Below are 57,154 nucleotides of genomic sequence, written 5' to 3' on the forward strand. Positions count from 1 at the left end.
TAATTCGATAAGATGACATGAGCTTAGAAATAAAATAAAATGACACGAGTGCCCTCCACCCAAGAGAACATGCATGTTAGTTTTTTATGTGGGCGAAAGCCCAGTGGTCACAGACCCTTAAACTGCAGTGGCGCTGTGGAGTCCGAAGAGAACAGACTACTCTGAGATAAAGGGAAAGATGAAAGATGGCTCAATGACAAAACCTGAAGGAGGAAAGGCAAAAGGAATGAGGGAGACGTTGATGGAAGGGACGTGTAAATTAAACATATCTCAACTCTCTCTCCCTCTCCGTTTTTAATGAAGCGTCCCCTTGCTTTTCACCTCTGGCTAGTGGCTGGTTCGAGATCTCTCGGTTCGAGATCGAGAGAGACCCTGTGTGGCATCGCGCGTGTCTGTCAGGTGCATGGATCATCGTTAGCACGTGGGAGTCAGTGCCCAGTCACACAGTAAACAAACAAACAAACAAATACACGTCACTTTTCCAGGCACATAAACCACTTGGACTTCTCGTCTGTAACTAGCGATAACTGTGGAACATCCGAGCCGAGAGAAAGTGAATACTGAGTACAGGGCCGGTAGTTGTAGAGATTATGAGTTGACGACACGTGTACAGTTGACGCAATCACTCCCCCAGGGGACCGTTTATCTAATCGACGGTACGGGTTCTCAGCCGTTTTTAATACATAACGGCTCCTTGTTATGTGACTCTGTTTATGTGTCCAGCCTGCTGCCATAGCTGGACTTGAAAGGTCATGTCAAAAGTCTACATCACAACCCTCACATGCAGTCCATCGTCTTGTCAAATCATTTGGAATCACTCAATTTCCATATTACCACACAAAATTACAAAACGGGGCGTATGTCTCTAATATTATTTGCACTGTTTTTGAATAACTTTTCCCATTCATGAAACATGCTTATGATTTGTTTTGTTGGGTCGCAAGTGGTTCGGAAAACTAGGGAGAGTCATGTTGGTGGAATATATGCAGTGGTCTCTGATCTGCGTTCTCTTTTTATGTAATTAACGAAAGGATCTTCTTGCTTTGGAAGATCAATTAATTATGAGAGTGAGTACTGTTCTTATTTTTGCTTGGAAAGTCACACTGTTCATATATAACGAAAGTCTTGATACAAAAATATATCTAACAAACCAAAGTCATTGGTCCAAAAGACATAAACTGAAAGCATATAATATGGCTTTTAAGATGTTGGAGGGAGGCAGCCTTTGCAAACAAGATATGAAAGATCTTATTCACGTGTTGAGGGAAATCTAATATAAAGTCTACAGTTCAATCGCACTGTATCTGGACATCCTTGGAAGGAAAAAAAACAAAAATAAAAAAACAAAAAACTCTTGTAATGGCCAAAGTGGGAAACTTTACAAGGGTTATTTGGGAAAAGTAGGAATAGGGCACCGATACATGAGGTCCTAGTTTAGTGGGACCTTTTCGGAACCTTGCTTGCAAATGAAATCAGTCATCGCAGGTTATGGTCTTCATGCATGGAATACAACTAATTCTGGTTCAAAAAGATGTCTGATTTATTGGAAACTGACCAATAACCACTTGAATTCAGGTTCGGTTTCTATCTAAAACCACCAAGATTGTTGAAAGTAGAAAGGAACCAACTAGGAAGACAACCCATCCATCTATATACGTCGTTGAAGAAAAGAAGGGGGGGGGGGGGGGGGGGGGGGGGGGGGGGGCGAAGAAGGTGGTACTTGTGGGAGAGAGCATGAGAGGGAAGAAAAACCACAACCTAATTCCCACTGAAAAGTGATGGCTCTGCCAATCTCATGATGGTATACTATATTTGCCCTAATTGGTGGAAGTCAAGGGGGGCGTAAGAAAGTGGGTTTCGCTAGGGATCCCTCTCCCTCCTATATATACATATATACATGTATGTATGCATATATATATATATATATGCACACACACACACGTGTGTGTGTATGCTTTTATAATTAGTGGTGGTGGTCTCGGCCTTAAGGCCTGCAGGGTCACTCAATGCCTTCGAGACCTTATAACTTTAAGCCTGCTTATATATGAAAATGGAAGTACCCCACAGAGAATGTGATTTTACTTAATTGATTAATGCGACATAAATTGTTATAATCAATAATAATGTGCGTAGCTAGGGCATTAAATACAAGAATTAACGAATTAAAAAAAATTAACATAAATATATATAAATTTTAGTATTTGGTGTAAAGAATTTCAAATAAAATTATTTATAAGGTTTTGTAGTCAATTAATGGCACGAATTCATTGAATTGTGGAGAGAATGGAAGGGCCGGCCGGCCACTTTTCTGATATCCATCTGGTGGGATTCTCATTTCATGCGTCAATAATTAAAACCTAATTCGTCCCCTTGTTCTCATGAAATCCGATCCCTAATTAGTCAAATGGAGTAAAGAATATATACAAATTAATTCTACTTCTTAGTTAGTCTTTTTTGAAGCATTTCGTAGTAACCGAATACGCTTTCACATAAATGATTTACTATATATATGTGGTGAAAGCGTATTCGATATTTCTAGCGTATATTTTTATATGCAAGCTTATATATATATATATATTATATCATGTTGTGGGTAAAATAAGAGAAAATTAACTTAATATTGGTCAAAGAGTAGTAGGGTTCAAAAGGAGTTTAGTTTGGAATTTGATCACAAGGCCGAGTCCTAATTCGATTCATACCTTTGACTCGAAAAAGGGTGCATCATATACCTGTTGAAGAATCTATATATATATATAGATGCATGTGGACAGATGGCATTATTATATATCACAAATGTGGCAAACCACATGTAGTCAAAACCTATCTAGTGTCATTTCACTAAGTCAAAATTGGTCGATCTTTAATTGGGCGAAAAAAAGGGATCAAAATGCTTCTCCAAAACGCAAATGGTTGAGGAGGAGACATAAGAGTTACGAGAGAGAGAGAGACCTAAAAGCTTTAATTGGTGGAATGTGCATTAGAAGAGGAATTTGTAATGGGATGGGAAGGCATTGAGCTGACTCGAATCATGTTCGATCCACTACCCATACTCAAAATTGTGGGATTTTTTGACCCTATAACCACCACAAAAACTTAATGTGATTCTTTCACCCACTTCCCATTTATGGAATATATGGTCATCGATCCTCTCCCAATAATATAATATCAAGTTACCAACTCACCATTCATCACTTTGAGAGAGAGAGAGAGATGCAATCCAAATGGGCACCACCTAATTAAGAGTGCCTCCTAGTCAAAAGTCAACCGAATCCTATCATTGTAACCATTCAATAGACATAACTTAGTTGGACAACTTCTTCCATTAGCATCGATCCTCAACAGGCCTCTAAAAAGTGACTATTGTACTAGAATTAGCTAGAGGCGATGCATGCATGCTATGACAGTTTTGCCAAGTTGTCCTTAATATATATTGGCAGACGCTTTCGAAGAAAATTCTGGATCATAACTTTCAACTTTTAAAACCTTGATCGGGCATATAAGTATAATAGAGCCGCAAACGTACGCCTATCTAGCTAGCCAGCTGGACGTCTAGACGCCGGCCCCTTCACTTGAATGATCAATAAAATCTGGCAAGTCAAGTCAATTAGAGTGCTTATAATGCATCCATCGTACTATTGAGTTTTCCTGTTAGCAGGCAGAGATAGTACTAATGAGAATGACGTACGGTATTAATTATTCTTCACAGTAATAAATAAATTTATATAAGTCGTCACCAGTAAATTATGGACGGTGCTAGCACCATTGGGAGCCACTGCTAGGCAAAAACAAAATTTTTTTTAATATTTTTTTAAATTATTTTTTAATACTTTTAAACATTTTAAAAAAATATAAAAAAATTATAATAATATTAAAAAAAAATTTTTAATCATTCAGAAAAATAAAAAAATAAAAAAAAATAAAATAGGGCTAGCGGTGGCCCCCAGCAGGAGCCACCAGCAGTGGCCCTATCATTTTCTATAAATTATACATGTGATATCCAGAGTAAGGTATATATAATATATATATTTATATATGTGAGCAATGCTTAACAATCTCTACATCACATTTTTTTAAATTTTTTTTAAATTTATTCTTCTTAAACTAATTCAATCCTTCTATTCATTATTTATATATTCAATATTTGATAAAAGAAAAAAATAAGAAAAATTATAAAATGTGTGGTGTTTGGAGGCTATGTAAATTTTTTCATATAAATATATATATATATATACACACAAGCTGGAGTATTTGGACTTGGGCAATGGCGGAATGAGGAATCTTTTTGAGGGGGGTCAAATTTTTTAGTGTGACATATCAAAATTTAAAAATCATAAAAACATATAATTAATATATATAAAATTAAATCTTGATAATTTGCAATATACCCATAGAAATAAAACTCTAAAAATAAAACATCTAAATATATATTTCAAATTTTTTATGATAATATTTTATGAAATAATATTTATCTATTATTATTTTTAGAATGAAATAGCTAGAATTTATTTATTCCGTATAAACTATCAAATGATCTTTTAGAATATCATTTTTCATTCTAGTATATATGTAAGTTATTTTATTAGTTTTATGTAAATTCTAGATACTTTCATATCACATTAAGCATATAATTATACTATAGTGGGATAAAACCTCTCAACAATTTTCCATATAGATAACGAATCTTAAATGATTTTTCTTATATTTTTATTTTGGATTCCAAATTAAGAAGTCTAATATTATATAATAAAAAATTTGGAGATTCATATTAATAAGTTTATTATTTCTCCTAAACTTAGTTTTGATTTAGTTTTAGCGAGACCATACTTTTGAAAATAAATAATATATAGGAATTATACAAAATTTTGAGACTATAGAAAAAAAAAATTGAAGAGACATTTTTAAGTATATTAAAATTTTATAGAATGTAGAGATATTATAAATTTTTTTGAGGGGACTATTTTCTATATTTATAAAATCATGATTAAAAACTAAAGCATATTTTGATTTTTCTATATATATATATATATATATATATAATATTGAATGTCGGTAGTCAGAGCACTATATAAACGCGTTTGATATTGGATGAATGTACGTTGAGCCTGAAATTAAATAAGATCTACCATAAATTATTACAGTAAATGTTGGTGTGATTATTGGTTGTACTGAAAATCTAATTAACTATACTGCCTTCCAATTATTGGAAATGGTCCTAATTATTCAATCCGAAAACTAGATTATATATAATAAATGTATTATTTGAGTCATATATAACACGAGCTCGAACGGTGGTGGGAGAAAGTTAGGCAATTAACTTGTTTGGAGTAAAGGACATTTATATATATATCCGATGAGCTTGCTAATCATGTTACCATTACTTCAATGCTCTAATATATATTTGGAAGGTATGGACATGCCAAGTTAGGCAGCCAAGATCGAGGATCCATTTTTAAGGTTTTGAAATCGATCTTTTAGAAAAGACAGCTTTGATCAGCCTTTGACGGTCGACACATACATTGTACGGTCAATCATATATGATCCGATGAGCTTGCTAATCATGTTACCATTACTTCAATGATCTAATATATATTTGGAAGCTATGGACATGCCAAGTTAGGCAGCCAAGATCGAGGATCCATTTTTAAGGTTTTGAAATAGATCTTTTAGAAAAGACAGCTTTGATCAGCCTTTGACGGTCGACACATACATTGTACGTGCCAGAGACAATCTTTGCACATGCATTCATTGACTAATTGCCTTTCATCACTTTCTTGATTAGTTTGATCTGCTATATTTCTAGTTATATCATAATCCATTTTTTTTTCAATCTTTTATAGCTTGACCCCTTATTATTTTATTTTCTCTACATTTTCTGGCATTGGAAAACTTGATGAGTGATCTTTTTTTCTAGTGATAAAAAAAATTTCCTTGATTTCCGCTTCTCTTTAATTATTAACTCATTCCGGATATATAACTAGTCGCCGGCCAGTCTCGATTCACTTATATATATCGACACTCAATGTGCTTTCAATCATGTAAGTTTTATTTCAATCGGATATTGCATCTTACAGCAATCACAAATATTAATAATTCAAATCTAAACGTACGTACATGCAGTAAGAAGAATTCTGCATTTTTGTCAAAAAATACATAAATTAAGACCAATCTTGGTTGATCAAATCCTAGTTGCAAGGTCAAGATACTTCCAAAATCAAAATGGGTTGCTACACTGTCTCTTCAACCTAACAAATTAATCGGTAACGTAGTGTATTGATTTCAAGAAATTAGGTTGTTAGTGTTGACATCAAAAGCATAGCTAGGGTCTGTGAAAAGCTAAGGCAAGTCAAGAAATAGGTTGCTTAATTATGCTTGTTTGATATTTCTTCGTAACCTTTTTTTTTTTTTTTTTAAGAATATGACTGTACCCCAAATTTTATTAAAAAATCCTCATTTTTGGCAGAGGAAAATCGTGGTTACAACTAGAAGCCTGGGGGTTTACATATATGCTAGAAAGGCCAAACCCAGGCCTCAAAAACAAAACCAAACCATTTAATCAAGATCAAAATTACAATTTTCCAAAACAACAAAAGGACAAGAAAAACAATACAATATTCAAAGACAACAAAAGGACAAGAAAAATGAGAACAACCACATGCAATAAAAAGAAGCAACCCAAATAGATATTAAATGTAAAATAAGATAAAACCAGAGAGTACATACCTCACTAAGATATCCTCAGATAGGGAATACCAGCTCTATCCATTCTGAGCAGACCTCTTAACTGATTGGGAAGAGGCCTATCTTCAAACCACTCCATATTAGACCCTCTAGAACCCTCTTTCGCAAGATAGTCGGCTACTGCATTTCCTTCCCGAAAAACATGGCTCATACTATACTCCAAGCGATCAAGACATACTTGAAGCTCATCCCAATAATCTTCCAGGTACCAAATATTACATCCACCTTTTTTAATCCATTTAATAAGAATCTGGGAATCTGTCTCGATGTTAACCCGTCTAAAACCCAATTGACAGCATCTCCTAACACCTTCCAGCAAGCTTCTCAATTCAGCATAATTATTAGAGCCCTGACCTAAGGAAACAGCGAAAGCTGCACACATATGACCACTTGCATCACGAATGACACCCCCAGCCCCAGCTGGACTAGGATTTCCCAAACTGCTCCCGTTAATATTAAGTTTAACCCAATTTGAACATGGCGGAATCCACTTCACCAAAGAAACTCTCTTTGCTTTAGGGGTCGAAATCAAAATATCCAACCTTTTAAGTATGGCTAAATCCTGGTTCAGAATCTTTGTAGCTTTCATATTGAAATACATGATATTACGAACCTAAAATTTAATAACATTCCAGACAGACTCAACCGATTCAACCTGACCTTCATATTTGGCTTTACAACGCCTTTCCCATAATTTCCAAGACACAATAGAAGGAATAAAATCAAAGATAGTCCTAACCTGAGACAATTTGCTAGCACGGCGAAACCAAAAATTAATTTGCTCCTTCCAAGCCTTTTGAACTTGACTAGTTTTATAATAACAAGATAAATGCTCGATCTCAATCTACTGAAATAATAATTGTCTTTGGCTGTGTCAATGTCAATCTCGAGCATGCATATGCAACTGGCTTTGACTAATTAACTTGGCTAATCTTTACAAAGTCACGTCGCTTATACTTGTTTTATTTTTTATTTTTCAAAAAAATTATAGGGCACTATTATGTATGCATTTATCTCATCTTATTATAATATACCATATAATTAAATTACCGATATAACTATTAAATTAAATTTATATGTCGTCTTAATTATGACTAGGGGTTTGGCTTACATCTACATCCTATTCTAAAACTAATGCATGGTAAGTTTGGCAAGTGGAATGAGATATGAAATTCTCATCTCATTTCGGTTCGGTTTGGTAACAAAAAATTTTCATCTCATCATTACAACTTTATCAAATTTTCATATAAATATAATAAATAATTCAACTTTTTCAAATCTCAAAACGATAATAATATTAAAATATAATATTTTAATATTTTATCTTAAACTCAAAATTTTCATCCCTCTTACTAAACGAAATTGTTCATGTCATCATTACAACTTTTTTAAATTTTTACACAAAATATAATAAATAATTTAACTTTTTCAAATCTCAATTTAATTTTTTTAAAATTCTAAAATAATAATAATACTAAAAAATAATATTTTAAATTTTTATATAAAATTAAAAATTCTCACTTTGCTATCCAAACCTACTCGAGGATGTGGTTGTTACTCACGTTACTTTGTAGTCGCGTTAAATGTGGTTGTTACTCGTGATTAATTTATGCCAAAGTTAGTGTTGAGATACTGTATAAGAGCACTCCCAATAGTTTATGTATCATATCCTTTAAAATTCATTATCAAAACTTACTTTTTCTATTTTATATATTGATTTTTACAATATATCATCTATTTGCTTATCTATTTTTTCTCTATAGCATTTAAATGTTATATTATTTAATAGTTTGTTGGAGAAAATATACTAGGAGAGGGAAACTATTGTGAGAGACAAGAGAGAGAGAGAGAAATAATAAAATATTATTTAGAAGAATAAACAGTAATCTCTGCATGTAGAGAATTTATTGTAAATAAATGTAAAATCTAAATAAAATAGATGACCCATTAGGGGGCTAATATTTTTTAGAATACTCGATCGAGAGATCAGCATCCTATTTTATAATACTCGAACTCAAAATCTCACCCTTAATTAAAAAAATGATACAATTACAATTTTTATATGACTTTGTATTAAATGAGAGACATTTTTATAAATTAAATAACTTATAAAAATAACATTATCTAATAAATTAAGGTATATATATATATATGCAACGATAAAAATGTATGTACGTATTACCCTGATGTTAATTATATGCATTTCTTCTTAGCAAATTAGGAGCCGGAATTAATGAATAATTAATTTTGAGTTTTAATTAGTTAATTATTTTTCGTTAAATTCTGCAATGATTTTATTAATTTGGTGAAAGATGATCGTGCACAGCACAGTGTAGCTGCTCATGTATATATAATTAATTGTAGACCGACAGATCACTTTTGACAAGAAAATATTGATCAAACATGAGCTGGCTGATCTTTAATTCAGGGCTTAGATCATGAACATGTTAAATGTGGATAAAATAAGGAAGTGAAAAGAGATTGAAGTGACTCTCAATAGACAGAAAGGACCAAATCACATCTGATCTGCTTTTGGTGATGCCTATATATGTTATATGTAATTAATTATTTTTACACCCTAATCTTACAGCATCTTCAAGATGCCTGTACCCATAAAGATTTTTTTTTTTTTTTTTTTTTTTTGAAACAAGGTAACAGATATTTCATTACTCAATAAAGAAGGTTTCTAATACAATGAGGATAGTCCTCTACAAGAATGCTCTCCTCAGAGAGATCAAATGCATTCCTTGCTAGGCAATGTGCCACTGAATTGACCTTCCTAGGAACATGCTCAATAGACCAGGATTGAAACTGTTTTAGCAGTTTTCTAGTATCTCGGATGATTAAACCAACTGAACACCAACTGTCCTCACCTCCCCTAATGGCCTTAACTACCTGCAGAGAGTCTCCCTCCAACATAATGTTTGAAAACATTCCTAACTCAAGGCACAGCGTGATGGCTCTCAAGACAGCTACAGCTTCACCCAGGAGTGGATCAGGGAACAGGTCACGGGTGGCTCTCAAAGTGACAAGGACCCTCCCTTTCCAGTCTCTGACTATTACCCCTATGCCCACCTTGCAGTGAAGTTTGTCAATAGCTGCGTCCCAATTTAATTTATAATAACCTTGGGGAGGTTTGCACCATGTAGGAGGTAAGGCATCCTCTGAAAGGGGCTTCTTCTGTCTCTGCAAATCTAGTAGAGATAAATTGAAGTCTGCTATACTCGATGCTGCAGAATGGAGGACTTGCTGAGGTGAACTGAAAAGGGACTCAAAGACCCACTTGTTTCTTCTATTCCAAATGAGTTTTAGAACAAAGGCTGTTTCAATCACTTCTTCCTCTGAGAAGGTGGAGAGTAAATAAACTAAAACCTCACAGAAAGGGCCTTCCATGAGGGAACTTTTTTGTAACCTTTTTGAGCAGCCACTCCAAACTGCTTGAGCTGCTTTGCACGACCAAAGAGCATGGGTCACAGATTCAGGGTGCAAGCAGCAGATGGGACAATCTGGGGCTTCCAGCACTTTCTTCCTATGTAAGTTGACATTTGTTGGAAGGATTTCCTTGGTAGCTCTCCACAAGAATAATTTGACTGCATGGGGGAGCTTGAGACGCCAAATGTTGTTCCATAGCTCAGGGGAGACCTTAGGCCTTGATGATTGTCCCAGTCTGGATCCAGAGATAGTGCATTGAAGATGATAAGCAGATTTAACCGAGAACTTTCCATTACCTGTGCATCTCCAAGACAGCTGGTCAGGACTCCCACAGGGGCTAATTGGGAGTTTCATGATAGTAGTAGCCTCACACTCATTAAAAACAGCCTTAACCAGGTTGACATTCCACTTGTAGGTGGTTTGATCAATTAAAGAGGACACTATTGCATCTGAAGGTAGAATGGAGGGGGGGGTTTGAATCTTGAAAGAAGAAGGGGTGGGGATCCATTTGTCTTGCCATATTCTGATGGAATCCCCATTCCCAACTTGCCATAAAAGTCCCTCATGCAAAAGGGGTCTAGCAGCCATGATGCTTTGCCAAACAAAAGAGTCACCTCTTTTTAAGTTTGCATTAGAGAAATCAGTACATGGGTGGTACTTTGCTTGTAAGACTCGAGCAGCCAAGGATGAGGGGTTTTGGATCAGCCTCCATCCTTGCTTGGCAAGTAGAGCCATGTTAAAATCCTCAAAGTCTCTAAAGCCGAGTCCTCCATCTTGTTTTGATTTGCCTAAGCCCTTCCACTTCACCCAATGCACCTTATCTTTATGATCTGACTGTCCCCACCAGTAAGACTGCATCAGTTTGTTGATATTCTTGAGGATGCCCTTTGGTACTTTGAAGATGCCCATGCAGTAGGTTGGGAGGGCTTGAATGACAGCCTTGAGGAGGATCTCTTTGCCGGCCTGTGAGAGTAAGTTAGACTTCCAACTTCCCATTTTAGCTTTGATTCTATCCAGGATAGAATTGAAAGCCCTTGATCTATACTTGCCAATAAATGATGGTAAGCCAAGATATTTATCAAAAGGGCTTGAGGCTCGAATGCCTGCTGTGGCAAGTATGGATTGCTGAGAGGCTAGCTTGGTGTTCTTGCTGAAAAAAATGGAAGTCTTCTCCAAGTTAAGTCTCTGGCCAGAAGCTAGCTCATATGATCCTAAAATAGCATGTAGTTTGCTCCATTCCGAGGGTAAGGCCTTGCAGAAAACCAGGCTATCATCTGCAAAGAATAGATGATTGATAGCCAAAGATCCTCTAGCTATAGGAAAACCTGAAAAATCACCCCTAAGATTAAACAATGCGTTTATAACAGCAAGGAATTATCCATTTCGGGGTAAAGGGAATCGCGCGCCACTCCACCATGCCCATAGACTTGAAAGCACTCCTCCAAATCACAAGAAACATGGCTTTACCCAAGTAATTAATTAATTAAAGCTAAATGCTAGATCATCGAAAGAGCATTTTTACTTTAGGAGAGCTAGCTAGCTAGGCTACTACTGTAATATCAACGGGAAGAGAACCTTGAGAAGGGGATCTTCCAACATATTATAATCCATGGGGTTAAATAATAATAATAAAAGATCATGATATGCTAATTAATCATATAAAAAAAATTCTTTATTTATTGTCAATTATTTTCGTCATAAATAATTATTTTTATAATAAATATTTATTTGTTCCCGTAACAACGTAAGAAAGTTTTGGGCGTGCATCCTTCATTTATGGCCCGATCATGTCAAGGCAATACGTACACCCTTCACCTTGTAAAGAAAAAACAAAAATGCGTGGGGAGGCGAGGTCATGATCATGTCCTTTCAAATTAATGACAAGAACTTCTCACCAACCCAACCCAATAATTATTAAGTAAATAAACAAAATGCATATAGAATGTTTATAATTTCTTTTTTTATATGAGCTGGCTACTCTCTCAATCGAAAAGATCAATGTTTTAATTAATTTCATGCATGGTCTTGGTCCATCTGAATAATAATAATAACGTTGAGGCCACTGTTATTTTCCCCCTCAATTACTCATGCAGTAAGTAGGTTGAAATTAAAGTATTTGATTTTATTAATTATTAGGAGACATGCATTAATCTCCATTCATTTCTGAGGTCACTTTCTTTCTTTTGATCTTTTCGTTTCTTTTTCAACATGACTGGACATACTTTAACTCTTCTCAAACTCTATCCACGTATCAGTCCTACGTATGTTGTGGCCGGAGAGAGAGAGAGAGAGAGTCATGAGTTGTACAAAAGCTGAGTCCCTATCTCACAATTGGTACATATATCTAACAGAATTTCATTAACAAACAGAAATAATCTGCCTCTGCTTTCTTCCTTTGACCACAAAGCCGTCGGCCATGATATATATGATACCGCTAGCTAGGTAGCTAGTATATTTTTTCGTCAATTAGCACGTAACTCTGATATTCTTAATGAAAGAGATGGGTCCAGCTCACTGTCAATTAAAACCAATATCACTAATTAATATTTATACAATTTTACGTACATGCACTCCATTTTTACGTGTTTTCTCCACCTAACAATAGCCGAAAGAGACATATATAATAATTTAACGTACCAATAGTGATATATAATTTCGTAGAATAGTCATCGGCATCGACCAAAATTGCGTTTACTCCATGGTCTTCTATCAATCGATATATATGTTACGGGGGAAGATCAATGAATCCCTATTGAGATCTCCCTTTCCACTATAAATATATATTTATTTATTTAAAATTGCGGTGCCAACGAACAATAATTGGGTTGAAAATTCAAAATTGGTATTCGTTATACCAACATATCTGAAATTTTGCAAAATTATGATCACATCTGTATTTATCACTATTCATAGAGAATAGAGATTTGCACCGTTTAAGAAAATATTATATTATAAGATGAGAATTTTGAGTTTTAAAATAAAATATTATATTTTAATATTATTATTGTTATGTGATTATTTAAAAAAGTTAAGAAAAAGTTGAATTATTTATTATATTTTATATGAAAATTTAAGAAAGTTATAATGATGAAATAATAATTTTAAATTTGAGATGAAAATTTTGAATAGCTAAATCATAGAGTTGACATGGAAACCTAATCGCAAACTATAATGTAAGCTCAATTCATGAATATAGTTTTGAATACATTTCCAGTCCCAAATTTGAGACTGGAAATGTATTCAAAACTAGATTAATATTAGTGGGACTGGAAATGTATTCAAAACTAGATTAACATTAGTCAAAATTTTAAGTACAGAGGGATCGGAGTTGTTTTTCATATGTAAAATCGAGAACTGTTCATTATTTTAATTTGTATTTATGAAGTTGTTAACTTTGTAACTAAACACTATGATCGAAAACATATTATTGGTTACAAATTAATAGGGGTAGATCGAAATATAACTTTTTGCTAGGGATCAATTAATTGCATAAATACATGAGTACATGATATTAAAGAAGTTAGGATGTCGATGCATGCATTGGTTTGCCGATAGGCAATGTTATTTGATAAAAAAAGAGTTTGAACAAACATCTTAATCAATTAACCGATTAAATCGACCCTGCTTGACAGCTCTACAGATATGACCATTACATTATTTTTTAAAAGATCTTAGAAACAAAATTATTGCTTGGTCCTCGAGAACTCTAGACTAGACATGATTTGTTGTTTTAAAAGTTATACCAACCATATTTGTTGTTGGGTCCTCTTACGCAACTTAGGCTCATGTTTTTGACCGACCGAGTAGTACCATGCAATCGTGTCAGGCACACTTGCGCTTAATTAACCTTTTCAATCTCCAAAACCTAACATCTTTTAAGCTCCGAAGTAAAAGGAAAAAACAAGTACTAAGGAAATGGATTATCCCATCAAGAAGCCAGCTAGCACGTTTTATTTATTTAATCTCCTTTTTTTTTTTGGGTGTATTTTAGGGCGTATTGATACCCGTAAAAAGATTTCATTTTTACACGCATATATATATATATAATATATATAGACATAGAAGTGGCTGATTAAATTGTGTGTGTATATGCAATTGACATGGTACACAGTACAGACAGAGAGGTGGGTGGCTTCTTTTGAGGGCGGTGTGCAGGGAGTAAGAGCGTGAAAAGACAAGTCAAACGTCAAATTGGGGTTCTTTGAAATCATAAGACAGTCAGGCCGGATGTGCTGTCAATCAACGGGATTTTCTTTCTTTTTCTTTTTTTCCTCTTATTTTCCTTCGATACGGAGTAACGGAATATTTTTTATTTTTTTGAGGGGCAAAACAACAGCTTCAATCTCGTCTCTGTCTTGCCTCACAGTCTTAGTGACCACTAAACTAACAAGACTGCATATACGTACAGTTAACATTTTGCAATACCTAATACTATCAAAAACACTTGGGAAGACCTCTTTCTACACGTGCCAGGTCTTGTCTCACGTGTACAAATCCGGTCCCACTTAAAAATAGGAAAAACAAAACTCTCGATCAGTTAAGGTACAACATTAACTACTATCAAGTTTTGTTTGGCTCCAGTCCCAATATATAATATGAATCTTGAACCAGCCCCCACGCTCCCCAGCTCCAGTACTCGGCCTCCGCTACTGTGTTCACTTACAGTATTTTACCCTCTTCCAAACTTCAATCTCTGTTTCCCTTTTTTCTTTGTTCTTCTGTTTCTGGTCTTACGTCAATGTGATTCAACGTGACAAGAAAATTAAAATAAGTGTGTATTTTCAAGGGAAATCATCATATCTTCAAATAATGGTTTCGTTCAAGGAATAATGGACCCTCATGATCACAAGTTAACAACTAAGTAATTAACTATTAAGACAACTTTCATCATTTGATCTATATATAGTCTTAACAAATATATAAATATATAATGTAAAATATAAAACAATGATGCTTTATTTGTTTAAATAGGAACCTCATTATTTTTTTTCCCATATTGGTGAATCTTTTAATAGAGAAGTACGACAAGTCTTGAAATATATATATATTAACAGTAAAGATAATAAAATTAGAGCGGTGCTACTCTTAAAGTGCACTCATTATGACCACATGCATACTTTTTTTTTCATTTTTTATTTTAGATTTTTATAATATATTTAAAAAAATTTTAAAAATAAAAAATATCAATATACTTAAAATCACTTCTTTAATTATTAAGTAAAAAAATATTAAAAAAATTTTTTATGATCAGCGGTCACTTTGAGGGAATATGGAGAAAGGGCATACAAGTATTTTTCATAAAATTATGGCTGCATGTGCATTTTGTATCTCAATGATGTATACGACAGACCTTATAAATATTTTTATATATAAAGTATTTTGTATCAAATCAAGTACTGTAATTTTATTAAATACAGTTTGAATTAATATTAGATCTTCCCCAAAAATGGAGGGTACGATAATACTGCTAGATCTCTCGTGATATAGAGTAATGTTATATATAATCACTTTTATATATTTTCTATGCATTTCACTTATATGATTGGTTGCGTCAATTTTTTTTATTATACGCAACTAATCATATTTGTAAAGTGCATAAAAAATACGTAAAATTGATTACATATATAATTTTTAATATATATTTATAATACTTTTTACATAAATATTAAATAAATATATACAAGTCATTAAATTGTTGGTCACAATTGATTACGTACGTTATATATAGGAAGCATGACCAAAAGCATATATTGAAAACTTGCATCATCGGTAAAGGTAATATATACCTACGTAATTTTGTATGGAAGTCAAGCTAAGCCAGATATGTTATATTTCTAAAGGCTAAAAGGTAGGTAGCTAACTTTTACCAAGGGAAAAATGAAAGGCTAGCAATCCTTATTTTTTCAAATTAATATATATATATAAGTGGGGTAGTAGAAGATGTTAAATTAATGGACTTTACATATCCAATTAATATTATTATTGTTCGGTATTCACGGGGAGTTACAGTTGTACGTACGTTGGTGCGACATGGTACTGGCCAAGAAAGTGATGGCACCAGTCGGCAGGCAGATGATCAACAAGATCAGCCTCATCAGTCTCTCCCATAAGCCAAAAAAGTCTACATAACGCTTTTTTCTTTGCCTACATATATATTTTATATATATATATATATATATAATGTATATAGGAGGTGAGAATATTGTTTGTAGTGGGTTAATTAAGGACATTCCCCAAACAAATTAAAAATTCCATATAAACTAAATATAATGAAGGCCTTGATCAGTTGAGATCGAACGGTGAAGACCACAACAGTAGTAGTAGTAGTAGTAGCGTTGGCATGAGTCAACAGGGCAGGCGCATCCATGTCATCTAAAGTAGTTTACACTTTTTACCAATAAATAATTCTTTTGTTTAAGCCTGAGGTTCTTCGATATGTTAATGTGGTTTTTTAGTATTATATATATATATATATTACAAATAGTGAAACACGGACTAACCAAAAAAATAATTCAATCCTTTTGGTTTATATAAAAAAACAAAAGGACAGAAATGCTTTCATTTCACTCTAATCATTTTCTTCTATCACCTCCATTAATTTTTATTAATTAATTGTCAATAATTATTCCATTTATTTATTTATTTTAAATACCATAGCCGCCCAGAACAGCCACCCATATTGCGCTCTCTCACCCTCTCTCTCTCTCAAAATATCTACTTGTACAGTTCTACTAACACAAAAACACCGCCATCCCCACACGCACTACATGACCACTCCATTTGACACAGAGAATCTCATAAAAACACACAATAGTGCCATCATCAACAAGAAGAGGAGGAAATGATCCCAATCCTCTTCCTGTTTTCTTGCACCACTTCCTAATAACTCCTCTTTCCACCTTCCTCTATCCCTCTCTGATCAGACACGCACTCCAGTAAGCACAAAGAGAGACGACGCAACCCTAAAACTAGAGACAATTAACCATGACCCTGGATGACTCCCTAAGATCTCTTTCCATGGACTATCTCAACCTCCTCATCAATGGCCAAGCCTTCAGCGACGTAACCTTCAGCGTAGAGGGTCGTCTAGTCCACGCCCACCGATGCATCCTGGCGGCGCGGAGCCTCTTCTTTAGGAAATTCTTTTGTGGGCCAGACCCGTCTTCCGGGCTGGATCCAGCTGGGTCCAGAACCAACCCGGCAGCGTCACCGGGCTCGAGGTCGGGCGTCATACCGGTGAACGAGGTGGGATACGAGGTGTTCTTGTTGCTGCTGCAGTTCTTGTACAGTGGCCAAGTCTCTATTGTGCCTCAAAAGCATGAGCCAAGGCCTAATTGTGGGGAGAGAGGGTGCTGGCACACGCATTGCACCTCAGCCGTTGATCTTGCTCTCGACACTCTTGCTGCCGCTAGATCCTTTGGTGTCGAACAGCTCGCATTGCTTACTCAGGTTTCTTTCTACTTATGACGATGCGTCGTTCTCTGTCTTTCCTGGTCATTGCGGTACAGTGAGCGGGTCATATGTTTTTGCGGGTTTTTGGAATTTGGGCAACTACTGGGTTTGGTTTTGGAAGTGGGTGAGATCTTAATTTGGCGGTTTTTTTTTTCTCTTTAATTCTTTATATATTATCGTTTAGGAATTTACTTACCCTTCTGATGAAGTGGGTAAGACTGGGTTTCTGTTCTATAATCTTCAACCTTTTTTAAAAGAAAAGTTAAGTCCAGTCTTCTCCTTTATAAGCACTTGAGCTTTATTTCACGGTGTTTCAGTTCTCCTACCGTACGCATTTGAATTAGAACTCTCTCCTCATGTATCTGGTTGGATACAATGTGTTATATATTCAGTTCGTCTTCGAAGTATCTCATCCAATTAGCTTTCCAATTGTCCTAAAGAGTTTGTTGTTCTTTACTACCACCTCCTCTTGAATATTGTCTTCGTTTTCTTCTTTCAGTTATACACTGAAAAAAAAGGAACATTTTTTTCTTCTGGATAAAATTTTCATGTTCGTGTGACAAAAGAAGCATATCTTGGTTTCATGTATAATTTCGTGTTTCTTGAATTGGGTTCCTTCTATATATCTTTATTCTGCATACCCCAGTTTCTAAATTTAGATCGTGATATCCAGTCTTGTCTTCCACAGTCAGCTAGCATACCAAATCTTTCCCAAACGTTCACTTTCCTCATTTGGGTTTAAATTGAAAAACTATAAGAGAGCAAAACCACAACAGAATGGCTACTAAACGCAATTTTACCACAAAACATCCCATCATATTCTTTTCATCTATGAGAAAACTTCCCAGACATCTAACACCTGTGATGTAAATTCTACTTACCATCATAATTATCTTTTGTCTTTTGGACCACAGAAGCAATTGGCGAGCATGGTGGAGAAAGCCTCAATCGAAGATGTAATGAAAGTCCTACTAGCTTCGAGAAAGCAAGAGATGCACCAGCTTTGGACCACATGCTCCCATCTTGTTGCAAAATCTGGCCTCCCTCCTGAAGTCTTAGCCAAGCACCTCCCCATCGAAGTCGTGGCCAAGATTGAAGAACTGCGCGTCAAATCTTCTCTCGCCCGCCGCTCCCTCATGCCCCACCATCACCACCACCACCACCACCACCAAGATCTTGGTGCAGCCGCTGATCTCGAAGACCAAAAGATTCGCCGTATGAGACGGGCACTCGACTCATCTGATGTGGAACTTGTCAAGCTTATGGTTATGGGCGAAGGGCTAAATCTCGATGAGGCATTAGCTTTGCATTACGCAGTCGAAAATTGTAGCCGAGAAGTTGTGAAAGCCTTGCTTGAGCTCGGTGCAGGAGATGTTAATTACCCTGCTGGACCGGCCGGGAAAACCCCACTTCACATTGCGGCTGAAATGGTGTCGCCCGACATGGTAGCGGTCCTTCTCGACCACCACGCCGACCCGAATGTTCGGACCGTCGATGGGGTTACTCCCCTCGACGTACTGAGAACCCTAACGTCCGATTTCCTTTTCAAAGGAGCCGTCCCGGGCCTAGCACATATCGAACCCAACAAGCTCAGGCTTTGCCTTGAGCTGATTCAATCAGCAGCCCTTGTTCTTTCTCGTGAAGAAGGCAATGCAAATGCTCCTTCTTCCACCACCATATATCCGCCAATGAGTGATGATCATAGCAGCGGTAGCAGTGGGAACAACATGGCAAACCTTAACCTTGATTCCAGGTTGGTTTATCTCAATCTGGGTGCGACGGCTTCAGGTCAAATGGGATCTAGATCAATGGATGGAGAGGATGATAGCAGCCACAACAGCCAGAGGGAGGGCATGAACAGGCATGGGTCGCAAGGTGGCTCATGTGACCCAACATTGTATCACCACTCTCATGACTTCTAAGCTGAATCAGATATATTTATCTTAATCTAATATAATATATCCATGGATGGTGAAAGAGAAGTTGAAATTTCATGAAAACTACTGATATTGGAGTTTATTGGATTATATATTTTCCTTTAATTTTCGGTCACTCGCTTGTCTTTTCCTTCTCTCAATGTTCTGTAGGGCGTACTTTTGGGTTTTTGTGGGCTTTTCAGTGATCAGAAGATGAAGTTCAGTTTCATTGGAGATGGAAGATGAGACGAGGTGGATCTGAGATTTTGCACTGAGGATACATGACGGAGGATAGACGCAGGTCAATCTTTTCACACCCGGCCTGCCAACTCCTTTGTATTCATTGATCAATATCTAATATCATGGCCTATTTATTGCGATAATTTTGTTTTTTTGTTCCCCCACCCACCTTTCTGTTGCCCCCGTTTTATATTTCTATACACGGGAAAATCTTTGGTTTCTTTTGCAAGGGGGCCTTCCTGTTTTTTCATTCTTTTTTCAAGCTTTTGTTTGGATATGGGTGCTTTATATTCTAATATTGAAGGGAATGAGCTGTCTCTTCCCCTTTTACCTATTTCTTTTCTAGCACCATAGGCTTTTGGAGAAACTTGATTGGCTATAGTTTTGGCTGATTATTTTAACATAAATGTATGGCTGTGGACAAATTGATTGGTTGTCTTGCATGAATGCAACATGAGTGTGACTACACACGACAGCTTATAACTTATATATTGGTATTATCTAATTCTGGATTCCCTCCATCCAATCCTCTTTTTTGTCCCCCTGCCCTTTTTGGACCTGTTATAATTTTAAAATCTTCCTGCTAAAACCCTAAGGATTTTTAATGCATTTTTTCTTGACCAGTGGGTATAATGGTGATCTGTTTCGTTGATCTTTGAGCTTGTCTAGTGTTTTCCTGTACAGTGTATCTTATTCTCGCCCCGTTGTTTCTTCGACTTAATTTGGGTTCATCAACTTTGAAGGAAAAATTAAAAAAACGTCAACTAGCGAGAGTACTTAGCATCCCTCTGAGAATATTGTCTTCGTCATGCATAACCTCTCACTGATAGACAATTTAATTTGAGACTCCAATTGAATAACAGAAACACAGTTGAATCATTTTAACTTGTATGCCAGTTAGCTAGGGATCGAGTTCTTTACTCCAGCAATTATTCATTCATTGTTATTGCTTTGAGTTCAACACTTGTAAATCTGATCTCTTTCAGAGAGAAAATAGCATTAATATACGGTCAGAATGCCATAAATATTGATTCTTAGTCATTTTGAGTGTAGTTTGGCATAAATCAATTGTTTATTGTTCTGACAATTAAGTTCTACTTATTATGATCATCCATATATGATGCAAACTCCTCCTGCGTCTCTTCAAGTTGTTTCTTTTGTAGCATGTTACAAATGAATAAGCAGACAACAGGCTTTTAAGTATTGGTTCGGTTATGCTTGAGTGCTTTTTGAAAACCCTAATTAAGGACCAAGGAAGCAGCTTTATAAAAGCTTATATATGATAGCTAGTTATTCGAGAATTTGATCTTATCGTGTTCTATTAATCTTACCGTGTTCTCAATGAGTTACTTTTGTAAACTATAATACATGATCTCACAACGCTAAATCTATATGATGGCCCTCTAGTACTAGATAGTCGTGTCTACAAATTGAGCTTATTATTATCCGGAAAAAAGCCATTTGCAGCAGAATATTGGTACATGCTAATTAAATAGCATTCATGCAACTAAGCCAGCTTTCAGCTCAAAATTAAATATGTTATTCTTGGTCATTTTCTTATATATATAAAGCCTGGAAAACAGAAATGGTTCTTTCCTCGCGAAGATTATTATAATATGTATATATATATATGTCCTATCAAGAAATGGTTTTAGTTGTGGAGGCCGGGTACCGAACGCGTAACACACATATCTTTGGTTGCTTGTCTAGATTTATCTTCCAAATTCCAAGGATAAGCTTTCTGCTCATTCTCTTTCTCTTTCGTTGTGTGTTGATATTATGTCAACTTAGTGCGTTTTGTGAATGTCCATAATCATCTATACTTCAAAGTGAATGTTGTGCGTTCTTTGACTTTGTTCAATGTTTAGTGATGACGATATTATCCTTAGTTACATCGCTTTGAAAATTACTAGTATTGTCGTAACAATGGCATGCATTTTGCTTTCAGATGCATCAGGCATGTCGATTGTGCGAATCATGAGCAGCCTGAGAGGGAAATTTAGGCTGAATTAATCAAAATAAGTTGAAGTACTGGACCTTCGTGCGTTATACTCCACAAAAAATTTACTCAATCACTGCTAGATCTGTAGCCTGTGTTGAATACTTAACTACTGCTAAGTACTTGTATTGCTCCAAAATATTCAACTCAAAAGAATAAAAAGGTTTCCTTGGATTCTCAAGCAAATGCTGGTCTCTTCCTAAAATAAATAGAAATAAAACATATTAAAAGGATATTTGATTGAAAATTTGGTTCTCATCTATATATATCAACTTGGGGATTCCCTTGGCGTACTTAGCTTAATTACTACCTTGGGAAACACAGGTACGTACGTAAAAATTTGGAAAACTGATCTGCATGCAATTTTCTTTCTATAGAATAGTCATTCGTTTGAGATTGGACGTATCACAGCACGTGAACTAAGATGATGACTGATCTCTCCATGTACACTTGACGGAACCTTCTGAAGTAGTATCGATCCATTTTGCCAGGAATATATTAAAAGAACTCAACCAGCAAGCTGCCAGGCATCTTTAAAAACTCCATGTTGCAAGAATTTAATTCAATAGCTATTGCATGATCCAGCCTCGCTTACTATAGATGATTAAGAAAATAAAGTTAGGGTACGTACGTAGGGATGGGGCAATGGTAATTTATAATGGCTTTGCTGCCATATAATTGAGAAATTTGGAATCTTTCGATCACCTACTTAAGGTGGAAAAATGGTGGTTGGAGTGATTTTCCATTTAACTTTTTGGCTTCTCATTTTGTCTAATCGGTAACTGAAATAGATCGATTTGACAGTGTTTTCATGACCATGAACCTTTGTAACGTAGGAAGTCTTGATTTTTTGTGGTGGAGGTGATATAGTTGACCAGAGAGAGAGAGAGAGTGTGTGTTCTGAGGAAGAAGATTGTACTATTGATTTGATATGCGTCCTAACTTAGAAGAGTGAAAATAGAGATGCTGGCTTAGCTCAGCTCATGAGTTGTGTCAGACTAAGTTATTGATAGAGGACACTTTGTTTGTTTGTATGCTTGATCGCATCTGAGTGTTAGTAGGTAGTAGCTAAGCTAGGTAACTCCATTTGGAGAATTTTGAGCGAGTTTTTCCTATTAATTGAGAGATGTCTTTTTTCATAATAATAATAATAATAAAAGTATGCTGGACCTTTCTTGAGCTCATTGGGCTGACCATGAACTCCTGGATTTTTTTTTTTTAAAGGAGAATTATGAAGTAATATTAGGAAATACAAAAAAATTAAGAACTGAATTATATTAAAGAGGAGCAATTAGGCAAAGAAACGACGGCATAGTTTCTTAAATATTAAAGCTAGCTAGCATAATTAAAGTGGCCGTGGGCACGATTTCTTGATTTGAATGGAGATGGAAGATGAAATCATGAAATCTCTGATCAAGGCTATAGTTAGTGCCGATAATTGATGTGTTACCCAAATATATGTTTTACACTTTTAACCAATTGGTGGATTTTATTCATAATCTGAGCGACATTAATTAATATTGTTACATGATGTACATTAATCCATTTTCTCAATTTCTAGCTGGGTGCAAATTGTTGGAAATGATGCAAGAAAGAGTGTGTGTATATATGTATATATAGATCCAAATAGAAAAAAACAAAAGAATTCAAAAAAAAGTTGAGATAAGAAAATTCAAGGACACATGATCATGATCAGGGGATGGATGATGATCAGAGATATGATCTGGCCAAGGCCCTCTATCTATAGCCTCGATATATGGCATCGATGACGATCTGCGCGCAGGCAGGCCAGTCTCCATGAAATTAGGCTGGCATATAAAGGGCGCGCAGCTAGCTAGCTCTGGTCTCGTATGGACACGGGGGGAGGCCCCTCCAAAAACTATGAAGTTTAGATGGCATGCTGCAGTACCAGTACTACTACTAGTAATACTCGTGCCAGACAACCCAACATTCAACAAGTAATTGTCAGCAAACAAATATACATTATGATCAGCTTTTCTACGTACTGATTCCGCTAGCTGCTACGGCCTGCATCTCTCTTGAACTCCGCCCCTACCATGCGCCATTTTTTATCACCTTTTTTAATACATACGCAACAAATGAAACCGAACATTTCAACGCTACTTACGTACTAATATATATCAGCTCGGAAGAGTCGGTATTGCAGACGCCAAAAGAGCCTGGGCGCTGGCTAGCAGCTGATACCGCTGCCTACAAAAGGTAACATATGTCGCGAAAAAGGGAGGTGGGGTAGGGGCCCTCCCTCTCTCTCTCTCTCTGTGTTAGGTGTAATGAAATATTCTTTCCAATCTTTCATTTTTTGAGGGTGCTTTATTTAATCATATAAAAATTCCTTAAACACTCGAGTTAACTAGACGTGCTCACTTATGCATATTTGTTGTCTCTCTTTTCTAGATATATTATATGTATTTTTTCATCATAAATCATCTCTGATTATAGATATATGTGTCGTATAATAAGTGTAACCAAATTTTTTTTAATATATAAGAGTTGAGAGTTTGAATATATATAATTATCTTATTTAGAGACCTGACTTTATGTCCTCTGGTTCAAAAAATCTTGACAAGTATGAATGAAGTTGATAACATTTAAGATAGAGAAAAATCAATATTCTTCACGAAACAAAGAAATTTTATTCTTCATTTTATCATTTTCAACCATGTCAATTGTCTAGCATATTTTAAGTGGATTTTCAATATTGAAATAGTTGATCTACCAAATCAATTAATTAAGCGTGTCACATCACCCAAGATTATTGAGGATGATAAAATAGCCCTACTAAAACAAGTACTATTCCTCTTAACTTTGTATTTATTTTCATCACCATATTAATTAGTAAATAAGTATTCTCTGCGCGCATGATTATCAACACCATTCAAATGGTTCAGGCTTCAACCCCCTACCTCTGGTGCTCCATTTTCTTGTTTTATTGTCTTTGAAGCTCTGACATGCATGCGGATCATATAAATATATCTATATATATATATATATATATATAGTTTTGAATATCACCAGTTGAGCTTCTGCAATCTGTTTTTTCATTACCCAATACCAGAAGGAAGACACGAGAGAGAGATTTAAAAAACCGAGGAGCTAGCAGGAGTACTATCAGAGACAGGCATGCATGCTGCCAACCCCCCTTTTATTTTTTTCCTCCTTTGCTACCTCTCTGTCCTGGTAAAGGGGAGTACATGATTTTCTAAAGATCGAACATGATATAAATCAAGTGAAGAACTAAATTTCATAGTTAATTCAATTATTATATTTAATTGGCCGGCTGTGTTAAAAATATATGAATTAATTAATAAAATCTACATATTTTCATCAGTTTAAATTTTTTGAACAAATTATGATTTCATATAATATCATAACAGAGATCTTGATTTTGAATTCTTACTGATCTACACTCATCTATTTCATTTAAACAAGAGAATAATATTTATGTAAATTAGTGGTGAAAAAATCATAGAAGAAAATGCATAATACATATTCTTTGCAAAGATCACATTCTCAATCACAATGTTTTTAACTTAATTGACTATTGAAATTACGGCTAAAGATCACATTAATTATCAGCTTCTCAATCATTATGCATCATCTTTCAACGTCTTCGATCACTTTTTAGTGATCAACGAGACTTGATCACTTAGAAATGAAACAATATAATATATTTATGTCAACTAATTATATGAAACCCTTTGAGGAATTAAAAATAGTCAACTTAGAAACAACGTGATCATTATGATTGAAAATAATGATTTTGTGGAAAGTATGCGAAGATTCCCTTGAGCGTTGCCTTTGAATATAAACCAGCTAGCTTGTCCCAAAATTAGTTTCAGAGCAGTAATAGAGTACCATGAAAGGTCAAACACTTCACATAATAATGGACATGTTCATCATCATCTAGTGGCCGGCCCTCAAAAACATTACTCCTTGAATTTTTCTGTGTCATACAATTGGTCTTTATGTTAATGATTTCGTACACGAAAAATATCTCTTTTTGTTAGTCCTTCGGCTTCTCTGCCAATTCAATTATATATGTCTACCCATATATACATTTTTCTTTTCTTTTTTTAAAGTAATGCTCCTAGTATTTATTTTTTCGTTGTTATTACTATAAGAGAAGTGGATTTTTATGATCAAAATTTAGAGACCAAAAGGATTATTTCCGATGGTTTGTGTTGTAAATGCAATATCTCATATTATAAATAAAACAACCGTAATGATCAGATATAGATTCGAATTAATGTTTGTAACTTCAGATATCAGCAGTAAGTCCTACCAATATTTTTAAGAAAAAATGGTACACACTTGAAATTCAAATGAATATATATATATATATATCTATATCTATATTTTCGTGCATCTTATTTTTATTTTATTTTTTGAGGATTGTATTTTATATTTTAAGGATATTAATTGCTCAAGGTTCATATGACTTCTTTTTACACTTGGACGGAACAAACAAATTTTTGGTATCGTCGTGCCAGTAAATCTTCTCAAGTGTGAATTATTTTTAGTTTTCTTCATTCTATTATATCCTGGAAGCTTTAGGAGAGGCATTGTAAAACTTGGTTTGAAGATAAAGCCAATACGGTTGAGTCAGTTTGGCACGCTATTAAGTTATGGCTCTGTCGTGTTGTTGATCGGGTTATGAAAGTTTCTTCTGTTTCTATCTGGGATATTGATATTTTGAATAGATGGATATCCCGGTCTTGAATCCTAAGCCTAAGAGAGTTTGTGTGGTTAGATGGACTTGGCCTTGCTAGGGCTGGGTCAAACTTAACATATATGACACTCTGGTACTGGGGGTGTTATTAGGGATGAATATGGCAAGCTGATTGTGGCTTACTCTGTATATCTGGGTCCTGGTACTAATAATTTTGTTGAATTTAACAGCTTATTGGAATGAGTTTGCATGTGTCATACTCGTGGATTTTCTCGTGTTCAAATTGAGACTGACTCTCAACTGTTGGTTAATTGGATCACTAAGGATAATTGCCCCAACTGGTATCTAGAAGAATTTTGGGAAGAATTACATGCTTACCTTATTTGTCTGGATTATACTGTGAATCATATTTTTCGTGAAGGTAATGCAGTTATTGATGTTTTAGCAAAAAGTGGTGTTGAGGGTTTGAAATCTGTTTGGTTTGGAGATCAGAAATTGCCTAGTCTTTTAAGAGGTCTCATTCGCATGGACAAATTGGGCCTTCCTTATTTAAGGGTTTCCTAAGGTTTGTGCTTGGTAAGCTTTTTTTTTTTTTTTTGTTTATATGCTCCATATTTGCTTGCTTACTTTTTCTTACAGGTTGTCCTGTCTTCGGTTGATTTTGTGTTAGGTTTTTGTATTTTCTCGACATTGTATTTGAATGATTTAGTTATTAAGGTTTTTTGACGCTTGGATTATGGTCTTTTTCTGTATTCCCCAAGTGTCAGTTTACAACCATGGTTTTTGTCCGTCACAAATGAATATTTTTCAATAAAATTAAAATACCGTACTCATCTTAAAATAATAATAAAAAATAATAATTTTAATAATTACTCTCCAAGAAAACCTTGGATACTCAAGACCCGAATCTGGGCCAACAGGTCTGGCTGGTCACAAGAGGACGAGGCCTGAACGTTACCGAGTAACGGGTTTTATATTTATATATATATATATATATCATAGATATCATAGAAATTCCTTTGCAAATGGAATTTGCAATGTAACGTTCAGGCCCAGCTAGTACTGACTAGCAGTACTAGTTTGCAAATGGAATGAGCTAAACTAGCAGTAGCTCTTCTTAATTTGGGAATGAAGCAATGTAGTGGGCCAGCTATTTGACTGGATGGATGATGCTTGCCATGTTCCTTTGTGATCCAACGTGTAAAAACCCAATTAATTCTACACCGACTTTGAAAACGTGGACGAATTATATCTAAACACCTTCAATAATTGCTTTTTAATCGACAGATCGTAACTCATGCAGGTCCAAAAAAAAAACTGTTAAAGTATTAATTAATTTATTATTTAGAAATTTGATAGAATATTCTAATCCCAGTTGATTGTGATCAGCTTTCATGCAAAAGTTGACAAAGATATCAAACATAACGCGTTCATTATATGCTTTTTTTGACAATTTTATTTATTTTCTTCGAAGCATATATTCCGTGGAGAAAGACGTAGCAAGCAAAGCCGCTATTGGTTTTTCTTTCTTTATTTTCTTTCTCAAAAACTCTTTTTTTTTTTTTTTAGTAGCTTTTCATGCATCCGACAGCTACACATATTCTCTTGATCTTCACGAAGTAAAGAATCAAAAAATCAAAAGCAAATGTACAAGTCTGCTGGATTTAGACACTCTTTCCGGGATCACACGCCTTAGAAATAGGCTTTTGGTTTTGCTTTTTATTCGTATGAGGTGGAAAACTCATGATGCTTGCTTGCTTCCAATGTGTTATGCTTTTGAAAAAAAAATGGAATCCAATTCTAAAGTAGACAAGTCATGATCATCAGTCATGTACGTACCCGAACCGGCCACATCCATTTCAGCTCAAAAGATGAAGCAAATTAAATAATAATTCTAGGTATTCTACTCTCGATCACGCAGACATGCATGCATTCAATACCGCGTTCGCAAGGACCAAGATTATATATAGAATTGGACCATGTAGCTGAGCGGACTGTGCTTTTGTTTATTGCCGACCCAAAAAAGATCGAAGCCTTATCTGCCAATTGTCATATTCCATTCCCCCATTTCCATGTAGGGTTACGGGTTAGTGTGTATATATACTATGGCATGGAGAATACAATTACAGCACTACGTAAAAGACTAATACAAGACAGCGACTGAAAGGAACAAGACTAGCTAGCTAGCTGCTGTTTCTGTTTCCCTTCCAAAATGAAGTCTGATGCACAGGAAAGCCAGCCTCCACCTAAAGGTACTTATTATTTCCTAATCTCTCTTCCTGTCTCTTTTGCTTATTGCTTCTGAAAGCATACCATAGAATTCACTGTTTTATGTTTGTTCTTTCAAATTGAAAGGATACCCGACCGAGAACCCCCCGACGGAGAAGAAGAAATGCTGCAGTCGTGACAAGAAAAAAGGATCAGATAGGGGCTTCATAGAGGGATGGTAAGCCATGAAATTCCTTCATAGCAATCTTATAAGAGGAAGAAAAAGTTGATTCTCCTGACTACATATATATATTTGAATTTCATAGAAAAAGATAGAAGAATTCTGATCAGAATTAGGAAGGGGAAGTGGAATACATGAAGCCCGACCTGCTGTTTCTTTTTGTTGTCTATTTTCTTTACCTCTTCATGCAACTAATGTTCTTTAATTCCTTTGCCTACTTCTTATTGGTGCAGCCTGTTCGCTTTGTGCTGCTGTTGGCTTTGCGAAGCATGCTTCTAATCCATCATCTTGAAAACGATAGGGCTCGGAATAGGCTTATCAACTTTTGAGATTTTATCTCGTCTAATTAGGGATTGTTTACAGCTGTATGTATACCATCATCGATCTTTCCCCCTTTTTGTTAGTCCTTCTTGGGTTCGTTTGCTGTCGATCGGTGGATTTCCATCTAGTCTAGTACACCTATTCTCTGTGCGAGCTAGTATCATGTTGTAATACATATATCAATTATGACCAGCATAGTATCATAATTCTACTACTTGATGTTCATCACCACAGCAAATTCTTCCGATTACATGATTTCCTTTTAACATTTCCATAAATTAATGAAGATTTTCTAATTTTTCTGAATCGTGAAATTCGACCAAGCCCCAAAAGTGTGTAGTAAATGGGCCATATTATATATATTACTCCTGAAAAAATTAAAGGCATCATTTGACAAATAGAAGTAGTAGATTCAGAAGGAAGTGTGAGAGGTATTGGGGATGGAAACTCCGAGTAATTTGTACGGAGGCTAATGAGGGGATCAGTTGGTTGCTTGGACTAGAACAATTATAAGTCGAATGGTATAAATTTGGGCTGCCAAAGATGATTTAGGAATGCTTTATATGCATTTGAAATCCAATTGTTGAGATCCACTCTTGGGGGCCGGGGGTCCTATTTTACATTAATTTACAAACGCGCGCAGCCATTAATTAATTTAATTAATTCCAAAATAACATAGAAGATAAGAGTATAAGATGGTGATGCATCCAAATCAGCTGGCTCTCTCATAGTCACGATTCTCATATGGACCACTCGACCCCTTTTCTGGCACAAATTAAAGAATGAGTACTTCGAGAGATTTGGGCAAACCCTCAAATTGGAAAAGGCCGTAGTACAGCAGATCGACAAGACCACACCCCGTTCACAAGAGTTATTGTTATTGCTCCCTCCACAATAGATTCGAACGTTGCAACTTATAATTTCTTAAAACAATACTTACCGAAAGTAGCCAAACAATTTATTAAAGAGAAACACTACTTTGCCACCCGATGTGTAGTATCGCTCAAGTGTATCGCTTGTCATTTTAATTTTTTTACTTAATGATTAAAGAAGTGATTTTAAATATATTGATGTATTTTTTTAATTTTTAAAATGTGTGCTCAAGATCCTCGCATCGATGAGTAGACAAAAGAAAGAAAAACTCCATGCAATGGAATTATAAAATAACTGTGACTAACCAACGAAGATGCTAATTCTCAGATGGTTTCTGATAATGGGAACAGCTTGCTTCCTTCTCCAGTTTAATTTGTTATTAGAAAGGATCCTGTTAGGGTCCAATTCCCTTCAGCTTTGTTGTGCGCGTCCCAAAGGAAAACGCTTCCTCAATCTTGCTTGGAGAGCCGCAAGCTAACTCTTCTTTGTCATACGGAACCCTCGTGTGAGTGTTTATATGATAAAAAAACGAAGAAGCAAATGCTTGTAATGTAACACTTATCTGACTGTCAATCCGCCAAGGTTAAATCAGTACAAAATCCTGTAAAAAATCAGATTGATGAGCTACTCAACAAGGTCTTTGTTGAGAGGATCCAGGGCAAGTAATTAATTTATCTCTCAACTGTATAAGTGATAGCTCATTTATTGTCTGGTTCATAGCGGTCTGGAGATCTAGTTTAAAATTTTCTGCAGGTAACTAATAGTCAACACAATAACAATGCAAACATGTCAATAACAATAAAGAAAAAAAAATGAGAATTAATTTCTCATTTATGAGTTAAAAATACAATAGGTTTAGGTAAATATCTTTCATAAGAGATGAACCAACAGAGCTGGAAAATGATCTAAGCTACTCTAGTTCAGATAGTGATTGGCTTGTCTGAATGCATAATTAAACGAGCAGAGCAGAGCAGAGCTTGAACAAAAATCTTACCACATACTCTTTTTCCAAGCCAAGCAACAAAAAATAAATATCATTTGAATACGTTCTTCATTTTGTCATGACTTCTTAAATACTTATCAACCTTACCAGGTAAGCTCAAGGTAAGCAGTTTCTGATACATCGTCATGAAAAATTTAAACTCAGAATGAGGTAGCATGTACGCATCCAAATGAGCATTTTTTTAGCAATTCTGAATTTCTTCCCATTATGACATCTTGAAATGGGATGGAAATTGAATAAAATATTATATTTTAATATTATTCTTATTTTATAATTTGAGAAAATTGAATTATTTATTATATTTTATATAAAATTTAAAAAAATTATAATAATAAAATGACAAAGTATTTTTTTAATTCAAACCTAACTGTAGGCGTTACACGTTTTCACCGACACAAAACTGATTTGAATAAATACGGGAATGATGCATGTTTGGGCCAGTTGGAAGGCCCCTTTATTTCTGTTACCCACAATTCAGCTGGGTTTGGGCTTCGATCTATCTTTCTCACCTATCTACTCAATATTTCTATACCATATACTCATTGAAGAAAAAAAATATATAAAAATAAACTTTGCTACTCATCATTTTTCCACACCACACTTACTTTTTATTTTTTAAAATTTTTTCAAAATATTTTTTAATTACATTCTTTCTAAACTAATTGAATTTTTCTACTCATCATTCATTCATATACTATACATTTAATAAGAGATAAAAATTAAAAAATTATGTGTAGTAGTATGTATGTGGTGTGAGGATAATGAATAGAGTTTTTCTAATTCCTAAAATCTCTGCCATTACCAAAAGCATTAATATAGCTAGTTTTCTAGGTACAACTGTCCCAAGAACACTGAGAACAGAAAAATCCCTTCAACAACGTAATTATGCTACAAGGATCCTAGGCTCTTCAACCTCTAGTCCAGGTTCTTCCTCGGCTGAGTAGAAAGTTTCATCGTCTGAATCGTCAAGTTTCTCCATAAAACTGTAAAGAGTCCACCTGTAATTTGGGTTACAATATGGGAAGCTTGGGTTTTCCCGATAATCCGTCTCAAGCAGGTGGGAAATTTCTAGCTATTTATTTGGATGGCAAATTTTGTCCGAGGTGCACCATACAACATAAAGATGATACTGTACAGATAGCTTGCATATGTATATAAAATTAGCAACAACTCGACCCTGCACCAACAGCTAAGCTACGACATATACTCCCTTGATTGCCATCTCTCTTCATACCTCCCAAATGAGTAGGCCGTGGAAGGCACTTCACTCAAGTGTAAAGAGTCTGGTTCAATGCCATAGTCTGTTAGTGGTCTATGCTCGAGTACATCATCGTGCTCTTTCACAAAATCAGGAATCTCAACCTCTCCCTTCTTTATATCATCCCAAAGGTACTGCAGGCGACTTACGTACTTGATTTTCCAATATAAGCTACAAGAAGAATAGAGAATTTCAAACAAAACAAACGTTAAATCATCATAAATAAATCACCAATCACATAGTAGTAATTGAAAAGTCTAGAATAATTTGTGCACTATTCTCATGTTAAACTACCAATCAGAAACATATTCATGGCCTGACTACATGCTAAAATTTGAGTCTATGCCTTAAGGCGCCTTTTTAAACCAACTATGTGCAGGAGTTCCTTTTCCTTCTTCTTGTTGCTCGATATATCGTTCATACACATTCTCTTTGTTTCTCAAGCCTACAGTCAGTTACAGACAGAGTTCGAAAAGGTCAAATATTTCTAATGAACTCTAGTGGCCACAATATTTCTAATGGCCAAGCCAGGGCATATGTCCTCCACAATTACTAACTTTCCATATCTTATTGTTACTAATTGCAGCCTACCCAACTTTCCAGGACTCTTGTTCTCTACTAAATTGCATTGGATACATTGTATAACTTACAGTTCTTTGATCTGAGTGCATAAAAAAATTGAACAGAAGTATTTGCATTAAGGTAATGCATAAATTTCAGAGACTTTATACGGATAAGGAGGAAAAAAATATCTATCTTGGAACATACTTCATTTACATTTACAATCTTTAGCATGATGCCTGGCTAGCTACTATATGTATGACCATGGCAATAAAATCTTGCCTTTCTTGGGCTTTTGCCTATTCTTTTGATCAATAAAATCTTGTTTACCGATCAAAAAATGTATGGCCATGGCAACACTGATGCCTGGGCAACTTGTAAATCTAGAATGGTCACATAAAAAATAAAGCATGTTGCATACTTAAGAATAATGGTGATCAGGAGTCCCTATTCCTAGTCATTTAAAACACATCCTACTGAGAACTTGAGTGCAATGCAGGAATCTTTGAATAGCATGGTCAAACTTATTCTTATAACTTGTAAAATAAGGTTGTATTCTGAAACATGATTTATAATTTCATGGTATTATTTTTGGTAAGTAATTTTAAACTTTTCAAGAATAAAACAAAATACTTACTCTCCACTTAGGAATAATCGGCCAAGAGTGGCAAAGACAAGCCTCGAACGAAGCCCAGGGTGAACAAAGTAAAGAGCTTGAAGCCTGTCCTTGATATCTGATGGAAGTTCTTCATAAATCCACCTCAAGATGGTTATTCCAGGGGAGTTGTCCTCCTTCTGCACGGTGCTATGCAGGTAAACAATGCAAAACGGCCCTTCTGACAATTCACTGCATATTTTGTGGAAAATGTACTTCTTCAGTCGCTCCCCACTCACAACTGGAGCTGTATATCATAAATGAAAGCGGTAGCTCATAAGTGTATCAAAATAAAGAATAACCAATACCAGGAACAAAAAATTACTGAAATAAGAGACATTTTAGTTTACACTAAAAGAAAGAGAAGATCCTCACTTGCATCATTCGAAATACAATTGATTTCAAGCACAAAGAACCATATCACGTGATTTTCTTTTCAATGAACAAATGTACACCACCACCGAAACATCAAATAATACTTCAATTATGTCCATATTTATCGACAAATTAATTTAGCTGATAAAATTAGAGTGGATGTATAAAAACTAAAGCTACATAGGAATAAATTGTACAAATGTGAGGAAAGTAATCACTGATAACCACTAGATATGAAGAAGTGCCAGTTCCTCCAACCACCATGTGTCAGGAGTCAAAGAGGTTGCAGCTAATATGATTAGACAGGAAGGATAAAAAGAAAATTTGCATCCAGACTGTTTTATAAAATGGGAAAGCAACCAAGTTAATGGATTATCTACATGACCCCAAGGACAACCATATGTTGAGTATTCAAAACTGTAGGAAAAAAAAAAATACGAGAAAAGTAAGCGCTGACACGTGAAATTGTTGAATGACACGAGAAATTGTTGAATAATAACATCAGTAGAAACTGTTGAATAAGAACATCACTTCGAAGAAGGGGGAGGTAATATGAATTGGGAAAAAAAGGTGCCATATATCATCAAGAACATAGACTGCAACAGTGAGGAAGGTCAATTGAGTTCCAGGTGAAGAAGCTACAAGAATATATAGGAAACAGACTGGCCAAAAGTTTTTTTTTTTTTTAATAGGTAATAGGTTATTTTATTGAAATAAGGATGGGCATAGCCCAGGTACACTGGCCAAAAGTAAAAATAAGGACTTAGTACAGATACCCCAAGTTGTTTGGAATTTTTCAGTTGACTTGTATTCTTAATATTGCAAAACAATAATAGTTGTTTCCATGAAAGAGTAAAAAAAGTACGAATTCAGGTACCAGCTTCTGCCATTAACATATCAAACCATTACATGGAAAATTTTCCAATGTCACAAATACTAGGTGCTTTCTCAAATCCTTCACAAATATATATGTTTCCCATAAGCTCATAATGTTCATCCGTCTCCATATGCTATGACGACACTTTTAGAAACGATCAATATTAAAATTACGCAAAAATATTGTTTGCACTTCGGGAACATGAAGCAGATAATAAAATATGTGAAGTAAAAGAAAAGGGTTCAAATCACATTTAGTGACCTTCCGCAAACACCACTTAAAGTCGGTTAATTTGCTTTTACTAATTAATCATAGCTTAACCGAAAGCAAAACTATTTTCCATTACACCACGAAAAAAAATTAAACCATATCAAAACCAACAAAACCTATGTGCAAAAGCAGCTTAAATTGTTGATAATCAAAACCAACTTAACCCGGATGCCAGAACAGCTAAAATTGTTGATGATAATACTCAAAGCTCAATTTAGACCACAGAGGAAAAATAACAATACCGATGTTATTTCAGAAAGAACCAAATCCAATTTCCAAATAGCTCAAAATAATAAAAATCACTAAAGAAAGCCAATAATAATTTAATATCGTACAGAAAAAACCAAATGACTTTAAAAAGTCAAGACGAAGCAACAAGCGAGAGAGATGCTGGTCAGTTTGTTTACCGGGAAAGTACTTTCCGACAATACGATAAATTCGGTTCCCATGCTTGTCGGAGCCTTGGAGGCGAAAGAACTGGAGGAGATCAAGATCGGAGAAGTCTTCGTCGGGAGAGAGATACTGAGAGCAATCGTGCCAGTTCTCTTGCTCCTCTTCTCCTTCTTGGTGAGACAAGAAGGGACGGGCGTCTATGCCCAGATCCGAGGCCAGCACCACCACCGAGAATTCGTCCGATGAGGCTGCCATCTCTGTTTTCTCACACTTTCTCGCTCTTTGGTTCGGTTTTCTATTCCTCTTTTCGCCTGGTGGAAAGTTGGACGGGGATGGGGGTGGTGCGTGGAACAAGATGGACGCTTTTGATTGGCGGAAACAAGCAACGGTCAAGATAGTCGTGTGTACTTCACCACATCCTATGATCGCAAGCTTCATGAGCATATATACCCTCAATAATTGAGATAAGGTTATTGCCTATGTTGTTTGTACGAATTTTTATTTTTATTTTTTTAAAATATATATCTGTCATTTAAAATAAAATTACAGAGATTAGTTTTCGTGTTATTTTGTGAGAGTGATCTAATTTATTAAAAATATATTTTGATTGAAAAATATTTTCGATATGGTTTTATTAAAATTTAATAAAATAAGTGATCTATAGAAATTATATTTTTTAGAAATTAATTTATATATACTTTTTTCATTTCTTTTGACAAAAAAAAAGTTTTTGAAGAATACGAGGCGAATAGCTCCAAACCCATGATTGAAAAAAATTGACTTGTTTTGTTAGGCAGTTTAAATTGTTTTATTAAAAATTAAATAAAATATTATTAAATTATAATTTTTTTATTTTTAAATTAAAAAAATTAAATTATTTATAATATTTTATATGAGAATTTAAAAAAAATATTATTAAAAATAAAATAAAATATTATTATAATATAATTTTTATTTTAAAATTTAAAAATTAAATTATTTATAATTTTTTTATGAAAATTTAAAAAAAATTAAATAATTATATAAAATGAGATAAAATAGTTGAATTTTACGTGAGACTAACAAAAATTGTCAAACTTCCCAGTCAAAAGAATGTAATCCAAAAAATAAAAAACATGAAAACTCTGGAACAGAAGGCGGAAAGAACTAAGAAGGAGGAGAGAGATGAAAATCCTATTAATTGGGAATTACTTTAATGTTGAGGGATTGATTAATCAGGAAGTTCAGGAGCAAACGACAAGCAGATCAAAATCCCCTAAGTTTTAGTTGGAAAATGGCCTCAAATTGTTATCACGGTAGACCCACCTACGTTTGTCGGCGAGGACAGGCCACACATGCTTTACCATTACCAAATCTCTCGGAGAGCACCTTTGCTTCGGATAGTTGGGCTTCCAAAATGCTTCTCTCTCTCTCTCTCTTTCTCTATCTCTCTCTAATTCGGGGTAAGTCATCATCAGTATCTATTGCATCCGTGAATTGCTTTCAGTTCTAGTATTTCTTTGTAGAACATCTTGTGCTTTGTATGGGAATTCGTTGATTCTTCTGAAAAGTTTTTGAACTCGTTTCAGTTTCTCAGTTTTCCTGTTTTTTATGCTCGAGTTCTTGCCGCCAGTTGATGATACTCTGAGTTTCAGTTTAGACTAACTCGTAATTGTGTGGCTTCGGGAGTTGAGAATTTGAATTGGAGGTATTGCTCGGACTCATATCGCCTTTCTGGATTTTGTGGTGACCAAATCAAGATTTTAGGCAGATATCTGAAACCCATATTTTAGTTACATGGATACGTTACTCAAAACACCTAACAAGCTTGGATTTTTGCACCCACTTCTTGGGTTTCCTGAAAAAATGAGTAATTCAAGCTCTTCAAAACTTCAAAACCAGGAGTTTAGATTTGGTCCCAAGAAGTCTCATCTCAAACTGGTTAGAAATGGTTTTGTAAAGGCTAGTACCGGTGCTCTTTTGGAGCTTGTTCCAGAAACTAAGAAGGAGAATCTTGATTTTGAGCTTCCTATGTATGACCCATCAAAGGGTCTTGTGGTGGACTTAGCAGTTGTGGGAGGTGGTCCTGCAGGTCTGGCTGTTGCGCAGCAAGTCTCTGAGGCAGGGCTTTCAGTTTGTGCGATTGACCCATCTCCTAAATTAATTTGGCCCAATAATTATGGTGTTTGGGTGGATGAATTTGAGGCCATGGACTTGCTTGATTGTCTTGATACTACCTGGTCTGGTGCTGTTGTGTTCATTGATGATCAATCAAAGAAAGACCTTGGCAGACCTTATGGAAGGGTTAATAGGAAGCAGCTGAAGTCAAAAATGCTGCAAAAATGCATATTAAATGGTGTCAAGTTTCACCAAGCTAAAGTTATCAAGGTTATCCACGAGGAGTCCAAGTCTTTGTTGATTTGCAATGATGGTGTCACAGTTCAGGCTGCTGTGGTTCTTGATGCCACTGGCTTTTCGAGATGCCTTGTTCAGTATGATAAGCCCTATAATCCTGGATACCAAGTGGCTTATGGGATTTTAGCTGAGGTTGAAGAACACCCGTTTGATGTGGATAAAATGGTTTTTATGGACTGGAGAGATTCACATCTGAACAATGATATAAAGCTTAAAGAGGGAAACAGTAAGATCCCCACCTTCCTATATGCAATGCCCTTTTCGGCCAACAGGATATTTCTTGAAGAAACTTCCCTGGTAGCTCGACCTGGAATGCCAATGAAAGATATCCAAGAAAGAATGGTGGCAAGATTGAGGTACCTGGGCATAAAAGTGAAAAGCATTGAGGAAGATGAGCATTGTGTCATTCCGATGGGTGGGCCCCTTCCAGTGCTCCCTCAAAGAGTTGTTGGAATTGGTGGTACTGCCGGGATGGTGCACCCCTCAACTGGTTATATGGTAGCAAGGACTCTAGCAGCAGCTCCAATTGTTGCAAATTCCATAGTTCGATACCTTGGTTCTGATAGAAACTTTTCATGCAATGAATTGTCTTCAGAAGTTTGGAAAGACTTATGGCCCATAGAGAGGAGGAGACAGAGGGAGTTCTTCTGTTTTGGTATGGATATTCTTTTAAAGCTCGACTTACCAGGTACAAGGAGGTTTTTTGATGCTTTTTTTGATCTAGAACCTCGCTATTGGCATGGATTCTTGTCATCTCGACTGTTTCTTCCTGAGCTTATATATTTTGGGCTTTCCCTGTTCTCTCATGCTTCTAATACTTCTAGAATAGAGATTATGGGAAAGGGAACTGTTCCTTTGGTAAACATGATCAACAACTTGATACAAGACAGAAATTAAGTTGACTAGGAATTGGATACCCGTGTGTTTTATGCTTATTGTTTTGACATAGCCACTACTTGAAGTTTTACTTACTGTTGCTAATAATTTTGTATACGATAAATCCATGTGGAATAATTGCCATGCAATTACTCATTACATGCATTTCTTCCTGGAGTGGTGATTCTTTGTGAGAAAGGAGTTCTCAAAAGTCTGGGATGTCTATTTATTTTTTAATGTATCCATACACTCAGGCAAATATGTTTATATTTAATATGTTCATGTACAGCATTAGAGGCTATATTCATTTGTCTTTTGGCTACTCATCTGGCTTGATAAGAATAAAAGGACTGTTGTGCTGTTTGAAACCTTTCAGATTATTTTAGTGACAGCAATGTCATCAAGTTATTAAACGTGACTGCTTTTACCAACATAGAAGAACTTCATCTTCAATAATCTTTTTCCCAACAAGATAGGAAGATGACCAGAGTCCGTTTCTTAGGAGAGTGGGCTATAGACAAGAAAGGCTGGGCATCATAACTTAGATTAAGAAAATTTCGTAATTGAGTAGGTTTAGCATGTGTCAGGTAATGAGAGTATGGGAAATACGGCTTGCTGTTAGGCTGATATAGGCTTGGGATGCATGGAGAGATTCGCAAATGAGGATGAAAGCAGTCGTTTTTGTGAATGATTTCTCTCTTTCTTCGCAAGATAGAAGTGACTGAAACATCTAATTTATAATACATCAAATAGTCCATGCACATGTGGGAATTCATTTATGATGCAGAGTCAAAATCTTGTGGGTATCTTGGTTGGACTATTTATGCTTTTGAAACTGGCACCTCTGGTGAAAATTCATCCATTTGCAATCTAATGACGCTGCACTAGAGAGACAGAAGTACTCCCACCACATTCACTTTTATTTAAACCTCACATTTAAAATCTGGCACATACGTTAGTTTCACACACATCACATCAATTAAGACATCATAAATCGCACACATCACATCAATTAAGACATATCATAAACACACTCCGAATTCTTTGTAGACCGACTTACAGCTTTCCATGGGTCGAGAATGTACCTGAGAGGACCTATATATTTGCACTCACGAGGAGTGCAGAACTCCAGTTGGGGAGTTACCACCATGGAACTGTGTACCAAGTCTGTATAGCAGTTAGACCAAGTCCTGTTACTGCGGCTAAGAAAGCCAGAAACGTCCAGGGGCTGCTGAAATGGTCGTGAATGGCTTCAGCAATCCAGGTCTTCCACTTAGTATCGTAGTAATTCTGAATCTGCTTTCTGACGTTGGCATATGTAGCTTGATCTGGCACCAAGTCGGTGCCTATCTCATTGAAGAGTTGAGCCACTTCTTCGTCGTTGCCCAGGAGGTTGTGGAGTATGTGCGCTTTTCTCAGCTCCTTAACGTCGTCGGGATGATCAATGAGTGAATCAAGCAAGGATATGTAAGAGCTGATCCCAAAGTCATTTTTGAAATCCGGACACATCTCGTAGGCTATCAAGTTGAAGAACTTGGGACCTGTTGAGTCATCAACTCTTATGGGAGGAAGCTGAAGGTATCCGGGGAAGAAATTGCACCGTTTACTAAAAGATACGTTTCTCAATAAACCAGTTTTGCTAGGCTTTAAACGGATCCCTGCTGCTCTAAGTTCCTGCACGTTGCGATACGACTCATGCTTATTATTGCCATCTTGACCAGATGGCATGGAACCGTCTAGAAGGCTTGTCCGCAGGAGATCGAGAAGATGGATGGGGGGTTCATTCTCACCAGCTTCATTGTGACCATGTATCATATTATTCGAATCGATGAAACTTTTGATAGACGCCGCCAACTCTTTATTCGTGCTCAAAATCATTAATTCCTCGAGGAGTTGATAAGGAAGTTGGTTCTCCAACAAGAACAGATCCTGTTGCCCAAAGGCCACTTGATCGTTCTTAATATTCAGTTCCTTGAATTCCCCTTTTTTTGCACAGTAAATGAATTGTAATGTCGCACACCCATCCACGAATAGCATCCAGGCGAGGGTGACGTTGTCATAACGGTGGATCACCTTCTCATCGAAGCACTCCTTTAGTTGCACGATCTTCTTTGCAATCATGTCGCAAAAATCCTCAGCGCTCTTTCCACTTTCCTCGACGAATTTTTTCGCTAATCTGAGCTTTAATTCCTCTCCAAACTTGTACTGATCCTCACCATAATGGATAGGACCGAGTGAGCACCCTTGGCTTAACATACTTCTCGAAATTCTTGTGATCTTTCAGCAACAATGGAACCTCCTGTATTTTGGGACTAGTTACCTCGGCTTTATTTAAATTCGAAAATTCCTTTAACTTGCTCTTCTTTAACTCGTCAAGGACATTGACACGGCTTCCGCTTGTTTCATCATGAGGATCTGTTGTCCTCTTCCTCGGAGATTCAATGGGTATAATTATTTGATCTTTAGCACTCATTCTGGCAAACAAGTGAATTATTTGCTATGGGAAGTAGTTGTTATGAGAAATTCAACATTCCGGTAGTAAACTTTATAGTACCGAGCAGCCATGGAATCTTAATTTATGTTGAGCTTTATTAATCTCCCAAGTCAGGTATCCAATTTGCATAATGATGGCTTTATCCAAAAAGCGTAAAGTTTTATTAAATTGAATTTATTTTTAATTAAATTATATGATTACGTTAGTTTATTGATTTTTTTCTTTTAAATTATACAAGAACGTCATATTCTGAAAATATTAATCTAAATTCAAATAGAAAAAGGAAAAAGAGAATAGTAATAAATGAGATGTAAAGGTATGATTATCCAAATTGGATACCTGACTTGGGAGATTAATAAAGCCCTAACATAAATTAAGATTCCATGACTGCCCACTACGTATAAAGTTTACTACCCGAATGTTGAAGTTCTCGTAACAACTACTTCCCATAGCAAATAATTCAGATTTAAAAAGCAAAAGAAAAAAAAAATATCAGAGTAGTAAAGTAGTAGTAAATGAGATGTAAAGGTATTATTATCTATCAAATTTTGAAGGAAAATAATAATATGATTATCAAATATGACCATTAAATGTGTCCATTCATATATTTTTATTTTTTTTATTTTTTCTTAATGGTTAAAGAAATGATTATTAGTGAATTTATATGTGTATATTTTTATTTTTTTTAATAGTTAAAAATGCTTAAAAATAAAATTCATGTATACTAATATACTTATATTTGATAGCCACCCTTTTGAAGCAGTCATGTTTCATGTAAAGTTTACATGGCTGATTATATCCTACTAATTATTTCATTTGGTTACATAGATGAAATGAGATATTTTTTTTAAATTGAATAAAATATTATTATAATATAATTTTTTAATATTAATATTGTTTTGAGATTTGAAAAAATTAAATTATTTATTATATTTTATAAAAAAATTTATAAAAATTATCGTGATGAAATAAAATAGAATAAAATATTTTTAGATAAACAGACGAAATGATCTTCAAGAATTTAATTTCTCGTAAAAATATAGTCACATCACAGAAGATGCATGATTATTGGCAAAAAAAAAAAAAAAACACCAGCCACCTTTCCGTGGGTATACGTATCAGTCAAATCTCTCCTTTACATATATTGTTTCCCTTTTTAAGGGAAAATAAAGGAAAAGCTTGACCAAGAATGCTTGTACGGTGGGGCCAAGGCACGCCATTTGCAATGATATAAAGGCATAAATCAACAACGGCAGTATCTTTAACTAATGGAGGGTTTATTTTAAAATTTAAATTTTATAAATCAAATTATACTATGATGAATGATGCAAAAGTCTTTAAATAACATTATTCTTAAATGTTTTGTGCATAAAACACGTACGGTGTCAAGAAAACCAAAACACTTTTTAAAATGCACAGTTTTAACTTAATTAGTTGTGTTATTATATAGGGAAAAATAGAGAAGCTCCTCTCAAATTGCCATTCAACTTGCAAGCACCCATTCATAAATTTATCAACGAGAAGATGCAAAGATAATGGAACACGTACAACCATAATACCCATTTGTATACATGAAAGAGAAGCTTATACACACATATGATTAATACAACCGCATGTAGATAATAGATATGGTGCCAAAACCACATATTGTTATTTGTGTCCACATACCAAAACATTGTGCAAACAATCTACAATTTTGTTACATGACAAATACTTTCACCTTCTTGCTCAAAAAAGGGAGAAATTAAACAAAACACACAAAACAACTCACGTACAGGGTAGGGACATGGCCCAACCGGCCACCACCGTCTGCAGCATTCTGATCAACACGAACCATTCGGTGGATTGGCTGCATAGTATGTTTGCAGGCAACTAAGGGTAATGGCAGAAACTGCAGCAACGAATGCCAGAATGGCCCAAGGGCTTCTAAAATGCGTATGCAGCCAATCAGCAATCCAAATGTTGACTCTATTCTTGTAATGTTTTTCCATGAGAGCTTTAACTTGAGAATAAGTATCGGGATTAGGCACCAAATCATTGGCTATTCCATTGAAGAGGTCGGCCACCTGTTGGTCACTGCCCAGAACATTAAGAAGCACGCTGTTGGATCGCAGCACCTTCACGTCTTCAACCGTATCAATGAGTGTATCCATAAGACAAACATAAGAAGTGACTCCAGAGTCATTAGGGGAATCAGGGCATGTTTCATATGCTACCATGTTCAACAGTAGCGACTTAGTGGAGTCGTCTACGGTTATTTGAGGAAGTGTGAGTTGTCCACCCAGGAAGGTTGATTTAAAGCTCACATCTTTAAAGCTTCGAGTTTTACCAGGCTTGAAATGTATTCCCACTGATTTAAGCTCACTGGCTGAACGATAGGAGCACCAGCCACTGCTTGGTGCAGGTTTTTCATCACCCTGTCTATTATTCTTGAATATTCCAAAACATGTGCGTATTGAACTAGATTTTTCATCTTCTGTTGCATTTGCATCGATGAGTTTTTCACGAAAGATTTGAAGAAGATGAACAGGTTCTTCAGTCTCTCTCTTCACAGACACTTTCTGGACAGTTGATCCGCTACAAATTGTAGAAGAAATATACTTACAAAGTATTTCCTTGAACGAAACGACTCGATGGGGAGATGTGACCTGAGTCATTTCGATGAACTTGTGGATGATGCTCTCCCCTTCATCAGTACCGTCATTGAACTTAAACGTCATGATCAACTTCTTGAGGACTAGATAAGGGAGTTGGTTCTCAAGCAATAGCAGATCCCGTTGCACGAACGCCATGACGTCTCTTTTCATTCCCAAATCCCCGCGCATCTGCTTCACCGTGCAATACATGAACTGCAGAATGAAGCAAGCATCAAGACACATCATTAGAGTGAATTCCTCGTCGCTAATCTCTTGTCTCTCATCATCCTTTCTAATCTCTCGTTTCAAGTCCCCCTCATAGCATTCTCTTGCCTCTTTAGTCACCTCGGCTACTTTGTTGTACACATCCTCAAAATTTGATCCAGTCCCGGCGAGATACTTCTTTGTCAATAAAAACTTATGCTTCTCTACCACACTCAGCTCAGGTTTCCCATGGTGGTAAGGACCAATGGAAACCACCAACGGATCATAGCATTTCTTATTTGACTCGATCAGACTAAGCATCTGCGGCACATTCTGTATCTTGGGTCGGTTGCTTTCAGACTTGTTCTGAATCTGATAGCTCCTTGTCATGCGCTCGAACCACCCATTACGAGAAGATGAATCCTGTGTGCCTATCGTAATCTCAGCCATTGCTCTATATTTTTCTGTTTTTTCTACGAATACAGTGCCTCCATCCGTCCTTGTTGTCGGGTTTAAATCGTGCTACGGTTGATTCAGTTGTATGACTGACGTAACCTTTCTATGGATCTGGGGGAATGTGGCATATTGAACTTTAGTGGCATGTCAAGCTTGGTATCGCTTGACACTTGGGCAATACAGGATTCACTTTACTCCACACAAGCTCGTGAAGTGAATTAAATTTAGCTGGCTATTGAAGCTCGTGAAGTGAATTAAATTTAGCTGGCTATTGATTCAAATTGTTCATTGGAAATAAACACCAGATTGGCCTAGAAATTAGGAAAGATCCTATTAATACCTGCTTCGCTGGCTGGCTGGTTGGCAGGCCGGGCTGGTGAAGAGAAACCCAGACTCGGTTCAAATTCTCCACAATTTCCGTTATAATTTCCGTGATTCCAGTTAATTTATTGCATCGCTTCATTCAAATTTAATTCTTTCATTTTTACCATCAAGTCCACTGGTGACTGAAGCAGTTCATCAAATACCGTACAGAAAAAGGGGGCAAAGTTGTTCAACAGATGCTCAGTTAATCACTTGGCCTTTCAATTTCCCTTTTTCTTTTCCTAGTCATGCAAAAGTTCAAATTTTATTATAAATTGGTATTGATTTCTTATTAAACCAAGTAATTTCTTCTAAGAATAAAGTTGAAGAATGACTAAGAGTGCACCTAGAAAATACTCAACAAAAATGACAAAACATAATTGCAAACTCCTACGCCATACCGGCATCACCATTTACCAGTGTTGTGAAAGAAATGCATATAACTAACTTCGGGAAAGTTCTTTGCTGCGCTTTGAAGCGGCAATAACTGCATTCATCAAAGTTCCACGGAAACCACCTTTCTCCAGCTCATGAATGCCAGCAATGGTTGTCCCACCAGGTGATGCAACATCATCTTTGAGCTGACCTGGATGCTTCCCAGTTTTGGTGGCCATAGATGCTGCTCCCAATACCTGCAAACGAAAAATGGAATTCACTTGCTCGATGATATGGCTGACATTTAGAAGGAGGCAGCAAGTCTACTTCTAACTACTCTGGGCCTTCCCCTTGCTAGTCTCTCCACCTCCAAAAATAAAAATAAATAATAAACAAATAAGAAATTCTTTAATTTGATTATTTGAACAAGTAATGCGTGATGTAAAGAGTAGCAACAGTGAAAGACATGAAAGGTATTTCTCCTGAGCACGTTAAATACTTCTATTCTGAACCTAAAGAAATTCATGCTATGAAACTCCTCTTTTTTTACACATCATTTATTTTGCACGGTACCTACTTAATGGTATCAACCAATCCAAATTGTAGTTCAGTCCAACAACTAGTATCATGTATTTTACATGAATGCAGGTAATATTCCAAATACTGTCTTAAAAATAGTAATTTGAACAAAAATCTGCAATCTCAATGATCAAATCTTTTTTTGACAAGTTTTACTCTTCTGCAGCTAATAATACAAGTTAATTTCTGGCAGACTGATGCTATAGTAGTCTTGACTTCCAGTTAAGAGTTTTCATAATTAAGTTACACGAAAGTACTATTATTTAAATTCCCAGAGAGCAATAAAATCCTAGTTCCTGTAAAATTAAAGATCACCAAATTACATAAATAAGTGATTTCCTTTTGTGAAAAATAAAAAATAAAAAAATAAAAAAACAGAAGCGAAGGACTAACAGTTTGAGAAGCAAGACCCAGTGCAAGTTCTCGTGGTAGACCAGCAGCCACACCTCCATCAGCCAAAGCTTCAATTGCTAAGAATATATATGCTGGGCCACTGCCACTGAACATTTCCAGGAAAATGTTGTATTTTAAAATAAATTGTAGTTACCTAATCTCCCTATAGATACAAATGCATAATTTTTTTATAGGTAAAAGAAAAGTCAACAAAAATTCAAATGCTGTTCTTGCTTGATGAACCCAAAAACCTTTTCTTAATAAAATAGTTGAATCCATTAATCTAGTTCTTAAAGCGGTGCATTCACATGTATATTTCCGGTGTACCCGACTAACACCTATCTTTATATCAATAAAGTTTCTTATTACTTATAAAAAAAAAATAGTTGAATCCATTAAATAAAAATAGAGTGCCAAGGTGCTCTCTTATATAATGACAGATGCCACATACCTCAGACCAGTGACTGCATCGAACAATTTCTCATCAGCTCTCCATATCTTACCAATTGATCCAAATAGTTGAGCTATTAGGTCCGCATCTTCTTCAGTTGCAGATCCTCCCAAGCTCATAACTATGTAATTCAAGTATATTAGAGAGCTTACCATTTTGATGGAAGTTCTAATTTTTTACAAACTTTATGCAAAAGGTAAAGCAAACAAGAACTACAAGATTTGAGTGGAAAAATACATGCGACAGAAGAAAATGACATTGTTATGACCAGAAATCCATGTTCAGCCCCTAATCCCCTTCATTAAAATGAGTTAATGAATGTGTTATGGCACGAGTTTTGATCATTAGCTTTATTACTATTCAGGATAAAATGAAGGGGAGATCTCATTGCCATGAGAATCGGGTGGTTTGGGAGGAGTCCCAGTTTGCATAGGTAGACAATTTGGCTAAAGAGTAAGCTTGTAGTTGACAATATACAGCCTAAACAAAGCTTGCTAAAATTAGTTTTACCACAACCATGAGTGATTGTGGACGTTGTAAATCTTTCCCAGAATTTTTCATCCTTTCGGAATACTATCCTCCCGTTTCTTTCTCCCTTTTTTTTTGGGGAAAAAAAAAAAAATTGAAGCATGCATGTGACACCAACATAATTTGAAACCACATGGAAAGCAAAGAGTTGCAGTCCATATCTAGGGAAGTTATTCCAAAAGGCCACTAAAAGTTTGAACAGAGTGAAATGCATAGCTTTTTTTTATACATAATAAAACTAGACGTTAAACACATGTAGAGTATCTAAATGCATGAGCCTTACTAAAAAAATGAGGCAAATGCTAGAATCTAAACTCCAGATCACTATTGGCTACGTACAGCACTGAGGCATAGCTTGCTTGGCCTCATACTGTTAGACATTTACCTTGTACGAGTAGAATGTAATGCTCTCACACTCTTTTGAAAGCGATGCAGAATTTGGCCTTCTAACTAAAATGAAACAATAATAATCCACAGAGCACACTAAATCTCCTTCATCTCACAACATTCCATACTCTTGACTGACCAAGAATGAGTACAAATGCATGCCCCTCCTTTAAATCAAATTTTTAAAGAACAGGTGTGACATTCACAAATGCACCCATCATGATGAGCTGCAGTGACTTCCAGCTCATAAACTTTTGCTAACAAAATTCATTCACACTTTTTTTTTTTATTGGCACCGAGTGTCCGGGAACAGCGTCCCGAAAATTCATTCACACTTAACAATCAGAGAAAATAAAATCTCAGCAATGTCTGCAAATTGAGAGTAATTGAGAATAAGACAGAATACTCACATTCCCTTCATTAGACATATTGGATTCTTACAGAATGCATTGCTACTTTTATGTATGATACTTACAGCAGGCAAGGCTCTTGCTTGATATCTAAGGGAATGGTAACAAAAGAACAAGGGAATATGTGAGCACAGCAAAGTTGCCTGCGTGCGGGTTGATGAGTAACCCTAAGTCCTAACCAAAAGCCAGGAGGAAAAATAATATACAACTCAGTAAAATGAGTACGATTTTAACATGATAATTTTGCATGTTCAAGATGATAATAATTACAAATTAAACAACATAAAAGAAGAGAAAAAAATACCAGATGCTGCCTCGCCTACAGCTGAAGGAGTATTTGGCATTACCCTTATAAATCGGCTTTGATCAGCACATTCCTAATGAAACAGATTGCTTCAATGAAGTATGTAGAGTTTGAAAATCAATGACTCAAAAATACAGTAAAAAGTGAAACACTATTGTACATATGAAGTTGGAAACAAGGATTAAAGTGCCCAGGGTATGACACAAAGGGCATAAAGGATGTGTGCTAACACATAAGTGTGGAGAATGAACAGATATTTTGTGAAAATAAATGAAACCAAATTTAAGAAAGAAGGTTCATATTGCAGCCTTGTTCATTTGTGCTCATTCATCTAACATATTCTGAAAACAGATGCTGGTTCCAAACGTCCACCTAGATCGACCTCAGGATACCATATTTTAGAAATATAATTATAAAGATGAAGATGAGGTAAAAAAATTAAAAAAAAAAAATGGCCAATTTCTAATTCACTCGATAAGATACATTTTTACGGTGGTAGTTCTACCATTAGGCCAGTGACAAGGCCATACAGGATCCTGGGCCTCACTAACTGAGAATGCCATGTAAGTCATATATGAGAGATGAAAACGACATTGGCATTGACAGGGGATGACTATTTCTAATATTCTTCGTAGATAATTCATATTGATTATCATGGATAGGTTTGGATATTTTGAGACTCAAAAAGCCGATCCAGATAAAATTTGCATAGAGTAAGAAGTGTTCACTTTCACAAACCTCCAGATCTTTCAATTTGACTCCAGCAGCAACAGAAACCAGAAGCTTCTTTTTTGTTAACAGTGGCTTCAACTGCGAGAGTACACCTTTGACTAAAGCAGACGAAAAATGTGAAAACTGATTATCCAATAAGTAAACTCACAACAAAAGCATCTAAATAATTATTATCCATAAGAGTCTAGAATTTGGTTTTGACGTGAGATACAAGAGCAACACCCGATTAATAAGAATTTCATAAAAACGCCTTATCAAGTATGCTAACTTTTCTCAAGCAATAACTCATCCTTCAATATTCTTCACCACTCAAAATTCATAACATTTAAGAGGGCGCGGGAGCTTAGCAGAAATAGAATTTCCTCCCATGGAACAATTTGATCTAAAAACAAAGAACCAAAAAAAAAACAGAGAGAAAGAAAAGCAAACCCATATTCATTATCCTTTACTGCATAGCCTTCGCATTAACAAGATAAAGGTTTCTGCACTTATGCTTCCAAGCGTTGGATTAAAATAAGAATAAAACAGCCCAAAAACCAAATATTTCTCCAGAAGATGAGTTCTTGAGACATAAAGGAGAAACAACTTTCAATTAAACATTCACAATGAGCACCTAAAAAATAGGGGAATTAAATTTCAAAAACATAAAATATAAGCGCAGACACAACAACCAAAACTGTAAGTGGGGCGTAGTATAGGACACGAGGGCTATACCAACTTGAGGTTTCAAAGAGAAAATGACCACATCGCTGCCTTTGATCACCTGTCACCAAGAGAAAAACGAATCGAAATCCACTCTAAAATAACTAAACAAAAAAGTAACCGATATAATTATAGAAAATTAAACATTTCATATACGAAGCACACCGAACTTAGAAATAGCCTCAGCGGGAAAGCCAAGTTTCAAAGAAAAGAAAGTCATAAGGCTCTGTTTATCTAGTTGCAATGTTGTTACATCCTAAAAATGTGCAAAACCTTACATTGGCTTCGCAGTTAGCATCGAAAAGGGTTTCTCTTCACAGTTGAAGCACTCCATTACTAATTTCCTTTTTTCCTTCAAACTAGGGGAAATAAGGACAAAAACGAAAAGGAGAGTGCGGAGGGGGGAGGGGAATCATACGTCTTCATTGCGGGGAAGAAGAGTGACGCCGAAGGACTCGAAGGCGACGCGGCGGACGGGGTTGGAGTGAGAGGTAATGATACGGGAAGGAGGCAAAACACCGGATCGCACCACTCCTCTGGCGATGCTCTCCGCCATTTTCCCTGCTCCGATAAACCCTAGCTTGTACGTTTCACACGGAATAGGAAATAGCTCCATTGTACGTAGTCTTCGGTTCCACCACGCGATCCAACCACTCCAGTGAACTTAGGAAGTGCAGGCTGCAGGGTCTACGAATTGCAGATTCCGGTACCCCTTTTTTGAGAGAAACCAAATGAAGAAGATTCGTACCTGTTTAATTAGGACTCGTACGCAGAATTATTTTTGAAAAAGGAAAATGATACTCTAACCGCTCAAATTTATGTCTCTGGGTTATTGTTCGAATTTTTTATTTTATTTTTTTATTTAATAATTAAGAAAATATTTTAAAATAATATTATAATTTTTTGAATTTTTAAAAATATTTAAATATGTTAAAAAGTAATATATAGAAAAAAAAAAAATTTAACTAACCGTGACTCCCGGCAGCGGTGGGCATAAACCCACCATTTGAAAAAACATCAACAGCATGAGAGGAAAATAAATTATGATAATTTTGTAGATAGTGATAAAATAATTTTAATTAAAAATATTTTATTTTATTTTGACAGGCGATAGAAAATATTTAATAAAAATATTATAAAATTAAAAAATTGATGAAATTTTGTAAGGACTGCTTTGACTTGCATATGATGAATAAAATTCTATCCAGATTTAAGAAAAAAAAAATCCAAATCTATAAAGGACACCAAATTTGAATTGGATTATTTTGTTATCTCGTGATATTGATTTGATAATTATCCTGAAATTTTTCTATCCCCTTGTAATTTGCCTTTTTAGCCGATGGGTACTGTCTTTCTTTATTGAGTTATTCGCTTTCTATTTGGGTTCGATATATTCTGATATCTGTGCTTGATTTGAAAACTCTAACTCTTTTATTTTTCATTTTGAGTAATATTATATATAGTCGTAAAATATATAAATATCGTATAATCATTCTTTTAAATAGAGTTCACGATTAAAAAATTAATTTTTTTATATAAATTTCTATTAATTTACTTTTTTTTAAAAAAATTATATAATATTTATACAATCTACGATTATAAATATCATTTATCTTTATTATTAATCTTAATGTTGGCTTATGCTCACCTATATCAATATTTTTTATTCATTTTGTTTTTTTTCTAAACAAGGCTGCATATTGATCTCATTTGAACATATCAAGATTAAATTCACGATTGTAAATATATTTTCTCTTTAATTTATTAATAAAATTAACGTATCATCTGCTTTCTAATTTAAAAAAAAAAACTCACGATCTAGTTCTAATGCGAGTTACGCGAATTCCAACGATTTAGAAAGCTTGATAACGTGACACAATGCATGGTTTGTTACCATATTATATCTTTATCTCATAATCAGCGATAAAATGATCTAAAGGCTAAGGTCAGGCTGTTTCTTTTTTATTCATACGTACAGCACCATTAACGGTCCTAAAATAAATCAAATTCGAATTTTAATCAAACTTTTCCATCTTGAGTTTGGAGTGATCAATATTTGATCAGAGAACTAATTCATATGATGGAAAATACATGCATAAATATATATAAATATATACACACACACATAATGTGGTGGTTCATACTACAAACAAAAAGTCTCCGTTTGGTTGTTTTGAGTATTTAAAATCATTTGTGAATATTAATAAAAATATAATTTGTGAATAATAGTAAATAATTCGTAAATAATAGTAAAATAGTTTAAGAATAATTGCATTCTCAAACAGAATTTGATGGCAAAATTTGTGAAGATTCTCTGATATATATGTATAGTTAGCTAGCTAGTTTGGGGTGGATATATGTAACATTTAATTAAACATGATGATTAATAGGCCATGAGGAAGATTATGCCTTGTTTGTTTTCACAAATTACCATCTTATCTAATCATTATAATTTTTTTTAAATTTCTACATAAAATATAATAAATAATTCAATTTTTTCAAATTTTAAAATAAAAATTATATTATGATAATGAGTAATATTATACACCACAGTTTTATTCTATTTTTATCATATTAAGTAAGATGTGGCTCATTTATAACTATTAAATAATAAAAAAATATTCAATAAATAATTATTCAATAGTAATAAATTTGTCACATCATACTTAGTAGGATTATAATATGATATATATAATTTTTTATTGGTATAATTATATTTTTAAGAAATACATTTATATTGCTAACACAAATATACATATAAATTAAAGATTCAAGCCCAACATACATATAAATTAAAGATTCAAGCCCCTACGCCCGCTTGGGACTTGATCTTTATGCAAAGCAAATTATTACAAGCGGTGATATGTTTTTTTTATTCAGAATTACACAAATGATCATAAAGTAAGCGACATGCCGCCGAAGAAAAAGTTCCAAATTTAAACCTAATTCCGTACAGACTTATTTAAATTTCATTTTTAATAATCGGGCATATATATTAATTTAATACATATCAAATTAATACACAAGCACTCCGTACGTCGATTAATTAGAAACCTGAAATAACATTCACAACCGAGTTATATATTGTGGAGTAAGTTACACGTACCTCCTGCAAAGCAAACGACGTACATGCATGATCATCGTCGGCCAGGATCATCGATGTAACTAGTACTTTCGATGAGCTATATATATATATATACATGTACCGAGTGTGAAGTCACGAGTGGTTTACAGTAACTAGCGCCGAACTCGGCCTCGGGAATTACTTCTGTCGTCTTTGAATGAGAACCAGGTCTGTATGAAGGTTAGACCCAGTACTACAATGGCTGCCGAAAAAGCCAGAAATGTCCAGGGGCTTCTGAAATGGTCGTGGAGGGCTTCAGCAATCCAGGTCTTCCACTGAGTTTTGTAGTGACTCTGAATGGCAGCTTTGACTTCCCCATATGCGTCGGGGTCAGGAACCAAGTCGGTGCCAATCTCATTGAAGAGTTGAGCCACTTCTTTGTCGCTGCCAAGGAGGTTGTGGAGTATGCCCGCATTCCTCAACTCCATTACGTCGCTGGCGTGATCAATGAGCGAATCAAGGAATGATATGTAAGATGCGATCTCGAAGTCGTTGTAGAAATCGGGGCACATCTCGTAGGCTATCAAGTTCAAGAACTTGGGCCCTGTTGAGTCATCAATAATAATTGGAGAAAGCAAGAGGTATCCGGGATATCCTTTAGCAAAGGATATGGTCGTCAAGGAACCAGTTTTGCTGGGCGTCACGTAAATTCCTGCTGCTCTAAGCTCCTGCACGTTGCGATACGACTGCACGTCAACTGAGCTACCTCCCGTGTTTTTGTTCATGGGGCGGCCAGGACTTTGGCTTTTGCCTATGATTCTCGTCCGGAGGAGATCGAGAAGATGGATCGGCGTTTCCGTAGTCCCTTCTTCCTCGTGCAACCCCATACTATGCATTTTGATGAATTGATCGATCGAATTCCTCAATCTATCTTTCATTGCGCTGGAATTCATCAAATCAAGTAAGAGTTTATATGGAACTTGGTTCTCCAACAAGAGCAAATCCTGCTGCCCAAAGGCCATATGATCAAATTTAATTTTGAAATCTTTGCATTCAGTAGTTACATAATATATGGCTTGTAATATTGCACACCCGTCCACAAACAGCATCCAGGCGAGGGCCTGATCATCATACTTCTTGGTCACCTCCTCGTCGAAACACTTCCTCAGTTGCTCGATGTTCTTCTCAACAATGTCGTACAAAATCTCATCCTTTGCACCACTGTCTTGGACAAAGTGGTTTGCCATTCTAAGCTTGTACGCCTCTGCTGGCTTGTATTTTGGCTCACCATGATGGATGGGACCGATTGCAACTATCCTTGGTTTAAAATACTTGTCGAAATGTTGGTGATCTCGCAGCAGGAGCGGAACCCTTTGTATTTTTGGAGAAGCCTTTTGAGCTGCATTATTTGGCGTGATGGTGGCACTTTCTCCTGCCTTCCTCAGTTTCTCAAACCTCAACTTTTTCAGCTTGCACGCGGATGGGCTGGGAGGACTGCATTCTTTCTCTTCGAGTTCAATAATCCGCCTCCGCAGGCCGGAAGTGTCGCGGCCTCTGCTTGTTTCCCCAGCTTCGGTTCTGACAACATCAACCTTTCTGGAAAGCAACTCCTCCACGGAAATAACGTGCTCCCTATTTCCTGCCATGGCGTGTGTGTTTGCGCGCGCGCGTACGTACGTGCACCCAAGCAATTAGTAAGCTATCTACTAGCTAGCTGTGCACCCAAGCAATTAGTAAGCTATATACTAGCTAGCTGTGCGATCGATAGACCACATGAAGACGGTCTTTATTAACGCAGCAAGTTTGGTAGAATTACTCTTTAACACAACAGAGAGAAAGGTTGATAGTATTATATCCAGAACTCTTTCTGCGATTCAACTGTTGGTCATGGATTTTTCTAGTGTTACTGCTCACTGTCTCTACACATTATATATCATATTTAAAAAAAAAATTAAAATTATTTTAAGTTTATTATTTTTAAAGAATTTTTCACCTAATATTTGATAACAGAAAAAAATAAAACAAATACTTGGAGTGCGAGGATTTTTGTTAACTTTATCATTGCGGCAAGCTTGGTATCGAGCAATTAAGCATATTACTGTTCATGCAAAAGTGGTGTCTAGCTGACAAGAAGTTTAGATCGAAGATCAGATAAACAGTCTCTAGTCCAACTTTGATGAAAATAAATCATAATAAATTAATAGAGATTTTTTTTTTATTAATTTCTTCTTATTTTTCGTTAAGTTATAGTACTGTCCTTCCATTGTTCTAACCCATCAAACTGTCATTTATTAATTTTAAAAAAATTTACTTATATATTAATATATATACTAATTTAATATATTTAGTTAAGAAGTAAATTTTATTAAAAATAACGTTAATTTAAATTTTTAATATAAAAAATTAATATTAATACGTAGATTAATACTCGAAGTTACTTGTACATAATAAAATTTATTAATTTTAAGATAATCGGACGGACTCCCTTGTACACCAGTCCTATAGACATAAGTTACATGCACGTGAGGTCTAAAACTACCAAAATTAATTAAGCTGTTTTAATATTATCAATGTACGTACTCTTAAACATACATAAGAAATACGTATGTGACACATCATGTGGAAGCCTTCCTTTTCTTTTATTCAAAAGAATATTATCCAAAACTGCCCATGCATGCTATCTGGGCAACTAGCAGCCGCCAGCTAGCACCAAGAAATTCTTTATAACCGCAGCACGTTAGGCATTGTGCCCTTTTATCATAATTGGCCGCATCGAGCAAGCAGTATGAAGAATATGTTTCGTCCTTAAAAGAGGGTGCATGCTATAGTTACGGTTGTACTTTACGCTTAAAAAGGATAAAGTGATTAAGACCGCGTGATGCATACCATCAATTTGTCTTTTTACTGACCACAGCAAGGTATTTGAAATAGTGTGGAAATTGTGAGGCAAACAATTACATACCAATAAAATACCCCTGCATGCATGTAATGATTGGTTTTTCGTTATGTTGACATGAAATATGAATATAATTGGATGCTCATGATCATATATTAATTATCTTAACTGTTAAATATTTTTATTATTTTATTTTTTAGTTGAGAAATCATGAAGAACCATAATAATTACATGTGTTATATTTTGTCGTATTTTTATCAGATTATGCAATAAATGCGGAAGAGAACACATCCATGCCGACATGCTATAGGAATTTCGGGAGTAACTATAAAGACAAGAGTACAAGACAAATATCATCTCGTGAGAGTGGGCCAAATTCCCACACCTTAAAGGCCCATGGACCCAAGATTACAGATCCATCTAACGAAGGGTCAAGGCCATTGGGCCATAACTGATAGACGTGCTACGGAAGAACTCCAGTCTGACCATTATTCTATTAATAACGAGTCAATGAGGCAACAGGAAAGGGTCAATACGGCGATATCCCAACGAGATAATTGCCAAGATGACTTACGCAGGATATCAACTCCGCCTGATACGACGGCAAATTTTAAATGCTAACAGACCCGTAATCTCACCAAGATCACTAGAAGTAGGGATGAGATTCGGCCGAGGAGAAACCGACGATACTGGTCAATTTTTTGATTCATCAAATTGGATTGAAGGTCCAATCTAATTTTTATAGAATCGAATGAAGGTCCGTTCGGTCCGGTTCCGGTTAATGAAGACGAAATAAGCTTCTCACCCTAGAAGCAATGAAATATCTCCTTCAACAAAATGGCATCACTATAAGAAAAATAGACTTTTGCGACTAAATTGGTTGCAAATACTCTTTTCGTTACTATTAATTGATCGCAAAAGTCTGTTTTTCTTATAGTGCATGTTTCATTTTCCACGTCAATATAGTGCGCAATTTGATACGTTAGTCGCTTGCGATAAGAGTTTTCCTTATTTTTATACTATTTTAGAAACATTTGAGGGAGGGGATTCCGAACTCTAAACTTTTATTTTGGAGGCTGGCCGTGGGTTATGCCAATAAAGTGATGGGCTGTTTAGTTAAAACATACTAATTAATAGACAAGGAAGAGTACTCTTTTTATATTATCTTTAACAAATATAATGATTACATACATATATAATATATCAAGCCCAGGCCTGTGTGCATGGGACTTTATTATTCATAGCAAATTATATTAGATTCCAAGACAGTACAGCAAAAGATATGCATGGTCTTCTCAGGATGTAATTCAAAACGAAAAAAATTGATTTTAAGATATGTAGCAATTTAATGTGATATTTGATTAAAAAGTTAAATTTTAATAAAAATTATGTCAATATAAATTTTGAA

General features: G+C 35.4%; 6 protein-coding genes, 1 long non-coding RNA gene and 1 pseudogene across 11 annotated transcripts; 3 read left to right on the top strand and 5 right to left on the bottom strand.

Moving 5' to 3' along the window:
* The first annotated feature begins 16,865 nt into the window (after positions 1–16,865).
* LOC122277482 (BTB/POZ domain and ankyrin repeat-containing protein NOOT2-like) lies at positions 16,866–21,913 on the top strand. Of its 3 annotated transcripts, XR_006229019.1 has the most exons (4): positions 16,866–17,619; positions 18,537–19,497; positions 19,710–19,839; positions 21,727–21,913. XR_006229019.1 is itself a non-coding variant. In XM_043087462.1 (3 exons), exons 1-3 carry the CDS (start codon positions 17,155–17,157, stop codon positions 19,742–19,744), a joined length of 1,461 nt encoding a protein of 486 aa, XP_042943396.1. In that variant the 5' UTR covers positions 16,866–17,154; the 3' UTR covers positions 19,745–20,203. The 3 variants fall into 3 exon arrangements, 2 of the variants coding, with proteins under 2 accessions (XP_042943396.1, XP_042943395.1); XM_043087462.1 differs by lacking the exon at positions 21,727–21,913 and having other exon boundaries at positions 19,710–20,203; XM_043087461.1 differs by lacking the exon at positions 21,727–21,913 and having other exon boundaries at positions 18,537–20,053.
* Positions 21,914–28,447: 6,534 nt separating this feature from the next.
* Positions 28,448–29,451, top strand: LOC122275351. The gene is made up of 3 exons (XR_006228530.1): positions 28,448–28,719; positions 28,823–28,913; positions 29,150–29,451. It is a non-coding gene; the product is annotated as an uncharacterized LOC122275351 (long non-coding RNA).
* Positions 29,452–31,866: 2,415 nt separating this feature from the next.
* Positions 31,867–35,882, bottom strand: LOC122277309 (ganglioside-induced differentiation-associated protein 2). Its single transcript, XM_043087265.1, has 3 exons — positions 35,517–35,882; positions 33,570–33,834; positions 31,867–32,542 (listed from the first exon to the last, which is right to left on the bottom strand). Exons 1-3 carry the CDS (start codon positions 35,755–35,757, stop codon positions 32,308–32,310), a joined length of 741 nt encoding a protein of 246 aa, XP_042943199.1. The 5' UTR covers positions 35,758–35,882; the 3' UTR covers positions 31,867–32,307.
* Positions 35,883–36,603: 721 nt separating this feature from the next.
* Positions 36,604–39,147, top strand: LOC122276411 (lycopene beta cyclase, chloroplastic/chromoplastic). Its single transcript, XM_043086101.1, has 2 exons — positions 36,604–36,944; positions 37,071–39,147. Exon 2 carries the CDS (start codon positions 37,279–37,281, stop codon positions 38,791–38,793), a length of 1,515 nt encoding a protein of 504 aa, XP_042942035.1. The 5' UTR covers positions 36,604–36,944; positions 37,071–37,278; the 3' UTR covers positions 38,794–39,147.
* A 524-nt stretch (positions 39,148–39,671) lies between these two features.
* Positions 39,672–41,297, bottom strand: LOC122276413 (annotated as a pseudogene).
* Positions 41,298–42,799: 1,502 nt separating this feature from the next.
* LOC122276664 (UPF0481 protein At3g47200-like) lies at positions 42,800–45,049 on the bottom strand. The gene has a single exon (XM_043086543.1). The coding sequence runs from the start codon at positions 44,554–44,556 to the stop codon at positions 43,090–43,092; it is 1,467 nt and encodes a 488-aa protein (XP_042942477.1). The 5' UTR covers positions 44,557–45,049; the 3' UTR covers positions 42,800–43,089.
* Positions 45,050–45,174: 125 nt separating this feature from the next.
* LOC122276665 (pyrroline-5-carboxylate reductase) lies at positions 45,175–50,579 on the bottom strand. 3 transcript variants are annotated; one of them, XM_043086544.1, is made up of 7 exons: positions 50,205–50,577; positions 49,799–49,847; positions 49,091–49,182; positions 48,353–48,425; positions 46,724–46,844; positions 46,273–46,378; positions 45,175–45,557 (listed from the first exon to the last, which is right to left on the bottom strand). In XM_043086544.1, exons 1-7 carry the CDS (start codon positions 50,400–50,402, stop codon positions 45,369–45,371), a joined length of 828 nt encoding a protein of 275 aa, XP_042942478.1. In that variant the 5' UTR covers positions 50,403–50,577; the 3' UTR covers positions 45,175–45,368. The 3 variants fall into 3 exon arrangements, with proteins under 3 accessions (XP_042942478.1, XP_042942479.1, XP_042942480.1); XM_043086545.1 differs by having other exon boundaries at positions 45,529–45,667; positions 50,205–50,579; XM_043086546.1 differs by lacking the exon at positions 45,175–45,557 and adding an exon at positions 45,683–46,175 and having other exon boundaries at positions 50,205–50,578.
* Positions 50,580–52,721: 2,142 nt separating this feature from the next.
* Positions 52,722–54,728, bottom strand: LOC122275589 (UPF0481 protein At3g47200-like). The gene has a single exon (XM_043084705.1). The coding sequence runs from the start codon at positions 54,494–54,496 to the stop codon at positions 53,024–53,026; it is 1,473 nt and encodes a 490-aa protein (XP_042940639.1). The 5' UTR covers positions 54,497–54,728; the 3' UTR covers positions 52,722–53,023.
* Between the last annotated feature and the right edge of the window lie 2,426 nt (positions 54,729–57,154).

Source organism: Carya illinoinensis, chromosome 9 (genome assembly GCF_018687715.1).
Source record: "Carya illinoinensis cultivar Pawnee chromosome 9, C.illinoinensisPawnee_v1, whole genome shotgun sequence".
Classification (NCBI taxonomy): domain Eukaryota; kingdom Viridiplantae; phylum Streptophyta; class Magnoliopsida; order Fagales; family Juglandaceae; genus Carya; species Carya illinoinensis.

Bases quoted from the DNA above. Each gene is read 5' to 3' on its own strand.
- LOC122275589 (XM_043084705.1), bottom strand. From the start codon at position 54,496: ATGGCAGGAAATAGGGAGCACGTTATTTCCGTGGAGGAGTTGCTTTCC.
- LOC122276664 (XM_043086543.1), bottom strand. From the start codon at position 44,556: ATGGCTGAGATTACGATAGGCACACAGGATTCATCTTCTCGTAATGGG.
- LOC122277309 (XM_043087265.1), bottom strand. From the start codon at position 35,757: ATGGCAGCCTCATCGGACGAATTCTCGGTGGTGGTGCTGGCCTCGGAT. The intron at 33,835-35,516 runs GTAAACAAACTG...TATGATATACAG, and splicing joins TGTCGGAAAGTACTTTCCCG to CTCCAGTTGTGAGTGGGGAG. The intron at 32,543-33,569 runs GTAAGTATTTTG...TTCTTCTTGTAG, and splicing joins CGATTATTCCTAAGTGGAGA to CTTATATTGGAAAATCAAGT.
- LOC122276411 (XM_043086101.1), top strand. From the start codon at position 37,279: ATGGATACGTTACTCAAAACACCTAACAAGCTTGGATTTTTGCACCCA.
- LOC122277482 (XM_043087461.1), top strand. From the start codon at position 17,155: ATGACCCTGGATGACTCCCTAAGATCTCTTTCCATGGACTATCTCAAC. The intron at 17,620-18,536 runs GTTTCTTTCTAC...TTTGGACCACAG, and splicing joins AGCTCGCATTGCTTACTCAG to AAGCAATTGGCGAGCATGGT.
- LOC122276665 (XM_043086544.1), bottom strand. From the start codon at position 50,402: ATGGAGCTATTTCCTATTCCGTGTGAAACGTACAAGCTAGGGTTTATC. The intron at 49,848-50,204 runs GTATGATTCCCC...TCTTGGTGACAG, and splicing joins TTCTTCCCCGCAATGAAGAC to GTGATCAAAGGCAGCGATGT. The intron at 48,426-49,090 runs GTTTGTGAAAGT...CTGTTTCATTAG, and splicing joins TCAAATTGAAAGATCTGGAG to GAATGTGCTGATCAAAGCCG.